This window comes from Leptopilina heterotoma, unplaced genomic scaffold (assembly GCF_015476425.1).
Source record: "Leptopilina heterotoma isolate Lh14 unplaced genomic scaffold, ASM1547642v1 Lhet_142, whole genome shotgun sequence".
NCBI classification, from domain to species: Eukaryota; Metazoa; Arthropoda; class Insecta; order Hymenoptera; family Figitidae; genus Leptopilina; species Leptopilina heterotoma.
Genome location: NW_025110861.1, coordinates 2,088,120 through 2,160,208, shown reverse-complemented (window position 1 = coordinate 2,160,208; position 72,089 = coordinate 2,088,120). Strand labels below are relative to the sequence as shown.

Here is a 72,089-nt window from a genome sequence, read left to right as displayed (position 1 = left end):
AGTAACATTTAGAAAATAATATTAATTAAATAATAAATGAAAGATATTACAATGATAATGTAGAACAAGCTAAATACACTTTTAAATGTTAATTTTTTAACTTTCTGTCTAATATTTAACATAAAAATATAAATGCTCTGTCAACTTTTGGCTTAAACATTATTATCTCAAATGTGGACGATTTTATATTCACATAATCTTTACTCAGCTTTGCAACTGAATATTTCGAGGTTTGCCCTTTAACTTTTAATACACTTTGAGTAAATTCTCGGTACTGTGTGCCTGTGTGGGATGTCCACCGTATTGGATCTACCAATTTGAATTTAAAATTTCGTAATTAGATTCGCAATCAGCGATGCAAAAAACATGCAGACACCAAATTTTATAAAAAAAATCAACAACTTTTAAAAAGATGCTTCGTGTTCTATTTAGAGTTGTTTTTATCTGTAAAAACAGGAAATGAATTGATCTAGCAAAACTGCCACACATGGTTATTCATTTTTTTGGTCCTTCATTATGAAAATGCTTCACTCATGTACCTATGTGTTTAAAATTGTGTCAGATAGTTTTACATATAAAATATGAATATTTTTGGGAAATTGCACAAATCAAATAACACCGGCACACTTTTGCGAAAATTGCTACAGTAAATTTATATATGCATACAAGTTTACCATAACATTTAAAAAAAAAAATTGTAAATATACTTGCAAATTTAAAAGCTAAATTAAAATTCTTTTTTAGACAATTTCTTTACTGCTGAACTGGTCATGTGTGAAAGGAATTGAAGAGCAGAAGCAGAATGTTATTCCAAATCAGATTGCTCACCCTTCCAAACGAGAAATCGAGAAATTACTTTACGATAATCAGACATACAATTTAAATCAAACGACAGCCAAAAGAGTAACTGTACATTATGAGAATTCAAATGGATTCATGCCAATTATCGTCTTGGATAATCATGCAGAAAATGACAAGATAACATCCAAAGAAAATCAAAAGGAAAATGAAAGCGTCTTGGAAAATAATCCAGCTTATTCAATGGAAGCAAGAACGTTTTTAAATTTGCCCAAATTGGGCACTAATCGCAAACTTTTTGAATTAAGCAACAGAAGAAATGATTTGGAATTATTGAAAGTCGACAGCAATACACCTGAAGTTGCGACATATGAAGAATTTCACGATAACAAAAATCAAGAGTCGTTGGATATGGAAAAGAAGAAGGATTCAAGAGCAAGAAATAAATATCGATCTAAAGAGGTACAAAATGAAAAAAAATATGATAGGCACAGTGCAAATTCACACAACCATAATTTCCAGTCAAGTTCTTACAACACTAATCAGTTAAAGTCTAATTTTGGTGTAGAGAGAGTGAATTACCCTCAACATCAACAGGACGCATCAGGTTATAATCTTCAACGAAATGTTGCTTCAAAAGCGAAACTAGTGTCGGGGACAAATTTTAATACCAGACTATCTTCGGGAAACGAAAAGAAATCTAAAAACGAGTACTTTCAATTACATGCAAATCATAACAATGAGTGGAAGACCACGAAACCCATAATAGATGTTGATGACGATGAAGTGGATGACTACAGTCTTGGGATAAAACATGGATCTCAAAGATCCACTGTACCTCCCTCTTTGTCACAACAAATTTCATCTAATCCTTCAGTTTTATCAAATTTTCCATCAAAAACCTACGGTCAAGAAGGTGGATCTGACAATACCAGTCGTCATTACGAACGGTCAGAAGATTCTCAAGGAAGTTCTGATGAAAGCCTAGATTATATGGATATTTCGGAGAAACCTAGAAAGGTTCACAAGAGTAGAAGACGACCACAGCCTCTTGAGTTATCAAGAAAACTACCAAAAGAACATCAATATTTACAGGAAACTGATGATAAGAAACGACACAATCTAGTAAGAGCCAAGCAACGGCATCGTCAGCGCAACAAGCAGAATCACATGGATGATGATGGTCGTTATCAGGACGAGAGTCACGAAGAGAAACTCAACAATTCAGAAGCTGATAATGTGAATCAAAACTTAAACACAAATTCTTGGAATCCACTAGGATCATCTAACAATGATAATATACAATCAAATGGATTTCATGTAAATCAAATAGAAAAGCCTAAAATACTGTTTCCTGTAAATGTAAATTTAGTACCATTTACCCATCTCGATCAACAAAATGCAATGATCCAAAATCTAGGAGCCGGTATGTCCATTGTCAGCACAGCTACTCCTTACGCTACTACGCCTCAAAATTTAATCTCAAAAAATAGACAAACTTCCAATCAGGTACCGGACATCATTGTCGGTTTAAGCAGCATGCAAAATCCCGTTTCCGTTCTTTTACCACACGATCAAAATCCTACAGCTAGAAGTGCTTCCAGCTCAACTCCAAGATCCATCTTCGCTTCTGCTTCCACATTAGCTCCAACTCATCAACAAATAGCATTGAATCATCTTCCAATAAATCACTTTTTGGTACCCCAACCATCTCTCCAATCTACGTCAAACATTCTTCAAGACAATTCTGCCATTCAAATTCATCCTCATGGAATTCAAGGTCAGAATATAGTTTCCTTACAAAACATTCCTATTATTTCAAGTACTACTCCTATAAGTTCGAAATTTTCCACAGATGGACAATATTTAGCAACAGCTAATATAGCTGTTGGCAATGATGCTCAAAAATCAAATCAAAAAGCAATTTTTCAAACTCAAATGGTTCCGGTTTTATTGAATCAACAAAAATCGCAGGATTCGTTTGTTGTAGCAAGACCAAAAGATGGTGATCAAATTCAAAAAGCAACTAACGATGCTTTTCTGAGTTCTATGAAGGATCTACAAATGCAGATTCAAAGGAATCAATTGTCAAACTCTTATCAAAATACTGACAGTATTGGAAGTGCGAGCAACAATATTAATTCTTTTGCTGAAATGCCATTTAGCATTATGAGAACTCAAATGCCTGTTCTAGGCTCGAAGAATGTGGAAATCATCAATTCTAATGGGTTCAGTCCTATTAAACCCAACCTCCTTGATTTTGCAATAATAAATCCGGTGACGCCGATTAATCAATTCACTGCAATGTATACGACGCCTGTTCCAGTTATGAGTACTACAAGATACATAAATAATAGACCATCCATTTCTTCAGACAGTATTAATCTCAGCAACTACGTAGGTTCATTGACCGAGTACGGCGCCAAAACACCATCAAGTAGTTCCTACAACTTTCCTCCCGCTGAAGACAGTGCCAAGAGTGCATCACAAAAAAGTTCACGAACCTCCACCAAGGCAAACCTAAAATCTGAAATAGCAAAGTACGCCGAAGAAGTAGTAAGACAATCATTCAAATCAATGTACGATTCCCAAAAATTAAACAACGATCTTCGAGTTCCTGAGAACATTAGTATTGTCGATTCTTCAGAGTTGGCGAAATTGAGAAACGAATTACTTCGACTAAGACCAACGGGCTCAGTTTCCAAATCACCAACTGATGTTCTGGAAGCTCATCAAACAGAGAATAAACTACGAACATCAAATTCCAGACCTACGAAAAATAATTCCCAAAAACCAGCATTTTCTCTTGAGCAGATTGAACATATTTTAAAAGACGTTACAAGTCCGGACTATTACTCAAAACCAGACTCCAACGATGGATATAATTTCAAAATAAACGATTATCTCACACCACCAAAACCCAGTTCATTTCACGATAAACCATCAAAGAAACGCCCTCCAGGACCAAAACCTCCAGGATATTCCAGATCTCGGTCCCGTAAACCCTCTGGACTATATTCTAAAATGCATGGAATAGAAACAGCTGCATCGAATAATTACGAATTTGGTTTTGATTCACCTCGATACAGGAATGGACCTCCATTCGATCACGAATATCATGAAACTCGATCAGGACGACATGGACGCTCGAAATATCGCAAGAAAAATAGGGCTTTTAACAGTTATTCGACATTTAGTCCACCCTTGAAGGAAAGTGAGAGAAAATTGTTAGCGAAAGATTTCTATGACATTAATAATCCCAAATTTCATAATTTCCTTGGATTATTGATGAAGAATAATAGATTGCCCAATGGAATTCCACAACCTTATTCAAGTAACAAAGAAGATGAACATTTCGTAAAAATTTTAGAAATTGAAAAACAACGACTTGAAAATAAATTTTATAATGATGCTTTGCAGGGATTACAGAAAAAATTAGATGAATCGAGATTAGTCCAGAAAAGTACCAAATAAAAGAATCAAGTTTAGAAACTAAGGAAATACGTAGTCGATGTAATCAATCTGTATAGAAGACGTAACTGAAGTATAATCAATAATATTATATTTATTATTATAAATAATTTTAAACTTTTTCTTACCACAGAATGAAGCTACAAACCATTATTTGTTCAATTAGTTTTAAATATTTTTTAAACTATATAAGTAATGAACTGGACTTTAAATTATAATTATATCGTTTAAATTTTATTACTTCAACATTTTTAAGATACATTTTAGAAATTCTTTTTGTAAGGCTCTTCTCTAAGTGGAAAATATTTTAAAATTTACATAAAAAGTATAAAGCAACAAGATTATTTAAACTAAAAGTAACTTCGTTAACTGCGAAAATTAATTGTATTTTAATTAAAATTTATAAAGAGTGGAAATGTACGAATTATACATTTTTATTGAATCGTGTTAATTTTAATCTAAACTTTACAGCAACATTGACAATATAACCTCAATATTGTGAAACTTGCAGCATTATTGTTAGCATATTGTTAATGTTACTGCAAGTTTAGATGCTCTGGGGGTAGGAAATTGGTTTTACGTAATTTATTTGTTTATTGGAATACCTACGAGTATTTACTGTACATCTTTTAAACAATTTAATTAGAATATAAAACGTTATTTTTATTTTCAAAATTTATTGCAGTATGTTGTCGTGGTAAAATAGTATTTTTCTTACAAACTAAATGTAAATTTCGTAAAATATCTATTTGCACATTTCTATTAATGAAATTAATAGTCTTTTTGTTAGCGTTAAAATTAAATTTTAACACTTTTTTTTACAAGTGTTGAGATTAAACATTATTTTTGTACCTGCATACGTAACTTAATGAATGTATTGTTGTATGACTGCGAGTAAATATTAAAAACAACCGACATGTGAGAGGTCATGTGAATTTGCTATTGTACTTAGAAATTCATGAATGGCATTTGTTATATTCATTTATAAATTCTGTTTGGAATTGTCGTAATATTGAGAATAAAAGATATTTTGAAATGTGAATTCATTACAACTATGTTGCACTTTTTTCTTGTACACGTCATGATAGATTATTTGTCAAATGTCTACAAAAATAAATTTCTCCAATCCATTCCAATTTTTTTATGTGTTATTCTATAGGTAAGTAATTTATGAACAAAATATTTTTTAATTGTTTTAAGAAATTGGCAATATCAACGAAGGTATAATAGTTTTGAACATTTTTATAACACTTTTTTTGTTTTAACACATGATTGAAAAAAACCTGTACAGTCAAGGTTGGCCCACCATTAAATATGAATTTAACAGACACTTTTTAAATAAATATACAAATAAACATTGGCATACACACATTTTGCCAAAGATATTAGAAAAATAATATTAAATCCTATAAATTTTGTTTATTATTTCGTTAAGTTAGTTTGAACAGCTACACGTTACTTTTTTGTAACAGTAATGTATTATTTTTTTGTTTTATTTATTTGTAACCCTTTACAAGTTGTAAACAATAGAGGATAAATTTTTCGTAACGCTGAAAATGTTATTTTATTTTTTAACGGTAATGCCCTTTGAGTTTCAAACATGGGCCGACCTTGACTAGAAGGGCCAACCTTGACTAAATTTTTTTCATTTTAAAATCTTCATCACTTTTTCATTTTAAAACTAATCAATTTAACCTGTTCAGCAAAAAAAAATTATAAACATAAGTCAAAAAGTGGACCGACCTTGACTATAATATTAAAATGATTTTATATTTAACAAAAAAAAAATTAACAAAGATGGGAATAAAACCTTAAACCTTGTTTGCACAGGAGTCAAGTATCTTACCATACTATTCATTCCTGTTTAAAATGTTCGGACAAATAAAATAAATAATGGTTAAAGATGCTATTACAAAATCGCATCTTGAATTTTCGATTTCTAAAGTTTTATTTTCTCAATGGGAAATAAAACATTTTATTTATTCTCAAAAAAATAATACACTTTTTTATACAAAAAATATTATACATTATACACTCCAATAATGTCTTATCTTACGTTTATAAAATTCCACAGTTCATTTTCGTTTATTTATACAAAATTATTTATAAATTACATGTTTAATTATTATTAAATAAGGTAAGTCATATTTGTTAATACACTCTAAGATGCTAATAAAAAATTACTATATGTATAGTTAGATCTATCTATTTTTTCGTCAAAGGTAAGTTCACAATTTTTTATATATGTGGACCTACCATTTTCATTTCGCTTATTTGCTCGTCAATTTATAATAAAACTTAACAACAGTTTTTTACATTATTCAACAATTTACATACTTTTCAAGAAATAAGTTTCTTCAACTAAGAAAATTTTCTTACTTGAAAATAAAAACAAACACTTATCTACAAATTTTGAAATTTTTAATTAATAACGGTAATTTTGTAAGAATTAAATTTTTTTTAATTTCAAGGTAAGTACTTTAAAATATATTTTTATCCAAGTTTCATAATTACCTGCGTATCACAATAAGTACTGCAGACGCATATTTTTAATTTAGCTGACAATATCAAACATTAGCATATCAACAAAAAATATTAACAAAATCATCAACATATTAACAAAATTTAATTAACATGAATTAACAAAATAACAAAATTTAATTAGCATTAATTAACAAAATTTAATTTTACCCTCTTTTATTATCTTTCTTATTACTGAAATTTATACTAACATTATCCAATTCTTTTTGCTGGGACGATGTGGTCGGCGGAGTTGGCTGATAACTCGAGTACTCAAAACTTGAAGTTTGAGGTGTTTGTGTGGGTAAATTTTTACTTTTAAAACTTGCTCTCTGCTCCTGGTTCGATGATGCTTGATAATTTTGATCTACCTGCGACGGTTGAGACTCATAGTCACCATAATCAGGAGAAGGAATGGAACTTGGATTTCGGCTACTCTTCAGGGGTGTAAGAAAAAGTCCCGGTGCTTTTGGATACTGTGAATCGGGAAATCTTGGATTCTTTGTGATTAGTTGTGTTGTTGGTGTCAATCCACTGCCAAGTTGATTCGTAGGTTTATTAATTATCGAAGGATTTATCACGTAGGAAAATCCAGTTTTAGGACCCGAAGTATAACCATCATTATTTCTTATGTTCTGATTAGGAGAAGTGCTTGTTTCATAGATTGGATACTGAGCTTGGCTCACTTGTTGAGCAACACTCTGTGCAAGTAACTTGATCAGCGTTTTACGCATAAGTTGTTCCAATTGTTGAGATTTGATTTCAGAGTCAGAGTCGAAATCCAAATTGGCAGATTGGTTTGGAATACCGTTTAGCCTTTCGGCATAATTTGATTTAAAGGAACTTGATCCTTTATAGGTGGATGACTGACCATCTAAATCCTTACTGTTTGATGACAGGAAATTTCCTCCGTCTCTAAATTGGGTATCATCATTATCATCCTTATATCTTCCTTTGGACTTTTTTCCCTTTCGGTCATCATCGTCGTCATCGTCGTCCTTCTTGTTTGGATAGTTAGCACCCGGTGTTAAAAATGGATATTGATTGTAAAAATTAGGAAACTGACCTGGAGGAGAATAAAAATTGGGGAAATTACTTGCTGGAAATGAGCCAGGTGGAAGCTGTGGAACTTGTGAATTTTGAAAAGCGTTACCGAAATTGTTTAAGGGATTAAATGGAATACCTCCAAAAGGATTTGCACCAAAAGCAGTGGAACCGAAGGGAGAGGCACCAAAAGGAGAGGAACCAAAAGGAGGGGAACCAAAAGGAGAGGAACCAAAAGAATTGGCGCCTAAGGAACTTGAAGGAAAGAGAGAAGAATATGAAGATGGTAAAGGTGGTGAAGGTGGTGAAGGTGGTGAAGAAGCAGGTGTTTTTGAAAATGCATTATAGGGGGAATAATAAGAATCCTTTCCAGAATAATTATTCAAGGGATAGGATGAAGCATCTCGTGGATCTTGTTTTGGACTATAAGTATCTTGTGTTTCTGGAGTTGCGATATTTCTTTCTGCTCCTCGTTTCATCAACTTGGGACTGTATGGAAACGTTGGATATATTGGCATAAACGGTTCACTGTTCAAGTCCCGAGGACGATGGTAATTCTGAGCTAAAATTGATGTTGACAGCAGAAGGAGAATCTGGAAAAAGACATTAATGAAAACCTTTTAGTAAGTAAGGTAAGTAATTTAAAAATAAATTTTTTTGTTGATAATAATAGTGAGATGCAAATAGGGATTAAATACAATCAATAAAAGTTAAAACTATTTTAAAACTACTATATAGATAATAGAGTTTATTAAAAATAGTTTTTAAAATAAAATGTTTATATTTAAGTACTTGGTATAAATCTTTAAAAATTAGTAAGCAATAATTTAATTCCATTAATACAGATACAGCTTGAATTTAGGTATAAATAATAAAGAAGAAATTCTACGGATTCACTTTATAAAAATTCCATGAAATTGTTCCAAAGCAGTGTAACCAAAACCTTCTACAAGAGTAGTACCCCAATGGGAAATGATTTTTTAAAATTTTATTTAATAACAAAATTTTTTATTAAACCTCTTGTGCTTTTACGGAATGATTACAGGGCGGATAAATTTTTGTATTAATATTTAATACGCACCAACAGCTCCATGCTGAATAAACAACACTTTGCACCAGAAAATAATAAAAATATTATGACATTGATCACTATATTCAGTAGTTTCTTTAATTTTTTTTTTATCTGTGTTCAATAGCAGTGTTTGGTTGTTAATGATAGATCGGGGGACATTGAATTTCTCCTTTATACCTGACTTCTTGAAAAATCTCGAAACTAGTTTACCTTTTCTCTTGTCTTATATGTTGCAAGAAAACTCCTGGCAGAAATATACACGCCCCTCGTTTAAAAAGATAGTGAAAACAAAGTTCCCGTAACCGGTGCATCTCGCATTAATGAGTAGAGTAGATGAATTGTGTTAATTTAGTAATGATGTGATTATACTATATATAGACACTTTATACTTTGTATTTTTGACACTTTTTTTTTATTCAGATGGAAAAAATTGCCAATTCAAGATATTTTAAAAAATTCTTTTTCGATTATTAAAAAAAGCAACTTAGCAAAATTAATATTAACTTCAGGTACTGATAAAAATGTTTCCATTGTCAGCATAAAAAATATATAAAAATTTTATTTTATATTTGTTCGACCCGTTTCTTAATATTTTTGTAGAAAATTCTCAATTTTCATAAAGAAATAATTTCCATCATTTCTATTTCTTAATATTACAATTGCTCTAATAAAATTCAAAGTGATTTAAAAATAAAGGAAAAAAATGTTTATAAATTGTATTTGTGAATTAAAAATTATAATTGAAAATGAAATCGAAACTTCTTAAATGTTTAGAAAATAAGGGGAACAATTTTACTCAAAAAAAAATATTCTGTTACATTTATTTACGAATTTCTTTAATTGTAAAATTATTCGAAAACAAAAATTCAAAAATTTTAAATTCAAACCTTTTTGAAATTAAACAAATTATAAAAGTATTGTTATAAAACATGAAGACATCGAGAAAAAACAAATTGAAAAAAACAATTGGAAAATAGTTTTCAGGAAAATATAAAAATATTTTACAGCAATTTTATTTCTTCATTCAAATATTCCAATATAAATTTATTCATATATTCAGTTATTTAATAAAAAATAATGCTGCGGAGTTGAAATTGAATTTTTACTCTCGTGCCAATATCTCAACTTTGATTATTAATAAATGCAGTATTTTTCTTTTTTTTATAATACACGAAGTAAAATGGATTATAAGATTCAGATAATACAGGAAGAGATCATATAGTCCGGTAACTGACATAATTACATTTATAATTTGTATACTATTACCATAATGACGGTTAAGTTATTAATTTCGTAATACAATACAGAAAACACTTAATTTGATATTGAGAATACTTAGCCGGACGCAAAGAGAATTTGGCATCTATGATTTTGAACGAAAAATCCAAATTTAAAAATGTTTAGGAATTACCCTCTGGGCACGGAAATGTCTTTGTTCTAGAAAAGAACAAAGACATTTTGTAATTCATTTATGAATTTTAATGACCCTTTAATTATAATCACGTACAAAAAATGACTACAATAAACATTCGAATTTAACTGTTTCAATTATTATTGATTGAAAACAATGGGCGAGATCTTTACCCTTAGATGGACAATAATCAAGGATCGACTCTCGCTTTAGCCCGTTATTGACTGTCAATGAACCGGTTGTACTCAGGAGTTGTTTTCTACAATTTCTTTTCCCTCTGACAAGAAAACCCACCAATGGATACTCATTGTCAATGCTGAGAAACAGTTATATGCTTTGCAATAATTGTTACATCGAGGCTTTAAATTAAAGGATATTTAAATGGCAAAAATGTATAAAGAAAAATTAATTTTGACATAAAAAGTAAAGTTACATAAAGTAACTTTTTAAAATTTTCATCTTTTCGTTCTATTTTTTCATAAATAACTATTACAAAAAACTAATATTACATTTTGAGCTTAATATTTGTTTTAAAGAGTAATTGGAGATTTTTGATTAACACTTCTGTTTATTAAGAATAACAAAATTACCTAGAAGTACTTTCGGAGCGTATTGGATATAGTTTCGCTTGAGGAGCGCACAGTGGGACAAATAGCACTTTTCAGGGACAAAAATCTAGCGCTCTTATTATTTTAACGGATTTTGTTAGTCTTTTTAAATGATCTTGAGTTTCCGGCGAATACAATGCGTCTGCTAATAATTTATTTGAACTAATTATTTATTTAATAACAATGCAGATGAAAATTATTTTCTAACTTATTTGATAGACATCTAAAGTGTCCTAAATTTAAATTTCACTTAAAATTGACATTCAGAGATGTAGTTAAACATAATTGATAAGTTTATACTTACTAGAATGGTAATAAAAAATTTTAATATTGTTATAAACAATATAAACATATTATGATTCGCTGATCACGAATCTGTAGTTTGTTCTTCAAAATTCAAAATGGCGGATCCAATATGGCGGACGACATTTTTAAAAAACGATTGTTACTCGGGGAGTTTTCGTGGTTGTTGATAACGAATTGGCTATTGGTTTTTTAAAATTTAAAAGCGGGGTTTCAAAATATTCCCCTGACATATTGTCAGGGGAATATTTTAAAACCCCGCTTTTAAATTCGAATAATAAGGTTTTATTAATTAAATAGTTTATAAAACATGTTTTAATTTAAAATAAAAAATAATCACAATGTATAATTAATAAGTTTTTACATAAATTTTAATTTAGTAAAAGTTATAGTAATCATTGTAGGCTTAAAAATGTTTTTATGATTTTTTTACAAATAAATGTAATTGCTTTAACAGAAGTTACAAAAATAAAACAAATAAAAACTTTCATTAAATATTCAAATTTCAAAAAAACTTTTTTTATAGCAATGGCAGTTATTAAATTCATTCTATTAACGTTATTTTCTGTACCAGAAAATAAGTCGCGTGATAGGATAGAACTTAGAAATATTTGTTTGTTAATAGGTAATTTAATTAAAATTTTAAAGTACTCAGTATAATTTTTTTTGAAAGATATGTAATAAGTTTATGTATGCTGCAACCGCATTTATAAATGAGGCGTTTGCTAGTACTGTTCAACGTTCATCGTGTCAGCTTAGAGCCCATGAAGCTTGCACAGGGCAATAATACATTTTTCATTTGTAATTACAGTAAAAGCAAATAATTTTCCTTTGTTTATTATTTAAGAGACCCGAAAAGTATTTTATGTATTACAATTTAAAATTTCAATTAAAATTTCATCCTTTTTAATAAAAATCCAAAGAATCCTTTTTTAATGTAAATGTAGTTTTATTTTGCTCCAACATTTTATAATGTAAGTAATTCTATAATATTTCTTATAATTTAAGTGTACAAACATTTGATAAAAATAATATGTACAAACATATTATTTGAAGTAATAAATAATAATGTTTACTCATTAGCCATATAAACCCCTGCGCCTGAGGTTATCCATCACGCCCTGTCCGGGGTGTATTGAATAGCATTGCTACTTCAGAAAAACCATTCTACAGTTAAAAGTAAAAGGAATATCAGAACTTTTTTTTATAAAAAGAAAGCTAAGATACAAGATTCACTTTTCTGTGGGATAAAAATTTAATGAATGTGAAAACAGCGAAATAAACAATAAAGAGTGAAAAGTTAACGCCCCGATCTTCTCTATATATCTTTATTGCTGTGAGATCGTTGACATTTTCCCATGCTATAGTTAGATTAGTAAATTTCTACAATTTTCACCTTGACATCCGATTCTATCGTCGTGGATCTGAATAATTTTTGTGCACAACTCCTGACAGAAATTACACCAATCCTCTACGGTATCTTCGGCAACGCCTACTTCTTGACGAACTACCCGTTGTGGATTGTCAGTCACTTTCACGTGCCCGAAGGAAATTGTTTCCTGTTCTAGGGAAGTTACCAAGAGTCTTATTCCTTATTCGGTCGAAAGTAGTTGAAACGAAAGAAAAAAAGAGGTGAGTTTAAATTGTCCCTCCGGCTCAAAAGACCGGCTGTAGTACATTTCTTGAACTTGTTTTCAAGGTTACAGTCCCATGTCTCTGGGATTCAGTGCTTCGATTATACTAACAAGTATGTATGTATATAAAATAAAGGGAGAGAACATGGAATTGCTTCACTTTCACCTTTTCGATTATTCTCTTGTTAATAGAATCTCTTTTTAATGTGCAGCACTCAACTATTCCTTTTTTGTAATACCGGGCAACAATGACCAATAGATAATGTACTTCCGGTGTTCGTTCGCATATACAATGGAGAAAAGTGCACCTTTCAGGATATCAACATTAACTTCATGAATCAAATGATTTTTATTAAATAATAATTAATAATTCATAATCTTAGAAATTCAATCAAATGTGAATTGATATTTATTGTTCGTTAAAATTAAAAAGGTAAATAATGAACCAATGGATTAGATAAAAGTTACAAAAAATTTAATTTCCGACTGAAAAAAGTTTTCTATTCCGGAAACAAATAAGTGGCTATAGTTAAAGCCGATTTTGTCGAAATGATTCTTTGCTAAATTAGCAATGAGTATTGAATCAACTTCGAGGTTATGTGTCAAAAATCGACAATAGTTGCACTACTCTATTCGTAAAACAAAAAAGAGAATAATTAAATTCTCGAACCACACATCGTTTCGTTTGATGAAACTTGTTTTTTCCCAGGGTTTAATACATATCTTAAGCTTTATAAATATTTAAAAAAAATTATTTTTAATTAAAAATGGCGGAGATATAAGCATTGGCGTGGATCAGTTTTTCTGAAGCGCACTCCTTGATGGTGTACATGATTGGCATTTCAATTTTTGTCTGAATCAAGTAAACAAATATTTTTCTTAAAAAGTGATAAGTTTTGAACAGAGTGTATTTTAATTTTCAAGTCAATCGGTTGAATAGTTTTTGAGTTATCATGTACGCTGCCTCGAAAAATGTGGTTTCGAGAAAAACGCAAAAGAAGAAAAAATGTACTTTAGTGTATTATAACTTGAAATTTTGTCAATTTACTAATTAATCAACAATTCCTGAGTCATAATACTCTTCACCTAGAATGGAAAGAATGTCGTCCGATTCCTTTTATTGAGCTCTTTAATTTTCCGGCCTCCCTTGTCGTCTCCTCCGTTCTCAGGTTGGCGATGGATACTCGGCGTTGGTCAACTTCTTCGCACATTTGCTGTGCATTTGGTCCGATTTTTAAATTTAATATTTTTATTTGCAATAATTAGTTACTGTAGGAATATATCAATTGCTTCCTTACAACAAAAATATTAATAAAGCTTAGAATAGAATTTTTTAAAAGTATTAATAAAGTAACCCTGCAGACTTAAATATGCGTTATTAGTATAAAAATTACCTAAATGTTCAGCTGTTGTTGGTAATCACCTTCAACTAAAATATTAAATAATCGATCGTGAATTAAAAGTTCAAAAATTTTGTGCTTGGAGAATGGCATTTCTCACTTATAGTTTAAAAACATTGATTTGAACGTGAGAGTGAAACAAGTGCTACCAGTAGGAAAAAACTAAGAAAAGTGCTTTCCATAGAAGAGCATCAAAAGATACGACATGCGACGACCTTGTCCATAAAATAATACTAGTTAGCATGGTGACCGGTTACACTCGTTAATTTGCGAATACATTTATGTACATGCTCATGTTTCAATAATCCATGAAAACTAGGACAGGTGCGTCAGAGGAGTAAGCCTCACAATAACATGCACACTTAATGAATTATTATTATCAACGCGTGAGTTGATATTGACAAGTCCAAGAGAAATGACTTCTGAAAAAGAATGAGAAATATTCAACTTTGTTTCACTAAGTCAGCAAAATCTTTATAACTATTAATAATACTGAGTCATGTGTCACTTGCAGAATAAATTCTAAAATACAGTTGTAAGATGTTCTTTTTAATTTGCAGTTTCGGATATAAATATGATTCAAATTTAATATTGCAAAGTTTCTGTTTGATCAATAATAGATCATTTAGTACTACCCATTTATTTCAATGTGCGGTTCTGAAGTAATTAAACCTGCTTCGTTAATTATCAGAAAGGTTCAAAAGAATAAAAAACAATTAGAGAAATACACTCTAATTACAACTGTATTTTGTATAATATCAAATTTACAAATGTTTGTGTGTGAAGTGTTAAAATTCGCGATAAGTGTAATGTAAAAAGGAGTTTAAATTTTTATCCTTTGCTTACAAGTTCAAAAAAGTATCTGACGGTTTTTAGGAAAGATTCTTAAGTGGTAAGGTATAGGGAATGAGAAGGATGTGCCAAATTTGGCAGAGAAGGGATATCAGTTTGCCTAGGATTGGTTACTTATAAGAAAAACCCAAAAAGGCGGAGGTATTGAAATTTCACAAGGTTTGGGTGCATGTGAGAGTAATTATACAATTACGAGTTATTGTTATCCATTTACAATGGTCCTGATCCTAAAAGATAGATGATCCATGCTTGGCCTAATAAACATTTTTATGCCACCTTTTTTCTAAATTACCACTCGACAATTTAGAATAGTGAAATTACGGTTCTTAGAAAAATATAAGTTTTGAAATAATTTTTTCTTAATTTGGAAAAATATGCAATATTAAATGCAATGAATCTGAGAATTTTTTTGGAGTGTTGTAAATTTTGAGTTCTTGTTCGTTGGAATTTCGAGTTTGTTATTTTTGTAAAGGAAATATAAGTTATATTGATAAAGTTATAAAAAGAAAAAATTTAAATAAAATTCAGTTGCAGTAAACTAAAGATATAATTTTAAATTTAAATTAATTTGTTGCGACGTAACAAGATCTTTTACTAGAGTTTGAAAATTTCTTGATTTTGATTTGAACAAAAATCTCTTATATATCTAGTTGAGCTCAAAATTAATAGATATAATTTGATATAATATGGTAAGAGAAAAATACTATGAAGAAGTAAAGTACTCCATATAATCTTATAAAGAAATCAATTAACAAAAGACTTTCCCAAATAAAATAATCTTTTTAGAAAGGAATATTGCTGTCCGGTTTGTCGGGTTATATGACCTTGAAGTAAAAGTGATCTCTTTCTTGTGCATCTATTTCTACTGACGCTAATGACTATTTTTCATTAAACCGGTATTTGAATCATGACTTTCACATGTCTTGAGAAATTTTACGCGTTTTCAATTCATTGAAATTTGTATTTGCATAGTAATCTATTTCTTTTTTTTTATTTCAAAAAACTGGAAGAAAACTCTCGAAAATATCTTTGAAAGACCAAAGTTGCGTCTTGCAATGGTTAAACACAATTTTGTCTTAGAAATTTATAGTTTAACACTTTATAGTTTTTCACTTAATTTAATCAGATCTATTTGCAGGATAATGGACTTTTATCACTTAATGCGCTCTTTTGCATCAATAAAAATGTATTTTAAATAACTTTTTGTATCTTTCACCTAATAAATTTATCAAAGTGCTAATATTAAATTATATTTAGAAATCAGAAAAGAATCGAAAACAGTTTTTTGAATTTACACAATTTAAAAAAAATAATAATTCAGAAGATTTTATTTTTAAATTAAATTTATTTTTGAAGGAAATGGGTAGAAAAATATAACAAGAGAATTTTTTTTATAAATCGATTTTAATCAGAGAACAAGATCACAATTATATACTGTACAACTTATAATAAATTCAACAACAGTCAATTCAACATTAGTCATAAATAAATACAAACTATTCCTATAATAATTTTCTGTAATTTAAAGAAAATAGTCTACACTGAAAAAACCTTGATTTATGCGTAGCGAATACTATTCAATTTAATAAGCATCGAAATTGAATTTCTTAGGTGGAACATTACACTTCGTTAAAAATTGTTTCATTCTAAGTGGGAACAAAAATTTGTTATCTTAATTTGAATAGGTCTTTGATTACTTTTGCATAAAGATTTAAGACCTTAAGATCAAACATAGTAGTAAATTTACAAACTTGATGTTTGGAGAACGTTTCAGATTTTTTTCGATTAGAACTAAGTCTAAGTGTATGTTCAGAAAAAGTCGTAGTATTTAATAAAGAACTATGATAATTCAACAGGACTTGAATAAGAAATTGTGTCGTATTCCGATGAAGTAGATTGCTTTTTTTCAGCGACTTTAGTCTCTGGATACCTAAGGTATTTGGTGTTCAAGCTAGCATATGCTCCAGATAAATCACCTTGAGGAAAACTAGCATAGCTGGTAGGATAACCACTTGTTCCAGAATGTCCAGAATCAGCACTGGCATATGCAACAGATGGATTTAAATTGCTCGCACTTTGTGTCAAATAATTAGAATTACCATTGGAGTAGCTAATACTAGGAGAACCGTAGCTGGTTCCTGAAAAACTGTGTCCAGACGATGATTGACTGGAACTGGGATGAGAGTGGCTAGAGGGTAGGCTAGGGCTAGAATAGCTAGAACCCAAATTAGCGTAACTAACACTTAACCCACCTCCTTTAGTATTTCCAGAATAGCCGGGAGATTGATAACTACCACTTGTATAACTTGGACTTGATTGACTTTGAGTACTTGGAGAACTGTAATTTTCCACTTGAGAAACATAGTTGGAACTTGGAGAACTGTATTTATTATTCAACTGTCTATAAGCGCTAGGGGAACTAAAACTGTGACTATAAGAATTGTAAGTGGGATTAGAACTAGTGCTGGCGCTGGGAGAATTATATGCAGAATTTTGAGATCTGTAATTACTAATCAAAGATTTTTTAGGTACGTAAGCACTTCCCTCTGAGGAAGCTGGTATATATTTGGAAAAAGAGCTAGACCCGGAATTTGAGCCTTCGAACGATGGAATTGGCTGAGCATAATTTGTACTACTTAAACCACTGTCTGCAGACAGTGCATCCTTTGATGTTCCATAGGCTGAGGTGTAAGGGGCATAAATAATACCACCTTGAGGTGATGCTGACATTGGGATATTGTATTTTGAAGAACTTATAGGTGATGCGGCTAGAAGAATACTACCTATATTTGGTTGTTGTGAACCAGAAATTGGTACACCGTAGCTTTGAGATTCGCCAGAACCTGCGGAAGTTTGTGGCAATAGATGGACATCAGATAATCCTGGTGATGCTGCTAGTAATAATGGTATACTGTAACCTCCAGATTGACCACTCAGCATTGCCATTCCTTGAATTCCACCATGAAGTGCTGCAGAAGGATAACTACTTGAAGCACTACTTGCTGCTTGAGCACCAAAAGTAACTGGCCCCGCTTTTGTTTGCGTTGGTAAAATTAAATTCCCCTGATCACTCAACGAATGCGCTCTCAAATTATAAGTGTGACCAAAATTTGAAATAGGACTCACAACAGCTGCTGAGGGATCATGAGAACCACCCAAAGCAGCATAATTTTGAATTCCTGGACTAAGAACATAATTAGCTTGCGACGATGATGATTGTGATTGTAATTGAGATGGTGTAGCCTGAACGTAACTTGTGGAATAATCAGCTGCACCTCGTTTGTCTTTGTTTAAACGATAACCTCTATAAAGTCTCACGTCGGCTCTTGCTTCTTCAGTTGAAAAATCAATGATTGCGATTGATACCACGAAAATCTGTAAATATGAAATAATTAAAAATTTTATTTTCTGAGTAATAATAGGTTATGTGTTGAATGAATGTGAATGCACTTAATTTATAAAAATTACTACTACTTGCACGAAATATTCGAATCGTATACCAGGAATAATTATCATTAGCATTAAGAAAAAAGAATTCGTTAAAATCGAAAAATTTTCTACTGAATTTTGATAAAATGTTTTTATTCTACAAAATCTAACATAATAAAATTTTTATATTTAAGTAATTAATTATTTTAGAAATCGAATCCTACGGTAAGAGTGATAAGAATTAATAGATTTAAAATATAAAAAAAATTTATCTTAAATATTTTTGAACATTCAAACGAATATCTAGTTGTTAAAACTTTTATATCGAAATATAAAATTATTAAAAAATTACAACTTTCTATTCGTCGATATTTACTCATTTAAATAATTAATGGGAATTCAAAAACAAAACTTTCAACTTTTGAGAAATGGCTCACTTTATGGATTAGAATGAAAGATTATTAATAATAATAAAATTGGGGATAAGTAATAGGTTTAAAATTTTAATATTAAACTAAAATAAAATATCTAAATAGGCTAATGTTAAAAAACTGATTTTAAACAAAGCAATAAAATCTTTTATTCACTTTAATTTAAATAACTTAATGTTTAATTAATTTTATTAATTTTATTAATTCAGTTAATTCATTAACATAACATTTAAAATAATTAAAGTTTAATACACTATAGATTGTTTTGTGTTATAAATAAACTCAATCAGAAAATTAGGACTTACAAAAAGCCGCATGTTGAGCCTTATGGAAACAATTGAGAGGGTAGTTTTTGAAAGTATGTAATCCAATAAGTAAAGTACAGTGTCTGATGGCATTTCAAACATCCTAAGATCTTTTATATCAAGAGACCCCTCTTTCTCGAGAAAGAAAGGTCTAGGTGAAGGTAAAGTTTATACACTTGTCGAACACCTTCACAAGCAGTTACAGATCCAAATGTAGGTAACATTTACGAATTTTTGTGCAATAAAAATAAATATGTACATCGATCGGAAGTAGTTAATTACAAGATTCTGTAAATAATTTTAGATATAATTGTTGAACAGAAAAAAAGTAAGAGTATTCCAAAATACCTAGAGTGTTAAAACGTATTTAAACGCATTTAATTAAATGAAATTCTCGAATTTTTATTGTAGTTAATTACATCTGCATAATAATTTAATTATATAGTTTAATTTAAATACTTTAAATAAAGTCTTGTAAATTTTTTTTTAATTTCTTATAAACTCTTGTAAAATTCAGAACCATTTTTCTGTATGAAATTTGTACGGATGTTTGTTCGAATTACTGTCGAATTTTGTTTCTGGATTTTAGAAAAAATGTTTGCAGGGAAGTTCGCAAAGAATTGTACACGTAATATTTACAAATTTTTTGTTTAAATTTCAAACTACACTTTTTTTTTACAAACTTCGTACAAATTTTTCTTGGCAACTGCTGACGAAATTCTTATGTAAGGAATTTCTTTAAACCCTGAAAAATCTTTTTTAATTCGCTTTATAAAAATATCGTAAGAATTTTCGTTTGAAATTCGTAAGGAAAAGTGCGGTTCAACATTTTTTAAAAAAATTTACAGCACATATTACGTGTGTCGAATTCATTACAATGTTTCTTTTTTGTAAAAAAAATTTTTTTAATTTCATAAAAATGGTCCTGATTTTCACAAAAAGCTAGAGTTAAACTGATAAAAATATAAAACTTTATTTTTTTAAATTTTATGAAGTATAAATGAATTTCAATCGTGTTTTTTAATCGTGTTAAATAGTGTCAAATGGTTTTATTCGTGGTCAATTGATTTCTTCTGTAAAGGAAATTATACATATAATATGTTATCCTCAATTTTCTTGTCATAATATTTCAAATGTTCAATTTCTATTAATATTAGATTTATTCTAAATCAATCTTATTACTGAAATAGATCATTATTTCATTATTAGAAAGTAAGAAGGTTATTAAATAACGATGGAGAATATAAATTTATTAATTTAATAATGATAATAATAATAATAATATTAATAAATAAATTTATTATATAAATGAGGTATTTTTTCTCAAGTGAGCCATCCCTTCTCTTCATTTCAGATTTAATCCGAAAACCTTATATAATAATAGCTCCAATTAAAGGTAAGAATGTCAGCAGCTTTTTAATGTCGTTGGGCCTTTTTTGAAATATTAATTTTTTAAATGAACTGTAGAGAATTTAATGACAAAAAACTTAAATTTTTTTCATGGTAGAAAACGAAGTAAAAACCATTATTCAAAATTCTATGGGAACTCCAACATTAAATTATATGAGAAATTTACAAAATTTAATATTATTTCCTAAAATTAAACATGGCGAATCCAATATGGCGACCAGAATTTAAAAAGTTTATAATTTTTGTTTAAACTCACCATAAAGGGGATTCTTGGATCGCTGATGACGAATTTGGTGTTAGTTTTTCAAAATTCAAAATGTCGAATCCAAAATGGCGGACTTAAAAATTAAAAATCAATCGGCTTTGACCTACAATTTGTTATTTAGGGGTTTTTGGAATCGCTGATTACGAATTTGATGTCAGATTCCCAAAATTCAAAATGGTAGATCCAATATGGCTGACGTGAAATTAAAAATCAATCGGATTTGTTTAAAATTTGTTATTTTGGGGTTTTTGGGGTCTTTGATTACGAATTTAATATCAGATTTTAAAAATTTTAAATGACGGACATAAAAATATTAGGAATTGATCGAATGCACTTAAAATTTATTACTGGGATTTTTTTTGGTGTCTATGATTAGGAATTTGATGTCAGCTTTTCAGAATTCAATATAACGGTTCCAATGTGGTTGAGGTAATATGAAAATTTAATCAGATTTGCTAAAAGTTCGTTACTGTGGTATATTTGGAATCTCCGACTGTATATTGAGTGTTAGAATTTATTTTGAAAATGTAAGATTGTCTACAGTTGTCTATAGTTCATTTGAAAATCAATATTTCAAAAAGAGCCAAACGGCATTAAAAAGTTGACATTCTTACCTTTAATTTCAACTATTAATAGTTGAAATTAATTAATTAATTAATTAAAAAAGGTTTTTGGATTAAATCTGAAATGGAGAGAAGGGGTGGCCCACTTGAGAAAGAATGCCTCAAGTATATATTATTAATTTTGTGATATTTTAATTATAATTTATTATAAATTATGATTAATTATATTAATTATGAATGTAATTACATTCTTATGAATAATAATAATATTAATCACAATAATAATAGGGAAGTGTGGTTCGAAGTCGATCCACTGAGCTATTCTCTCGAAAATAGTAAGAAAATCGAATTCAATTACGTTGGAGAATGTATAATTGTGTTCAGCGATCGTTTTCCTATAATTGTTTGTTAGAACGATATAGAATGGCTTCTATAGTCTCAATACAATGCAGGGTGAAATGTTGTATTTTGTTCTTTTTTCAAAATAGTGTTTTCAACTCGACACCCATACAGCACATTATTTTTCAGGAAGTTTTCAAAAGTAAAGTTTGGAATTTCCTGAAACTTTCCACAGGAAGCTTGCAAAAAGTTTTCACAATGAGAATGTTAGAATTTTTTGGAAAGTCATATAAAAATAAAAGTTCCATGTATTTTAACGTTTCGGCATCATCAGAAACTGGATTTTATTGATAATTAGAAATTGTTTATGAATTGTAACTTAATAATTAATTCTAACTCACCTGTTGTCTGTAAAAAAAAATCAATATAAATTAATTACAAATTTTTCTTAATTACAATGATAAAATTTCATTTCTACGAAATTGCATATATTGAATTAAATATTATTTAATCCTAATGTGTAGAATATTTTATTGTGCAGTTCAGTCACGTATAATTGTGTTACCCTATGCTTATATAATATAATAAGAGTTTTTGTCGTGTAGATTATTTTGTGAGGAGTTTATTTTGGAAGAAGTAATTTAATTTCAGTTTTTTAAATTTTTTTGTAAGGAAAAATCAAAATTATTTAATAGTAACATACAATAGTCAACAAAATTAATTTGATTATTGCCTGACATTTTTCTGACATTCAGACAGAATTTTAACTTTTTCCCAGACTCTAAAGGATATTTTTTTTCACTGTTAAAAATGTTTCTAATATATTTTTACTTCTGTTAGGAAGAAGATTTTATGAAAAATTCGCAAATTGGCATCAGTTAAAATTCCAAATGAATCCGTCATAAATTGAACGAGTTACAGTGTACACAATTTTGAAAAATGTAGTTTTGAGAAAAACGCATTTAAAATTTCAGGACGGATATACTATACATATAACATATTTAAAATAGCGATTTAACAATTTTTTCACTTTTACTTTGATACCCCAGCACTATATAACCACTGCTTTATATTTATGCTTTATATTTTATATTATAATTAAACTGATTTGTACTCCCAAAAATTATCGACAAACTATAATATGTTTAAAATTTTTAATTATCATGTAAAAAGTAGTTTAATGAATTTTTGTCGACAAAATAGTATTTACACATCATTCTTGGATAGTTTATGCGATATTCTATTTCTTAGGTAATGATCCCAGAATTAAAGTTACTAAAAATAAAAAAGAAAGTATTATTGTAAATTGTCCACTGCCTGTGAAAAGTATTTTAAATATATGAGAGGTGTGGATTTTTCCGATCAAAAATGATCGTATTCTCACCTCCGATCATAAATCATTTAAGACAAATATCGCTCAACATCATTTAATAGTAAATTCAAATCATCCTCGAAGATGTAGTTTCTGTGTTAGGGAAGAAGCATTAAAGATAACAACTTTCTTTTGAGTTGAGTGTTTCAGATACATGAATGATAATAAAACCTATCTTTTCTTATTTACTTATAATATTAAAATATTTTTACAATGTTTATTAATACTATTTAAATTTATAATATCTTTTCAATTTTATTATTACATTTGTCTATAGTGTTTTCTTACATTGTTCGCATGAAGCAATTTATATTTTCATAAAATGTATTTGCATTTCTATTATTATTATTGTTACGGTATTTTATATCAGGTAAGCGGACACGAAAAATTATAAATAAGGACAATCTAAACAAGTGCTATAAATATCGGAAAATATTATAAACATGTACAATATACGTCACAAGCGATTCTTAAGTTAGTCTTAATCATATCTCAAAAATGTTCCAAGGATAGCATAAAAATTTCTAAGATACGTCCTGAACACGTTACAAACATATCTCTAGAAACGTATTAAAAAATTCTAAAAATGTCCCAAGTATGTCATACAAACATTCTGGAGACATTTTAAGGAGGTGTGCCTTAATTGCGTGCGGAAATCCAGGTATGACTCTTTTTTATTGAATTGCGTCCCATTGGCTGTATATAGGGGCGATTGAATTCCATGCTAATCGGTTTTTGTCTAGGAGCTGATAATCACTGATAAACTAATCTCACCATATCTTCCTCTTTTCGAAATGTAAGCATCAAAATAAATTATTCGTATCAAAATCAGTTGGCATTCAACGCGCGTGTGTTTAATTATGTAGTTCTGTTTATTGGGTTCATTTTGTTGTGTATCTTGTTCTTATATAATCTGGAGACAGTCAATGTGATGATTAGAGAGAAGGTAAGTCTTTAACTGTTATTGAATGCTTCAAGCTTTCTTTTGAAAAAATATTTAAAAATGATGTACAACGATGGTCTTTTGTTAAAAAAATGTAAGGTATGTATTAAAGTAAATTCAGTGAGTAAATTCTTTGTAGACAAGAATTTTCTTTTCTTTAAAACGAAAAGCTGTTGATGATCCATCAGATCGTCCATCAAAAAATTTACGGCATAAAAGTACAAATTCACTTTAATTCATCCCTTATTATTGGGATCCCATGTCCCAGTGCCTACAAGGTAAATGCGTCCTCACCCAGTGGTCATAATTCTAATAAATCGTTTCTTGCTTTTAAAATTAAAATTTAAGTTAAAGTAAAATATGTAAGTTTTATAAAACGACAACTAAATGATTTATGTAATATGTTAAAAACTGAGATTGAAAATGTCACCCTTGAATTTTTTTTTAAATGTAAAAATAGAATTATATATAGAAATCGGAAAATTTTCTAACAACAAACTCTATAAAAAAATACAATTGGTTAAAAGAAAAATATTATGTTCAAAACAGCACAAAAAATGTTAACAGTAAATGGTTTAAAAATATTTCTAGTAAAGATATTTCGAATGATGCGTCCAATACTTTTTAAGCTTGGGCGAAAATTTTTATAGTGATGTTAAAAATAAGGATTCTTTCGTGGAGAATGCGGTTTCGATGATTGAAGAGAAAATTGTTTTGATTCCCGAAGAGAATAGAACAGTTTTTATAGATCCGATGTGACAAATAAATTAAATAACTTTTTAAATATTAAATTGAAAAGAATTTAAGTTTCAGGTATTGAACAAGTAGGTAAGAAAACTAATAAATTTCAAAAGAATAATAAATTGTAACATAATAGTTCAAAAGCAGATAAAGAGAGTGTTACTGTTTGCTTGGATAAGAATGAAAACATTGATAAAAGTGTATGTTGTTATTAAATTATACAACTACCTATCAAAAATTAAGGAAAGATCTTACAAATAGCATCCAAAGGAATATGAACAACTTGATTGGGGATCTTTTACTTAAGGGATATATAAATTGCCAAACATTAAAATCCCTTAAGAGCTATAATTCGGTTGCAACCAAGTTCTACGGGTTGCCTAAGATACATAAGAAAGGCGTACCCATGCGACCAGTAATATCATATTGTGACTCTTCATTGTCATCCTTATCCAAGTTTATCAGCATTCTAATACAAAAAGTAATTGGAAATACAAATGCTTACGTAAATATATAGTTTGGATTTTGTAGAAAAGATTAAGGATTATCATGATCCTGATAATTATCGTCTTATTTCTCTTGACGTCAAATCATTATTTACGAATATCCTTAAGGATAATTTTTGCATTGATAATTCCTATTGTGTTTTTCAGGGAGAATTTTGTAAATGAATTTTTGTGATTCCAGTTTACTATCGAGGAAGTGTGGAATAATTTGATTGCATTTTTGGACGTAAAAATTTATAGAGAAAACCATAGACGAATTGTTACAGAAAATCAACTTTTTAGGACGATATGTCAACTTTAATTCAGAAATTTGCGTAAAGGATAAAATTTCGATCGATCGATAAAATTTCGAACAGATACAAAGTCACCCTTCTGGACACGGAAATGTCTTTTTTCTAGAAACGTTCCTAAAACGTTTCTAAAACAAAGACGTTTATGTCCTCAGATGGACTTAATAACATTTATAGAAATTTAATTTTAAATACTAATAAGTTATAAATTTATAAGCATTTCTACATTATTTTATTAAAAAAAAAAATTATGCGAAAATGATGTTTTGAATCTTCTCATGAGAGTGTAACGCACTCTTTTGTTCCCTGTTTAAAGGTTGCATGAATAAAGTCTGTTTTATCGACCTAACACACTCTACTAATTCGTAACTGTAAAAAGTTTGCAAATCTTCATATATAGTTTTGTTGATATAAAATTAATTTGTTAAAAAATATTTACCAATAAACAATGACACGCGTTTAAGAATGGAATGCATTTAATAAAAATACCGGGGCGATCTGTGCTCAGTGTGTACTTTAAGGGTTAAAGCTCTGAAGAAGCTCTGCCTCGCGGAGAGAAAGCTCAGAATTTTTATATATAATTTTCATGAGCAGACGAATAAAAAAGGGGAAAATATAAATCTTGGACTAATTGTGAATTAATACTGATCAACAACTTTTACATCTTATTATTTAATATCCTAAAAATGTTCTAAAATGTCCAAGTTAACTTTTCATGTTCTTGGGGTATGAAAAATACGACGACAAGCGGCCCATAGGACGTTCTATGTCTGATCCAAAGACGTCTTTAAAATTTCTCTAGAATGTTCATAAGATATCCATGGACATATTTTAGGAGAAAATAAGAACATGTTTGTTAGGGCATGTTTGAGACGAACTTAGAGGACACTTTGGGGACGTATTGTGGACATATTTGAAAGATTTTTGGAACATGTTTAGAACGTCTTTTAGACATACTTAGGACATGTTTAGGATATTCTTGAGACATATTTAGAACATGTTTAGCACATGTTTAGAATATTGGCAGATTTTTTTCATGTTTTTAAAAATAAATGTGCAATAGAAGATCAGAAATATAATTTTAATATGATGACATACAAATTTCAATATGATGCCCTAAAATGTTCTCAGCCTGTCCTGAGAATGTCGAAAATATGGCCTAAAAATGTCCTTAGAGTGTCCTGAGAATGTCCTCAATGTGTCCTGAAAATGTCCCAAACATGTCCTCAAAATGTTATTAAAATTTCCTGAGAATGTCCCAAATACTTCCTGAAAATATCTATGTGGTATATTTGGACGTCTTCAGAACTAACTAAAAAAAAATTTGGTTTTATAGGGCTAGTATTGTTGGAAAATTTGTCAAGCATACCCACCTTTTTGTATTTAACAATTGCAACTCAGTCAAATTGTTTAGTAAATCTTCTTAAAATCTTTAAATGACGCCAGCCTTGTATGGTGGGTTGTCAAGATATAGGAGTTCCAACATTTATTTTCTACCATGCGAGCTAATATTCTAGATTATAATATACAATAAAAGTCAATAATTTGAATTATTTAGTTAAATCAAAAAAAAAAAAAAATTCAGCATTGAAAATCAAGAAAATAGAATTAATTTTGATATATCATATATAAAATAATAATAAAATTTGTGTACCATAATTAAATTTTAAACTGATGCGGTTAACGAATTTCCAATGAAACAGGTCTTCTCGATATTCCCAAATGGTTTTAGACTTTTCTCCCAAATTATTCACAAAATAAAGAAAAAAATAATTAATGAAAACTTTCTTCCCGCAATGATTTCACAAAAAGAATGAATGAAATATGGCGTTGTTTGTTTATCACCTAGGAAATTCGTTGTCAACGTAAAAACAAATGCATTATAAACTGTACAATTTCGGTAAATGTTTTTAAAACATACTATTCCGAGAAAAAAAGTTTTTTTTGCTTTTTTTCCAAGTTTGTCATCACTACTGCTAGACATAAAATAAGGTTATGCATTTTTAAAAAGAGGTTTCTTTCTTTCTTAAGAATACTCTTGTTCATCTTATCAATGTATTAATTCAAAATTTCTAATTTAAATTAATTGCTTGTTAATCATTAGAAATTCTTTAGTGCAACGATTTTATAGATCTTCATCGAAATGGTATGTTTTATAACAAACTTTTGAAATGGTATAGTTTATAACAAATTCTTGAAATGGTACAGTTTTCCACCTTTGAAATTGTATAGTTTATAACGAATTCTTGAAATGGTACAGTTTTCCACCAAGCCGACGATTTATTGTTTATTTTATTTAGGTAAGAAACATTTTGACAACAGAACAATTATATAGAAAACAAAAAAATGGCGTCACCGCGTCGTGTCAAGTCAAATGTTTGAAACTTTGTAAATTTTACAACGTCACAAAATAGGTACGACGTACGTATATAAAATATTTTTTTTATATTTTATTTAATTTTAAATTTAAATGAATATTACCATGCAATATTGGCAGAATATTCTCAAATGTTGTGCAAAACAGGTTTTAGATTAGAGTTTATCGGTCTGAAATACATAAATATGAAAGGATACAACGCTGTCCGCACTGTACAAAAACCAGCAATGGCGCTGCGTTCGTGAAAGTTTTCTTCTGCTGAGGAATATCAGTTCTCCTGTCCACTCAGATTGCGCTGTTTTAACTTGAGGAAAATGCATTTGCTTTCCCCAAATAGGAGAACTGCGCTTGCCCCTCGAGAATTAGCAGCCTACTTTCACATCAAGTCACACAGCCGATTCGCATTTAACTGAACTGCTCGACCGGTAGTTAAATCAGTTCTTTTTCTCTTCGTGTGGTCCCTGAACACAGACACCTGTTTATTGGGTCTACGCACTCAAGTGTTATTGAATATTATTTCTTCAAATAAACTTTACAATAAAAATTAGCAATTTTGACAAAATTCGAAGTAGATGAATTTATTTAATATAGAATATTTTATTTAGAGTAATAAAACGTAATTATAATAAAATTCTAAAAAAAAAGTCGTTAAAGAACAGAATGGCAAAAGATTGCATAAAATTATTGCCGACGAGTCATAATAAACATTTTTCTCCAGCATATATTACAATTGAATCATGCAAAATGAAGAATAACAATGTACTATGTTTTTCTCTATTATTGAGTGTAGTTGGAATTCCATGAGCGTCTGCTAGGATCCTTCTCGAAAGCATTTGCTTATAAATCGGATATGCACAATCACGTTTGAGAACCACACGCCTGACGAACTAAACGTGAATGTGGTTGATACTTGAAGGCGAAGATGCCTTTGCCATTCTATCGAGAGGCACGACTGTAAACCGTTCCTCGTGTACATTCCAAGCGGGAATTCTCTAAAGCCAGTTTTGTATGGACATAGCCAGTGGACGCGCGCACTTTCAAGTTCTACAGCATGTCTTTCTCGTGCTCTCTTTCTCACATACATACCTGCGTTAGTTGAATTTACACTTTATCAATATTTTTCTTCGTTAATTTCGTCTAAACTTTTGGCAAAATAAAAATATTCTTTAAATAAAAATTAACTTCAAAAGGAATAAATTATTAATTCTACTTATTACTATTTGTCCTGATTAAAAACATTTGTTATTGTTGATATTATTTTTATTATTAACTAATTATTTATTATTATTAAACATATAATTAGAGAGTTGTATTTTTTAATTAATAAAATATGTTTTTTTCATTTGATTTAGAAAAAAGTATCGAGTTGAATTTATGTAATGCTATTTAATGGGATATGCAGTAGGAGTATTTACATTCCTAAGGTGCGGCAGTGAAAAAAAAGTTAAAAGTGTAGAAATTTCTAAATAATTTGAAAAGTGATTTTTTCCTAAATCTCACGGATTAATATACACAATTTTGAAAGGATAAATTATTGCTCTTCTTTATAACCTTGTAAGTAAGGATTTCGGGAAAATTGCAAAGAGTACGAAACTAATATACTTACAATAATAATATTATTAATAATTATAAGGTTTAATGATAATAATATAATAATAATAATATAATAATAATATAATAATAATATAATAATAATATAATAAAAATAATAATATAACAACAATAATATAATAATGTAGCTAACATAACTAATTCATGTAACTAGTACGAAAATACTTCTTTCTATATTATACCCAAGTTATGTAACTTTATTTTCATTATTTATATATTTCAACTAATTTTTCCTTCCTTATTGCTTTTTATTTTAAATTTGTGACATGTAATCAATTTGTTAATAAATAAAAATCCATTCTTGAATTTGTTTATTTAAATTTAGTATAAAAAAACAAAATTCAAATACCTTTTTTTAAAAAATTGAGTACAGTTATACTTTCAAATAATAGATTTCGAATCATAGCAATTAATTCAATCGTTGAATATTTAAATATGATAAAGCTCTTTGAGAATTTCTATTTTTGTAGATTTATATTTTCTTCTTTTCAATATGGGAGAAAAGAATTTATGGTCATCGATAATGAAATAATGTTTTTGTATAATTAACTTATTAAATTATGATGATTTTGTGAATTTTCAAAATGTTCATCATCATAAAATGTAATTAACACACATTTATCACACTAAATGATAAGATAAAATATATTATTCAATTTATATTTAATAATCTTTTTAAATTTTCATGTAATATAATGTACATAATATGAAATTTGAAGCATAATTATTATTTTGTATATTGCAATAATTTTATTTACGGAACTTGTTGCGTGTTTTTTTTCAATATTGACAGTAAATTTCAGCAATATTTTTTCACGCTATTTATTTCAAAATCGTAAAAGTGCACATTCCTTTCTTTATAAATAAGCACGCAATATATTTCGCGTTTTAAAGAGAAAATTAATGATTTACTTTCTGAAAATAAATAATACAAATAAAGCGCATGATAGACGTATTATTTTGTCAAGAAAAAAATATTTTTAGTACATACAGCAGTGGAATAAAAATGCGGAATGTTCCCATTTATTTATGTGAAAGTACTATACATATTTTAAGCAGTGGAAAAAGTTGATAACGGTCCCGGTCAATATATTGGTCGGAAAAAGACGAATAAATTTCAGACTAAATCGTAGGATTTGTTGACAATTACTTTAACAAAAAATGGTACTTTGCTAAAGTGATTGTTTGCATATTATCTCTGTAAAATGTGCAAAAAAATTGTTCGATTTTGGTTTCTTGCATATATTATTTTAAATATTTTGCAATTTACTTTTTAAATATTTTACTTGAGTTCTTTGGGGTCGCTGTAAACAAGGAGGTCACAGTATTAAAATTCAAAATGGCGGATCTAATATGGCCTACAATTAACCGGTGCATTTCTCAAAGTTGATCACTTATGTAATTAATGTAGTACTTTTTTAAAAAAAAACATTATATTATATATTCATTTTAACGGTGATTTGTAGTTTCAGTATTAAAATTAAAAAAAACAGTAAGACAAGCAATAAATTTTAATTATTTTACTGTATTATGTACATGGGCAAACTTCATATTTTTCAAAGGACATTCTTGAAATTAATTTTATTAGCTTTAGAATAATAGATAAAACAAATGAAAAAAAATTTTGCGTCACTCACTTTTACGCATATTGTTAGTTTATATTCGTAACGTAACGTTATCCGTCAGAAATAAAATTAGCTCTATAATAATAAATTTTCATTAAAAAGAATAAAATGTTTTATTTGTGGACTAATTTTTAGAACCTGCTAGAAAAAATTCGAGAAAAGTTAAAATAAAGTAAATAAGTAAATAATTAAAGCAGGAAAGATGATTAGGAAAAAGAGTTTTTAAACTTTCTATTAAAATTTTTTAAAAACAAAAATCAAATTTGTAATTGAAAGCACAAAAAACATGTAAATAATAATTTATTATTAAAATCTTTTATAAATAAATAGATATTTATCAATTTTTTCAGGGTTGACACAAAAAATTAATTTTGTTTTTCCCTGATTTCCAGACAAAATTTTGACTTTTTCCTTGACCCTAAAGAATATTCTGATTCACTCCTATACATTATTAGATACTCAAAAAAATGTACTATTACATTTAACGAAATTTCGATTATTCGGAAATTCTTGAATTAAATATAGAAAATAAAAACTTCAAATAATTTCAAAAATTAATTCAATTAAACTTTTTCAAAAAAATTAATTCTACAGAATTAATAGTTAAAAGTGTGAAAAATTCAGATTTTCAAAGACTCTAATTTAAAACTTTTTCAAAACTCAATTATTTCTAAAAAGTCATACTATAATGCTTTTAATAATCAATTATTAAAAATTTTATCTAAAATTAATTTTTAAATCAATTTTTATTGTAAAATTCTACGTAAATTTAATTATTTAAGCAGATAAATAAGTAATTTTTTGATTACTTATTTATATTGAATTCTCATAAAGAATTTTATCAACAAATTTTTAAATAATTGAATTCTTTCGACGAATTTTAAAAAAATTTGTTAGAATAATTACATTATTCGAGGAATTCTATTAAAATTGTATTAAAAATAATTGAAATTCTGCTATGAGTTTTATTATTTATGAAAATAATTGAATTCTTGCAAAGAATTTTATTATTAACTTTAAAAAAAATAATTCAATTCCTGTAATAAACTCGCAGAAATTGTATTATTTTCAAACATTTTAATAAAATTCTTAGCATAAATGTAAAATAACAAAATTCTTCTCAGATCTTTAATTATTTTCAAAGATTTGAATAAAATTTTTCGTAAGAATTTAAATATTTTCGTTAAATAATAAAAATCTTTGTAGAAATTTAATTATTTGGAAAATCTTAATAAAATTCTTCACAAGAATTGAATTATTTTTATAAATATCAAAAATTTCACAGAAATGTAAACATTTTCAAAAGTTTTGATAAAAATTTTTTTCGCAGGAATTCAATTATTTTTTTATAAATATCAAAAATTTCACAGAAATTTAAACATTTTCAAAAGTTTTGATAAAACTTTTTTTCGCAGGAATTCAATTATTTTTAATGCAATTTTTAAAAAAAATTTCTCGATAAGATTAATTTATTTTTAAAATTTCAATGAAATTTCTTTGAAAGAATTAATTTATTTTTAAGAATTTTGATGCAATTCTTTATAAGAATTAAATAATTTTCAATATAATTTGAATTGAATTTCATGAAAGAATTAAAAAATTTTGAAATAATTGAAAATAATTGAATTTTTGGGAAGAATTTGAGAAAAAAGTTTTTGAATAATACTGAATTCTGATGAAAAATTATATTATTTGTCAAAATAATTGACTTCTTGCATAATGAATTTTATATTACTTAAAATTTTACATAAATTTATGATAATAACAATTAAAAGTCAGTTTTTGGATCGCGTAATATAATTTGTGTTTTGAGGTTTAGAAGAAAAACCTAAAAACACAAATAACAATTAAAGTCTTTCGTGGAATTTAATTAAAATTGCATTTTTATAAAGAATTTTATTTAAACTTTTAAAAATAATTTAAATCTTTAGAGAAGTTTTATTGAAATTGTTTTCAGAATTTAATAACATTTTTGGGAAGAATTTTATTATTTATGAAAATAATGGAATTAATTGCAAAGAAATTTATAAAATATATATTTGTATAAATAATTGAATTCTTTTGGAATTTTTATTATTTATGAAAATAATTAAATGTTTTGCGTAGAATTTTATAAAAATTTTGTTTGAATAATTTAATAATTCATTTATTTATGAAAATTATAAATGCAACTTTTTTAAAATTCAATTAATAGTTTATGAGACAAACAAGAAAGACACAAAAATTCCGAATTTTCTTATGAATTCTAAAAATTAAATTCTTTTTAGTACTTATATTAAAATTCCCTGATTTATAAACATTTTATTGTCAGTCTTTTTTTCGACCTGCAATTCAAAGTTTTTGAAAACTAAATTTAGATTAAAAATCAGACATAATAAACATAAATAACTAATTTTAAGGAAATTCGTGAGTTTATTAGGTACTTCTTTCTCGTTACTGACTATATGCATAATAATAGAAGCTCATTATTTTTATTACTTTATACACTTTCTATGGACAGTGTAAAAGTTAATGATTCTCCTTCTTTTATATGGTACGGAAAAAATATCATAATAAGTTTAAAATATTTGGAAGCTAAAATCAAGGTGTGCTATTCAAAAATAAGGTTTTTTGAAATGAGTTACATTCAGAATTTTAATCTCTGACGTCATTGTACTCTTTATCAATGTGTGACACACATTCTTTGAAGCTTTCAAATTACTTCTTATTGTATGTATATATATTAAAATGGGTCCTCTTTGTATGGTTTCTTAAACACTAAATTTTAAAAAAGTTATCTTAAGTTGATTGTTAAATATTTAAATCGTAAAAGAATTAAAGAATTTGTCGCGCAGGTCTGAAAGCATATAATTTTTTTTCTAGCTGAGGCACATCATTGTCCCAAGAATTTTTCCGTTGCTTACACTCTCAAATAGTTCTACTGAAAGTAACAAACCATAAAAGAATGTTAAAAATGTTAAAAAATGTTATAATGCTTAAACTGAAAAAATATAGTCAGTGTCACACACAAGTTAATAAGCAAATTTATCGCTTTTATTTAGTCCCATTGTTTTCTAAATAATTATGATAATTATTTGACGCATAGAACATGTAAAACAGACAAAAATTCGTTTAAATGTTGTGTTGCAAAATTATTTGTACAGATTTTAAGGTATCACACGACCAACAATATAAAGTCTAATAGTTCTAGAAAAATGTTTGTGTATTAAATGAATTTTATTATTTAAAAAGAGTTTTTATTATTATTTATATTTATTAGACACAGTCAATGAAATGTGGTTTTTTAATGTTTAATACGATTTCATGCTACTTTCCTAATTTTAAAAGAAAGTAAAAAGGAATATTGAATATATTATGTTTTTAAAAATTATTTTTCAATATTTTTTACAATTTATCTTTGTAGGCAGATATGTGGACAAGTACGATACGTGAAAATCACGTACGTGCATATTTTCATTTATCCCGTACGATAATGTCTGTCGAATGGATTTTCTAAATTAACGTACGCCTGGATTTCATGTAAAACATTTGGATGTTATATATTTTTATTTATAAATTATATAACAAGTAAATGTTTTATTATTTTTTACTATTTGCTACTATATGGATACTTTTTGTTAGATTTGTACTACTAAAAGATCAATTTTTTTCAAAATTAGCACTACTTTAAATTTAAACCTGCTAATAGGTAAAATATAAAAAATTATTGTTTATTTTCTTAAAAATAATCATAAATTCAGGAATTTATGATAGATATTCACACTGAAAAAAATTCGGTCGAAATCTTTAACTACTATTACCTAGTTGAGTTGAAAGTTGTCAAATTAATTACTTTTTTAGTTTTACTAACAATTTTTGTGTAGTTGATTTTACTACTTTGAATATAGTTGAAGAATAATAGTTTATATAACTAAAAAAAGTAGTTAAATTGCAAAAACAACTACAAAATCTAATTACATCAACTAAATTCTTAGTTCTTTTTACTACTTTCGGTAGTAAATATAAATTTTTAAATTCAGTTGAGGACCTATTGAATCACTCAGGGTAGTTAAAAAGTAGTCAAATCTACTAGTTTTTTTTTTGAGTGCAGGAATTTATATAGAACCTTGTATTGTTTCGTTAATATATAAAAAGGGTTGTTAACTGAATTTAACTTTATTAATTATTTATCTAAAATTTTAAACTATTAAAGTTTTAACTATGTATATATTAATAAAAGGCTACAAATATTAAAATTAGAACACTTAAATTAAATTACAAGTTACTTTGTTTTCTTTTACATTTTTTATCACCTTTTTAAAAAAATTATTCCTATTTTTCATTCTATAGAGGATAAAAAATATATTTTCATATGATTCCTGCGCAAAATTATTTTTTAGTGAGAATCTATTTGCTCAGTATGTATTAATAATGATAATAATTTTTTTAAATGCTACCTTGTACAAAAATTATTAAATATTATTATATATTATCTAATAATAAATATTATTTAGTAGTTACGTAACCGCTTATATGGGACAAATAATCACTGAATAACATGACCTTAAGCGATGTTTTTTCTTCATTTGCTAATTCATAGAGGAAGCACATTAGTGAAAATTTTCTATTGTTGTTTTTGCACAATTTCAATGACATCTTACCATGAAGGTTGTAACCTTAAAGCATTTTTAATAAATTAATTTATTCAGAATGCACTTTTTGACTTCATAAACATAAAAAATTTAGGAAAATCATATACATTAAAAATAATATGACAATGAAATGAAAATAGTATCAATAAGTGCAACTCAATTTAAAATTTTTAGTTATTTCATGGTGAACAATGATAAAAATTATCAAAGAATTAAAAATACAGATTAAAAGTAATTAAAAGAACTAGGAATTGAGTATATACTTTAAGTTACAATTTATATATGTAAATTTTGTATTTTCAAATTTTTAATCATGGCATGACTTTAATTTTTCAAGTGGCCGTAGGTAAGCACAGTTGAGAGCTACCAGTTACTACAACTTTAAAAAAAGTATTATTATTTACTAATTAAGAATTTTTAACTGTTTCAAAATGTTAAAAAAAAATATTTTTAATTTTAGTTGAAACAGTTATGTATATAAAGATGCTTTATTTAAAGTATTATAAAATTTTATTATTAAAGTTTAAATTATTGTTCTTCCCAGTAATTGGAATTTGCATGTGCTTTAATAACTGCACGCAACATAACTTTTAAATGCACTATATTTTTGTAGCAGTAATTGACACACGCAACAACAGACTCAAGCGGAATAGTAACAGAAACTTTTGATATTCTTCATTGTTTAAATTTCGTTTTGACAATTTACTTTTATGTGGCTTTTAATTTATGTAAAATTTTTTAAATAACTCGAATTACTAGTTTAATAAGTCGAAAGTTCAGTTTCTTTTTAAAAAAACATGTTTTTTCTATTCAAAGGGCAACTTAGCTGCAGTTTCATAATTATTGGTATGCTTACTGCCTATATTATAAATTTAATCTTTTTAAAAAACTTTATCGAAAAAATTTATATTTTAAAGTATCTATAAAAAATTTTGTTAATGGAAATTTGAAATTAATATTTAAAATTAAAAAACTTTATCAGCTGAAGTTAATAAATGACATGAATGTTTGCTGATTAATATGCCTACTAAAAATAAATATTGTTTCTACAAATTTATTTTAATCAATGAATTTTTTATTAGACATATTTTTGATCCGTTAATCTGTTAATATTGTTTTAATTTTCATTGCTTACTGATGTAATTTATGTAGATTTGAGCTTAATGAAACAAAACTTGATTTTTAAAACATATAAAACATAAACGCTACAAATTTTATTAAAATAAAACTTTTTTCTTATTATTTATATTTTATTTTTCGCGTTAAAATATTTTCGAAGCATCCTCTAAGCAAACATTATGAATTTGTAATTATTTTTTACTATTAGATGGAAAACATTTTATAAATGAAATAACACCGAACATATATTGTATTTTGTCAAATGTAATTTTTATTTACTTATGACAACTTCAATTTAATTTGCCGTTCAATTATAATTTTTTATATTGAACCTGGAAAATAGAATTGTCTTGCATTGGAAAATTTGAAATAATTATTTTGTATACATGCAACTTTACTTGGAATTATGTTGCACGCAACTTCGAGTTAGAAATTGTCTTGCTCTAAATGTCGAAAATGAATTATCTTACACAATTATTTTACTGAAATTCATATTGCACTTTCTTTTCATTAAAAATTAGTTGAAATTGACGTTTACAAAGATTTAATGATCAGGGAATTAGACTTAATTTTACCTTACATATACTTGTAGACTTTAAACATTTTTCATTGTACTTTTTGATAGCTTTTTTAAAAAGGTTTCTTTCTACCAGCATCATGTTTTTAAAATAAATTTTACTACTTCCAGGGACTTCGGAATGACCATATCTTGCTCAAGTGTTTTTCTGTTTTATATATTAAAATCTTCTAAATTTAATTTTAAATAAAGCTTATGAATTTGTGTTCTTTTATTCTTTATCCCTACTATATGCAATATGCTGTTGATCAAAAATGTTATAATGATTATTAGATCCACAATCTCTCGACAGAATTCTTCTTATCTAAAAGATATGTTATTTCCTTTACAAAATAAAGTACATTAGTATATCGCTATTATATTTGAACCCAAGAATTGGCATCAAATCTGCATTTGCAGCAAGAGATTTAAAATCCACCGATACACCATTTATGGCAAGATATTGATCATCCATGTATGTATTCATTTACAACCGATTGGGCATCCATTGATTTACCATTTATAGCAAGATTATTCGCTAATTCAGCATTCACCGGTTCAGCTTCCAGTGACTGAGGCTCCTCTGCGAGAAAACTATTCAAATTCTACAGTGAAAAATGTTTAAAAAAAATTCTTACCAATCCTCTTGCAAAGTTGCATTCTGTAAAGGACGAAGCTACATGAAAACCCAATTCAAATAAGCAAATGCTGCAAATACAAATTTCTATTAACAAAGAAAATTTGTTTAAAAATTATGACCCTGTTCGTAATTGTACACCAACAAAAAATTTTTTTTTAATAAAATACTTCAAATAATTAGTAACGTGAAAGTAAAACAACGGTTAAAAATAACGTCTTACGCAAAATTAGACATTTCTTTTCTGCAATCGGATACTAAGGATATCATATTAACTTTCTAGAGATATACGGAAATTATATCACAGTAAATATTGTGAGATATAAAAAAGCGTTGCAGATTCAATTAACACAAAAAAAGATTAAAAGAATCCATTTTGGTGTTATTTTTCACTATGAATGAAATTTGACTTCAAATGAAAAAAAATGTTTAATTTCCAATCCTACTGAACTTTAAACAATACATGCAAAAAAATCTTCTGCCTGTGAATGAAATAATAAATATTTAATAATTTACACCACGGAGGCAAAAATCTAGTTTAACCTATTGACTGTCAATAAAGGATATAGTTGCAAAAAATAGTGATCAAAAGATCCCATAGGGGCTATATGCGCAAGATAAGAAAAATGAGTTAAAACTTTGTAAATATTATTAAAACTTGTTACTCGAAGGTTTCTACAGTCGCTGATTACAAATTTGATGTAACATTTTCAATACTTGAAATGGGGGATAAATTTCTCAAAATTAATCAATTTCATTGCAACTGCTTACTCGGGAATTTTAAAGGTCACTGTAATTACGAATTTCAAGTCAATTTTTCAAAATTCAAAATTACGGATCCTAGTATCCCGGCAAGAAGAAAGGCAACGAAAGCAGTGAATGAAGAAACGGTATTTAATGGCATTCACAACAATCTTCTCTACAAATATTTATTGTTTTAATTGTCAATATACTAATTAAGACATAATATCCATTCTAAAAACTTCATAACATACTAAAGAATATTAATCAAATGTAAATCTAGATATTATAAAATGTACTTTAACAGATTAAGTGATTTATAAATATAACCTAAACATTAAGTTTGTGACATGTATCACGTGACTTTGCACTTATAACTTTTTCATGCGCCAAACCAACCCATAAATTTTACAACATAGTAACGCTTAAGCTCACTGTCTCATTATCAACTAAAACCAAACCGATAATTTTTATTTATTTGGACACGTACGACTGGACGTTGTAGACTTTCGTATGCACTGCACTAATAAACTACGACACAACAGAAAGGTGAAGTGGCACTAAAATTAGTAAATTTGTAAAAAGGATTAAATAGCACTCATCTTTTAAGCACATCCTACTTGATAAGGTATTAAAAGGGATTGAACTTTGTAGAACCACGAACAGCATTGGTTGGCATTGGCTTTACTCAGCACATCGTTTCTATTATACCATTTAATGGCATTCCCATTTTGCGTAATTGTTAAGGATTAAAAAGCATTAAAGCGGGAACGAGTAATAATATACTGATGTCATTAAATGGGATTGAGGAAAGAAACGGAATTTATTGGCATTCAAAAGCATTTAATTGTCTTTTTTTCTATGCCAATTAATGACTTTTAGTACACCTTACCGCGATATGGGACAAAAAAATTTTAAAACCGTCAAGTAGTACAACCTGAAAGTTCATTCTAGGTGAGTTAGATTTTTGTATTCACTTCATGATTGAACGCATTACGAATAACTTGTAAAGGCTAGGTGAGACTTCGGTCTCGAAGCAGAACCTCAACGTAGTTTCCGGTGGAAGTACACGAGGTCTGCCCTCGCTAATTCCCATTTTTAATGGGTTTTATCGAGGCCAGTTAGATTGTAACTGCTTCTCCGTTTCATTGGACACCTGTCTATGGCACTCTGGATATTGTCTATCTGGTTTAAATACAAGGAATTCCATGCTTCATAGAGGCGTTCTTTCATTCCCCGTTCTTGTCAGTAATTGATAGCTCGCATGCTGAGCCAGAAGCAATTTGTCGTTTCGCTGTGCGAGTTGCAGTATCAGTCGGATGGTGAACCCGCAGAGTCACCAAGGATTAGAAAGGTTCCGTCCCAATACAAGGGGCCACGAGGACTCTTTGACTAGCCACTTTGGTGAGGAGTCGGAGAGTTTCTGTGGATAGATAGAAGGCTCACTTGAGTCGTTGACACTGGCTCAGTGTGTTTCTGCTCCGTTATGTTCCTGGGGGAACCGTGTGGGTGTACATGTATATGAAGGCCCCCACGTTAATCAAAATAGGCGCTGTTCATTTCATGATTGCAATGCTTCCTCAGAGGAATCAAAGTATCACGTGGATATTAAATACTCAAATAGAATGAATACGTTTAATTATAGATTTGTTTATAAATTTCAATAAGTAATTGTTTTTTAGTAACATTTCTTTGTCAAATTTAATGTTTGTTGAATGGGATTTTTTGTCAGAGAGTTTTACAACTCTATAAATCAGATTATAAACTGTATAGCAATTTTTTTAGTCAAAGTGTGTTTAGAGACACAATTATTGATATTTCTGTCAGAAAATGTAGGTTTTATGTACCAGTCAGTAATAAGTTGCCTTTGCTCGTCAATAATAATATAAACATCCAGAAAACTAATACTATTATTATTATTATTTTGAATTTCAAAAGTGAAGTGCAATCTTTCGTCATAACTATTATAAATATTAATCATCTCGACAATTTTATCCATTGGTATGCAAGTGATTATATCATCCACATATCTGTAGAAAAAGGATGGTTTAAATGACAGTCTCAACAAATTTCAAGGCCTTCCACGACAATATCTGCGTAAAGGCCAGAAATTGTTGACCCCGTGGGAGTGCAATACACTTGCTAATAATATATTTATCATTGAATTTAAAGGATATATTGTCAAAGAGAAATTGTCATAAATCAAGTAAATCATCTAGTTAAATATTAAAAGTTTAGGATATTATTCTATAACGTTTGATGATAGAATCACGTACATGTTGTGAACAAAAGATGAAACGTCAAAACTAATCAAAATGTGCGGTTATTTGGAATAGTAAATTGTTCAATTTTTTCAATAAAATCTAAACTTTGATAAAAAGAAATTCGATCAATAAGAAGACATAAAACATAAAAAGACTTATGTCATATTTTATAGTTGCGAAGTTTCGATGGTGTGGTGTGCCATCCTCTTGCGGCTAATTTGTTTAATAAAAACACCAAAATTAATAAATTACAATAAATAATAAATAACACAATTATATAAAAAATTAATAGTACCTGAATTGTATTACAATTTAGATTACATTGCAACTAGTCAAAATTAAAATAAATAAACATAAAAATAAATATATAACACGTAAACGTAAAAAGGACAAGCACGCGACGAATGCTGTCATTTCGATACAACGATCAAGTCAAAATGAAATTAAATATTAGAAAACACCATCTCTGCTAAAATATGGAGTTTAGTGAATTCTTTTTTCAATTTAAAAATCTAAACTATTGCGTATGTGGGGTTTCAGTTTTTTATAGATTTGTCAAGTGGTTCAAATAATTGTTTAGATAAAAAGGCGGTTGGTGAATAGATAGTTGAAACAACAGGTCTTAAAGGATTATCTTTTATATGAATTTTAAGAAGACAAAAAATTTATGAGAGTATTGAACTAATAAGACTGTAAATAGGCCTTAAAACGTATTAAAAAGAATTTTCATATAATCAAATTTCAATTAGCAGAAATTTATTTATTAAAATCTACATATATTCAGAATTAAAAATGATCTCTTTCAATACATTTCAGGTATAAATTAAATTTGTCAAATGGATGTCGAAACTGGTGCGATTGTGACTCTGCAAATTTTAGCAATTTGCTCAATAGTGGCGGCTCTTCTCGCTTATTTGATGCGACAATCGAGAAACACAGATGAAGAATTCGAGATGAGGTGCAAACGACATGTTCTAGTGACCAGTTGCGACACAAGCGTAGGGTTGCAAATTGCTTTGACACTATCAGAGGCAGGTTACAAGGTAACAAAATTAAATACTCTTTTTAAATCAAAAATACTTTTAATTATACCTTTAATTAAGTACAAACATTAATTATTTTATATTATTTTATTTATTTCATTATTTATGTTATTTTCTATTATTGCTTAACTTTATAGCATTAAAAAAGAGTAAAGTAAAAATAGAGAACAATTTTGTCTTTATATACAATTATTCTCTGAAGGAATGTATCCATTTAATGGCAGTCTCAAGTCAACAATGATTGTAGAATGAAATGTAGTGCAGATATATGTATAAAAATTTAAAAGAGCCTATCTATTTTATGTAAACTATGTTTTTTACAGGTTTTTGCTGGTTTGTTGCAACCAGAAGGAAATTCTCATGCAATAAAAATCATTAGAGTTGTTCAATCTCAAAGAGAAAAAGATCAAGACCATTCACGCTTGGAGTGTTCTGTGGGATTGGACGTACGTGCTTCGGGACAAATCGTTCCAGTGGAATTAGATCCAACGCGAGAGGATAGTTTACGTGCCTGTTTGGATGCAGTTAGATCAAAACTTCCGGCTGGTGAAGATGGTAATGGTTTTGTTTTCCAATTTTTCAGAGATAATCATTGGTCCAGGGAAATTAGGATATTTCTAGGATGGCCCTGTGATCACCGTGCATGAACACCCCTGGGATATTCTAGAATACCCTAATTTCCCTGGACATTTACAACGCTTACTAATATTTAAATTAAGGAGTGATTTATCTTTATTACTAATTTAAATAATTATAATATGTACGTAAATATACTGTTTTAGCATAATTTATTTTCTTCTTCCAGGACTCTGGGCAGTGGTACACACGGGAGGATTAGCGTTACCTGGTGTCATAGAAAAACAAGAAAGCTCTGCTTGGGAGTCGATGCTAAGGCACAATCTTGTAGCTGCTTTGCGAGCAGCCCGAGTGTTCATACCATTGCTACGTGCAAAGAGAGGTATTAATACTAAACTAAGATTAAAATAATTAATAATTTAAATTTAATTTTAGTTCTTTAGATTCTATCTTAGTGATTTTGAAAAAAATCAGCATTGTAAATGATGAATAAAAAAATACACTACTGCTGGAAAAATGAATTAAGAAATTCATACATGTTTTTATTTTGAAATAAACAGTTTTTGTTTTTTCAGGTCGCATTATTTTTCTCGGTGATTCGGGTTCAAATAATGGACCTGGATTGGTTGCCTTTAGTGCCTCTAAAAAAGCTGTTGAAGGAGCTGCAGAAGCTTTAAGGAACGAACTTACTTTTTCTGAGATCGACGTTATACTTTTAAAGCCACCTCCAGTAAATCCCCTCACTTTGTATGCGATACCCGTGCTTAAAGCGTAAGATTGTATTTCTTTAATGGCATAAAACTACTTAAAAAACATATATTATTTTTAAAAGATATAACAGTAAAATTATATTCATTCTTTGATTTTATCACTCGGTCGTCTTATTTATAAATAAATCGTTGAGTTTAACAATTCAAAGTCAAATTAGAAATAAATCAAAAATATTCATTTTTACCAATTTGGATGGGAGTGATCGTTAATCTCAACGATTTATTTATAAATATATTAAGAATTTCTGTCAAGTTAAAAGAAAATGTTTCAATTTTCACAAATGTTTTTTAAAGTGTACATTACATAAATTTACATTATTCTAAATTGTTATAAAATGCAAAATTTTTTTTAGGTCAGGAAACGTACGCAGTACTTCATACACGGAGGCTGTTTGGACGGCACCATTGACAGCTTATTCTGTAACAAATTCCTTAACTTTAGCGCTCACATCGCGAAATCCTAAAGTTTCCTACGACATGAATCTTAAACCTCACATTTTTTGTCGATAAGGAACGACTACTTTTGGAACTGATTATAATTTTAAGGAACTGTTAGAAGAAATGAATCAGAAATAATATATAAAAAATTATAATCAAAGTATTAAAACACTTCCTCTATGTAAGACTAATTTAAAAGACGATAGAGTAACAAATGTAAATAACTGTTTTTAAAATTTTTTTACACATTCTATTTATGTTAAAATTAAAAGGTGACTATATGTATATAATGCAAACAGCAGATAGAATAAACTCAAGGTGCTTTCTACGTACATAACAAAACACTAATAACTAAAATTAATAACTTATTTGGATGTAGTGATCCAAGGTTTGTGTTACATATCATCATTTGATTAATTACTTACAGTTTACTTATTACAAAGAAATATATAAGCATATTTTTCTCAAAGACTTTATAATATATTTTTAATAACGATGTTAATATTTTTAAAAACTAATATTTAATCTTGACAATTGAAATAATTAAAAATAAAGTCGATTTTTTTGGAACATGAACATTTTTACTTCAGTGCTCTTTCACCGATACTTTTCCCACAATTTTCCCTAGCATATCACAGAATATCTATCAATTGTGTTAGGAAATATTTATTATTTCCTACGGGTGTCAGATAACCTCTAAATAAAACACAAGGAATATTAGAAAACGATTAAAGAAATATTGTTTATTGAAATTAGACGATGAAATATTATATTTAAGTGAACACTGTCAATTGTAGAGAAAGAATATATATTAATAATAACAATTAGAATGAAATCAAACGCCACTTAGGCCGCGCACACGCTTTTTCGTCGCTCTCGACTTTCTTATCTCACGTCTCCTTATATTCTGCTGTCGTTCGTTGTCGCAGTCGTCTCGCTAGACCTTACACCTTAATCCGCATTCACACTCGTTTACAATCAGTCACACCATTAAGCCTAATTCACATTTAAACTAATATTCTTCGCCTAACAATTGTATATTAAATTTACAAAATTACCGTTAATTATTTTACATCCATGGATATAAAAAAACTGTTCCTCTGCGAAATGCAAAGGGTAAACATTCATTTATAGGGACATTGTTTTAAAATTGGGACCCTTTCCTTAAATTGTGTTTATAAAATTATTCATAAATTATGAAAATGGAAAGAGGAAGTTTCGAAACAGCAATTTTCTGCAACCAGCACGTACATCTCATGCACGTCGGAAATGCATAAATATACAGATATACATATGTACATATTACTCGTATACAACAAACGGGAGAACTGTGCATCACGTAGGTTACACTTTAGCATTAATTAATCCAGATGAGAGGCACGACTATATCAAGCACCTCGACTACACAATTTACACATGTAAAGAATAAGTAATAATACATACGTATATACGTGAACTCAATGGTTAAAGATTCCATACAGTAGAATTTACCAAAATTTACATTAAGCAGATTACCTTAATTCTCTAATGAGGCTTGACTCCTATATACTGAAGCAATCTACCGAGACTTTTACGCTCATTTTTGAAATTTCTGTATTTCATTCGTTTTGTGTGTACCTGAATGTATAGATGTATTCAACAAAAAATAATAAGCCATAAATAAATATCTGAAACTTATTTTAAAATATAATTATTTAAATTTACGTTATTAGAAAAAGGGAATTTTAATAAGTTATATAATTTTGGTCTAGAACTGCTACTTACTTATAAAAACCTTTAAACTGTTTTCAAAAGTCTAATCATAATACTAATAAAAATCTTTACGTATGTTTGCATAATTTTGACTCACTTTTTTATTGTTTATTTAGTTTTATTATTTTTCAGATTTAAACCTAAATGGTTCATTTATATCTATTAATTTTATCTTTCCTTAAATTTAAAAAATTCACTTTACAATTGATTTTTTTCTCAATAGCTTTAAAAATTTCAAAAAAGAAAAACAAAACAAAAGCAAGAAATTAAAAATTAACTTTTCAAACAAACAGTCACGTCATGTTAAAACTTTAGGAATAGTCAGATAAAAGAACAATTAAAAATAGAATCAAGCGATGGTTATATCACGCAAAGCAACATGCGCAGCGTTTAAAGTAAGTTGCAACTTTTTTAAATAATCATACCCTAAAGGTTACAGCTATTGATTTGATTGAATTAATTATGTCATGGAAATATATTTATTTGATAATATGCAAGTAATCCATTATTTAAATAAAATCATCATTAGAAAAGAGTGCAGAAAATAAAAGACAGGCAAAATTAAACGAATCAGATGTTTCTTTTAATGAAGAATAAAATAGATATTATTGAACATGTATGAAGAGTCGGACTTTTTCCTTGTCAGAGATAAGTAAACGACATAAATAATTGATAGATAATTTACAACCTTTAAATTTAAGGAAATATATATTCATTATAATTGTAATTTGCTATAGATCTATTCATTCCCCAATCTTTGACTAGCTATATTAAAGAAGCTGCAAATGGTCTTCGAAGCATATTTACTGATTTGAAAAATGAAAATTATTCCAACTTTTTTCTATTTATGTGTAGACTTGCACCCAAAATCCAGAAATTATGTTTCTAAGATTCAAAACTCATCAGATCAAGAAGAAAAATTCAAAGTCAGAGCTCTGGTGGATCCAGGATCGAAGATCATTTCAAGTCAACACATAGCAGAAAGCTCAATGGAGAATACGTCGTACAAATTCCTCTCAAAAAACCAACATCACTTCTTGGAAATTCAAAAATGCTGCTGTGAGAATCTTAATAAGATTAATCACAAATGTTGAGAGAACTAGTGAGCGAGTACATGGTGGGAGATATAACGAAATCGGGTTTTGCGAAAATGTCCGAAAAGAGGCGAATGATTTTGAGACGATTGCTACGCGGAATCAACCTGTGTATGGCGGGAGGCTTTCCTCTCAAAAAATGGATAAGTAATGAGTCAACGACGCTTCAAAACTTACCTGCTGAAAAACAAATACTACAAAAAACAGTGTCTATTGATTAATCCTCTACAGAAATGGTTCATGCTCTTGGAATGAATTGGAATCCTTCAAGTGATACCTTTTACTTTACTTCAACGATTACAACGCAAACTAAAGTGACAACAATCAACACCGTCGACAATTGCTAAGCTTTACGATTCTCATGGATTATTATCTCCTCAAACTGGATTGGGATGATCAGCTACCATCATTTCACATTGAAAAATGGAACGCCTTCATTCAACAATTACAATCAATCGACACCTTATCATTTCCACGCTGGCTGAAAATTACATCATGCACCATCGAAATTCATGCATTTTGTGATGCATCTCAGCAGGCTCTTGCTGCCGCCATTTATATACGAGCTGTTGATCACATAGGAGACACAAAATCTAACCAACAAGCCTTAAATCTGGAAAAAGTTTCTGTTCACATCTAAACAGATTCAGCAATCATTTACACCTGGATCAACAATCACCCATCTCGTTGGAAGGACTTTGTTCATAATAGAGTTTGCTTCCTTCAAGAAAATCTACCAACTGCCAAATGGCACTCCATTTCCGGTAAAGAAAACCCTGCTGACTTAGCTACTTCAATTCAACTTGCTGAATGTTCGAGTTGGTGAAATGGACTTGAGTGGTAACAACATTCGTACCCTTCATGGAGACACTCAACTAACTTTGACCTACATCAAAAATGAATTTTGGATACTAGGAGAAAACAGTGGTCATTCAACCCACCTGCAGCACCACACTTTTGTCGAATACCTTCAACGTTACCAGATGACAAGCAAATGGAATCAAGTTACGGACTGTACTAATTATTCTCACTTGTCGCTTAAAACTTTTCAAACAAAATTGTTATAATCAATATATATAAATCAGTGAATAATCAATAAACTATTATTTTTCTTGTCAAATGTGTGAGTTTAAGTTCCCAAATTATTAAATGTGCAATTTTTCTAAACACCCTGTAACGTTGATTTTAAATAATCACGTTATAAAAACCAAATTGAGTTTTCGCCGAAACTTATTCAGTTAATTCTTGATTAATAATTATAAATTAAATGCGGTAGCCAGAATCGAATAAAGTCTCATGTGCATCTACAGTATCTCCTAATACAGATAATTCACAGCTTTTAGGTGACTTCTTGAGAATTGATGAGAGTATGATTAAAAAGGCAATGAGTAAAATTTCTCTCAAAACTACATCTGGATTTGACCTAATTCCTGCCTTTGCTATACGTAAACTTTCTCAAGCGCTAATTGAACCATTATTGATAATTTTTAATAAATCTCTTAATAATGGCATTTTTCCTTTTGTTTGGAAGGGTACAAAGGTTTGTCCTATTTATAAGAGTAGCAATAAATCAGAGATAACAAATTACCGTCGAATATCTATTATAAACAATTTTTCCAAAATATTTGAAAAGTGCATTTATGACTTTGTGCTTGATAAAGTATCTGCTAATTTATCAATATATCAACATGGCTTTATTTCAAAAAGATCAACCCCTACTAATTTGTTGGTGTTCACGCAAGATTTATTTAATTTATTGAATGATTACCAACAAGTTGATGTAATCTATACAGATCTATCAAAAGCTTTTGATAAAGTTAATCATACTTTGTTGCTTGATAAACTTCTTACTTTTGATATATCTGATAAACTATTAAAACTAATAAAATCATATTTAGTAAATAGACCTAATCAAGTACAGTATAATGGACATATTTTAAAACCATTTTTCCCGTCATCTGGTGTTCCTCAAGGATCCAATTTGGGTCCACTTTTGTTCTCAATTTATATGAATGATGTATCAATGCATTTAGGCTGCCCTTATCTTCTTTATGCAGATGATGTTAAATTATATACACCTATTTCTAATTTAAACTCTTGCTTATCTCTTCAAGATAACCTAAACATTTTTAATAATTGGTGTTGTGACAATAAATTTAATCTGAATGCTACTAAATGCAAGATTTTATCTTTTACTAGAAGTTCGTCAATTTTGGAATACCAGTATAAAATTAATAATACTGTGCTTGGGAGGATTTATAGAATTAAGGATCTTGGAGTCACTTTCTTACCTAATTTGTCTTTTAAGGACCATATTAGTGAAATTGTTAACAGCGCTACTAAGACTTTAGGATTCCTAATTAGATCATGAAGACAATTTAAGAATAAATCGACCTTAATTGTACTCTTTTAAACATTGGTTCTAACAAAAGTTAATTATTCTAATATTATATGGTTCTCTAGTTTTCAAAAATATATTGATGCAATTAATCAATGCCACAAGCAGTTTATAAAATTCTTAGCTTGGAGAGAAGATAAAGTTAACCCTCCTAGAGGAATTGATTTTAAAATTTTGCAGAATAGGCTCGGAGTTTGGTCAGTGGAAGACAGACAAAAATTTTCAAATATTATTTTTACTTTTAAGCTTCTAAAAGGTATGATTGACTGCCCGTTTATATTACAATTACTTCCATTTAATGTTCCGCAATATACTATAAGAAATTATGCTCCTTTTTATCTACCATCAGTTTTCAATAAACAGTCACCAATATACAATATAATAATAATAATATAATCAATAGTATAATAGTATAATATTATACAATAGTATAATCAATAGTTTCAATAAAAAACGTAACTTCGTGTAAATAAAATATTGAGCTCGGTAAGAGCTAGTCCGGGAAAGTTCTTTGTTTTGTTACAGCATCGTGACCCGGGTAGTTTTCCTACCTGGTGCCGGGGAAGTTCCCTAAAACGTGTCATCGATGGTGTATTATAAGTTCGAAGTGTGGAATTTATAATTCGGCAATTTGGAATCCGTAAATTGCCATTTTTGTAACGATTCGCGGGTAAAATCCGCAAGTGAACGTAAAGATCGTTACAACCCTTTATAGACCAAACTGGTTTTAATCATTGATTAACTTTTTATTGGGCTTGATAGAATTAGCCATTAATAAATTAACTTTTATTTTACTCGAATTAAATGATTTTGACATCAAAACCTAAAAAACTCTTCTGTTTTGTTATTAATCAGAAAAGAATAAAAATATTCTCTATTGGAATTTAATATATGTTTTAATTGAGAGGATAAATTAAGAGGTTATTCGAAAAAGGGATTTTTCTCCAAATACGAGATTACTTTTCTTTAGGTGCAGAAACATGGCCCTTTAATAATCAGATTATTAGCATGGAATCTTATTTTTATAATTGCGTTGTTACAAAAAACATTTAAATTTGATTTACAATTTTAATCCCCAAAATGTCTATTTCAAACGATAAACTTGTCGAATTCTAAAGTAAATTGGCGAAAAAATATAAAGATTTACCTGTACAAACTACAAAGACTGTGACAAGATCTGGGAAGAAAAATACAAAGACGGATAAATTATAGTAGAATGAACAAAAGAGGACGAGATGTGAAATCAATTATACCCTGGTTGGAGGTATAGTCGAATTCAAGAATGCCTTTCACGGACAAACGTGTTGAGCTCATAAGTATCGATGGCTAACAAAGTGTGACACGTTTAATCTGTGTAAGGTATTCTTGAATTTTACTGTACATTAAACCGTTCTCCAAAATCCTTAAGTTAATAGTCAGTCGTCATGAACGAAGTAGCTCCCTAGCTTTTAAGTCATTACATTTTGTAATCTTTATTGTCACCTTAGTATTTTTTTTTTTTTTTTGCTTAGGGACTTTTGGGAAATCTGCCTACAGATACCTTGCATTCCGCACTCCAAGGTTATGTGGGGTTGGTATGATAAAAAAAACAAAAGGAAATATAAAAAAAGAAAAATAAATAAATGTTACAATAAATTTAACAAACTGGCGACCTACTACCAGCCCGACCCACTAAAACCCGTAACCCTTCTTTTGGAGCCCTTTACCATCCCTCGGAACTGTCGTAAGACTTTAGCCTTCGAGGGTGGCGCTCCAACTCTGTCGCTAATGCGACTTTCTGCTTTTCTCTGCGGTTATCCTGCGTTAATAGTTAAAAATTTAAAACTATTTCAATATAAAAGCGGAATTAACAGCACAACAATAATAAAAAAAATGTTTAATCAAGTGTAAACAGTCAAAAGATAAAATTGCAAACGGATATATAAAAAAAAGAAAAAAAAATAATAAACGCTTATATAATATTAAAAACATAAAACGGAATAAATTAAAATTGTATAAGGACAAATAAATCACAAAATAAATTAATAAAAGCAAACGAACAAAATTAAAAGCTGTTTAAATTACGCTTTTTGGCGGCCGTCGAGATCCTTCCTCGACATAACCGAGATTATGAAGTTCTCGACTTGCCGCCAATTCTCCTCTGACTGGGTCATCAGCGATACCATGTTCTCCGGTGTAACTTGACTGTTTACACCTTCGAACATGGCCTGCCTCTCCAAGTCCCATTTCTTGCATGAGAAGAGGGTGTGCTCCGCGTTGTCCTCAGGGAACTGGCAATATGCGCACACCTCGTTCTCGCGTTAAACCGTTCTCCAAAATCCTTAAGTTAATAGTCAGTCGTCATGAACGAAGTAGCTCCCTAGCTTTTAAGTCATTACATTTTGTAATCTTTATTGTCACCTTAGTATTAGGAGTACATTTGTAAAAAGGGTATGTCCTGTACATATCTAAATAAATAAATAAACAATTCAAACTACATCATTCAAATTTTTTGATTGATAATTGTTAAAAATTAGTTAATTTTTTTGTATAAATAGATTATTATGTAAATATACCAAAAATAATAGACCTTCTTTATCATTCTATTAAATTTTGTCAATGGAGAACGAGCTACTTTTCAGTTTTTTGTTCTGGTTTAAAGAATCTGATTCCAAAAACTAATTTATTGGTTAAGATTCTAACTTAAATTCAACAATTTTTTTGAAAATCATTGGCAACTGAATTGTGCAGATATTAAAATTTTTGTTTTTTACTATAGTTAATTTTTACTAAAAATACTATTAGATATGAATTAATTTAAATTTTCTACGTATTTGCCAATTTTAGTTGGCACCCAGACCATCCTAGTGTCTAATCATATTTTTTCCTATTTTCTTTTTTTCTATTCATTCAAGGTTGTTATTGTCTTTTCCTTGTCCAGAAAAGGGAAATGTGTTCTACATATCCTCAGTTTTCATGTAGTTTTTCGCAAAGAATGTCACGGTCTCTATTAAATTTCTACGAAATTTCATTTACTCGTCTACCGTTAGAAGTTATTGTCTTCACTGTCTTTTTGCGTTGATAGTGGTGAAATTTTCAATGGCATTAGTTAATGTCACTTTCTTCCTCTGTTTATGCGTCAAATCTACACAAGAAAAAATATTTAATGGGTTTATGTCGCTTTATTTTCTTAGTAAAATTTATAGAAGCGAATAAATTCTAGTAATGGACATACAAATTATATACATACTTAATTCCGAATTAAAATTTACTATATTACAATAACTTTAAATTATATATAGAACAAAACGGTATTTATTGTTAGAAGAAAGTATTAAATTTTGTAAAATAAATCGATTAATTAAAACATCTTTTTTGAAGAACGTATTTTATTTAAATTGTATTAGAATTTATGTTACAAATGATAAACACCTTTCAATAAAGGTTATTTAAAAACATGTGTCAAAAAATATGTATATATTCAATGAATTTAATAGAAAAAACATCCTATTCTATTTTTACGAAAATCTACCATAAAGAATATAAATTATTTTAAAGTATAATAAAATTCATTTTAAAATTTGTCTTTATATTGATGAGAAAATTTAAGGTCATAATTATTTCTGAAAAATTATTAGTTTTGGTGAAAGTTTCTGAACTTTCTCCCAATTTTTAATTTTTAGATTGTTAGAACACTTAAATTTGCCAATTACTGTATATAGTTGCTTTAAGTCGTAAAATGTGAAGCCACAGCTGTGATATCCATCACATCAAATATGAATAATCTTTTTAGTGCTTTTTTAATTTTTGAAAAATAGAGAATACTATATTTAGATAAATAAATTTAAAAAATAATGTTGAAAGTGGTTATAATATTAAAAATATGATATTGCAATCAATTTTATAACAGTTATCTAAAAATATAAACAATTATCTATATCTGAAACTTATAAAAAATTAACAATCATTTTGAAAACATTAAAGAATAAAAATACAAAATTTGAGAATATAACCATTGCATTTTTTTCTGGGGTACTTGTGTACCCCAGGTGTACTATCTAGGATTCATAGTAAATATAATAATAATAATATAAATAGAAATAAATAATACAAGCTGAAAGGAGTCGAAATCAGACCAAATGTACGTAGAAACATAATGTTATAAAAATGTTGAACTATCAAACTAAAGGAAATATTACTTTTTCAACCTAAATATATGTATAAATAGAAATGGAGAAACAAGATAATTAAATTTTGAAGCTTTATCAATTTTTTTATAATAGGTACATGGCGTAATATTATTCTAATAAAATTTTAATTTGAAAAATAAATAAATATATTTTTATCGTTTGAACGTTGAGATCTTTAAGGACATAAAAAGTAAAACAAATATATAACCTTAAATTATTAATTCACAGATGTAAGGAGGAGAATTAGTTCCCTAGAAAATTTTCAGTTCAAAGTCGTTTTTAAATAAAAATAAAAAATTTTGTGGTATACAAAAATGTTATAAATATCCTTCTTGAGTTGGATATGTGGCATAATTTTTCAGACCGTCTTCATGATGATCATCTCTATGGAGACCTTGAAAATGATGATTTTGACCATGTTTGTCATAAGTACCGCTGGAGTGATCGTTTTTACCAGAAGTGTGCACCACTGCATGAAATCCATCTTTATCCGCGTGGTAACTCACCACACGAATTGTACCACCTGGTTCTATCACGCTGTATTCTCCATGAACAGTGTTTCCTAATAGTGATAAAAAGAGTAAACATAACCAACATGTGCTGATCCTAAAATATGTGTTTGAACTTTGTACTAAAATACAAAGTAATTCAGTTATTCAAAATTCGGTAATATTTGCTTTACGGTTCTTAGGATAGATAGAAAGCTAAGATTCTAAGGAGTGATTCTGTAGAACTATAATTATTTTTTTTCTATATTTTTTGAAATCTGCTAAGAGTCAAAATAAGAAATTCATAATTTGTTTATGATTTGAACTCACCGTCTCTGTGTTCCTTTTGCCCATGAAAATCACCAGTGTGGTGATCTTGAACACCATAAGAAAATTCATATTTTGGATGTGCAACGTAATCCTGAGAATAATGATCGTGGTGATGATGATGATGATGTTCACCATGCAGATAATCAGGCTCACTATGAGGAGCAAAATATGGGACTTTCACTTCGAAATCAGGACCCACAACTGGTCCATGAAAATGCATAAAAGAATGAGCTGCAGATGAGAAACCAGCGAAAACTGAATTAGAGCCTGCTACAATTATTGCCAGTATGTTAAAAATCTGAAAATCATTTATTAAAATATGTAAAAAATCATCAAAAAACCTATGCATAGTTAAAGCTAAATTATTGTAATTATTTCATAAACACTTTGTTTCTTATTGACAACTTTATTCTTATGAGTACTCATTCTTAATTTTTTTATTTGCATATTTTTTGATATCTAATGAAATAGGCACGATGACAAAAATAATAAACATAAAGTTTTATTGTTGATATTCTTTTAATCGATTATCGGAAGAGTAATGAATGAAACACTATTTCATTATTTGTTGTGCAACTTTTCAGTGTCTTGGTTTGACACTATCACCAGGACACTTTATTAAAAAATGAAATTGTAAATCTTCTTTTTTATTGATCATATAATCGTTAAATTTAATACGTAACATTTCAGAAATTAATCGTTTTTTATAATTTGATTCCAATTCTACAATTCTAACATCATCAAAATTGAAGGAATGATTAAGTGTAGTTTAATGTTCATTAAACACAGATTCAATTTTTTTCTTTTTATGTTCCTTGATTCTTTTTTACAAATTACGTTTTGAATCACCGATGTAAGGGGCAGAACAATTATTACAATTAAATTTGTAAACGATAACAGTCTGGTTCCATTTGTTATTTGCATCCTTTCCTAGTTCAACAACTGAAGTCAAAGGCTTATTAACCATATTGTAATTGACAATAAATTATAATCTTTTAAGTTCTTTGATAATTGTAAGTAACTGTCATTAAAAAGAATGCAAATTTTTTGAATACGAAGTGCCCTGGACAGGGGCACGATGCCAATTTTGAATTTTAAGATTCAAAGTATTATTTACTTACTGGGTACTTACTTAGAAATTAATTGCAATATAAAATAATAATTAAAATACTGAAGCTTTTACATTCTAGTAACATGAAAAATGTTGTCAGTACAAAAGTTAAATGTCTTTTAGGATCATTAGAATAATATTCTTTTACATAAAATATTATATATCATAATCTTATTAAGTTAAAGTACTGTTTTCTGTTAAATAAGAGTTAGAATTTGCTTTTATTTCATGTCTAATTAATTTTGCCCAAAACTAGCAAAATTGACATTTTTATATATTTATTAATTTATTATATTATTAATATTTTTTTAACCTTCAAAAACAAAAAATTCAGAAACTAAGAATGATAATTAATCTGTTAACAAGTGTCAGTAACTTATTTTTTATAATTAACATAAGAAAAGAAGACCTGAGAAGACCTAAAAAATAAGGAATTCCTTGAAGGGGCCAAAACTGGTGCATCTACCCTATTTAAAATCATGAATTTCTAACAACCAAAGTATTATATATATATATATATATATATATATATATATCCAGGGGGTCGATTACGTAAATTGATTTGATTTTGATTGACTTTCACCGCATTAAAATTTTTTCACTATACACGTGTTTTTCAGTGACAGTTTGTGTCGAAAATGTCACTAAATCACAAGATATATACACTTATAATCTAACTGTTATTGTTTATCATTCACTAAACAAATTTTTAATTTCTATAAGTTTGCGAAGCACTTTTAATTTAATCATGAACTGTCACAAAAAATTCACAACACTTTTCTTTCACTTAAAACTCTGCGAAATGAAATGCAAAATTTGATTTATTTAAAATTATTAAAAAAATAAAATTGCAAATTAACTTCAATTAATAATAATAATTCTATTACTCGGTTTTCAAATTAATTAAGTTTTAAAGGTGAATATTAAAAGTTCATAATTCGAAGATTATCAACAAATTTTTAATAGTTGTACCTAAATTATTTTTGAATTTTTTAATTGTTCTATGTGATGTTAATAAGAATGCCAAAAATATTTTCTTAGCTTTTCTCTGTGTAATTTAATTGTTTTAAATATATTTCATATTTTTTTAGAAAAGTTTTCTTTTCTTTGTCATCAGTAAATTTTTTTTCGAACTACCTTAAGAATCATCCTCATTTTGTTATTAAGACGGTCAAATAAGAACTATGACTTTCAAACGTGATTTCTACGCTTTTATACTAGATTCACAGTATAGAAGTAGTAACTAAATAACTACTGCATTTAATATGGATTTAATTTGCACATCTTTTAAGTGGTAGCTCTTAAATCCTTCCTGTAATTGCACCCTCATTTGAATGACATTACTCAAACTTTTCGCTAGTACAAGTTATAAATTACATCAATATAATTAAAACAACATTTTAGCCTCTACGTTTCTTCAACATTTAAGATTTTAACATAAATATTAGTTATAAACATTAAGGATTATAAAAAAAATCATAGAAATTTCCATGTCTGTACATTGACGCTTAATAACTTTTGCCCACCTGACAGCGATTAAAGAAATTTTTTTTGAGTCTTTTGTGGCCAATTTTTTTTTAATTTCTCTCATTACTTTATAAAACATGTGTGAGTTTAATTACAATCAATCCTCTACTTTTCATACTATATTCAATTAAATATAATATAAATAACCACATTACGAATTTTCGCAGAATCTGTTGAAAAACATACTCAAATGAAACTATAATTACACACTTAGACAAAGATGAGAAAAGCTTAAAAGACAACCACGATTGTTGTATATAATAATAAATAATAATTTAATCAATTATGATATAAAGCATAAACAGTTTTAAATAAACAGATATTTTATTGTTTGAATAGCATTTTCGTAAGTAAATAAAGTAATAGTATGCGACACTTATGCATAGGAAAGTGATTGGTCCACATCTTTTTTGTCGCGTCGTACTAAATATAATGGATTAAATAACAATGCAATGGCGAAATTTTGCGACAGGCAAAAACCTTACGGCGGTTACAGCTATATAAACTGGCCCAACTTTGATACTGTATCATTCAAGTTTATGATCCTAGTGAATACAAGAACATGGCCATGAAGGTTCGTAATATACTACAATTTAATTAGTAGCTCAATTGGATTCATGATTGTAAATTAGATTTAAAGTTTGTGAATTATTAAAACCCAATTAACTCATTTTAGCACAATATTGTGTAAATACTATCCACCTTGTAAAAATTTTGTCAACTAATATTCACTAAACGTTGCTTAGCAATAATTATAAAATATTGTGGTAACACTGACTTGAAATATTATAATATATTTAATATACTGTTATATTTTATAATGTTGCTTCAATTTTGTTATGAGGTAGACATATCAATGTTGAGACTATATTGACTCAACATTATCAGGTAATATTGTCAATATTTAGATTTAATATTTTTATTATAATCAAATATTATAAATACTACGAGTTATAAATTTGCTTATGAACTGATAAATTTTTCAAGTAAATTATAATTTAAAATGTAATTTATAATTAGTTTTTTTGCAAGTATCATTGTATTTGAAACAATACTGTTATAGAACAGAATAAGAAATAATTAATTTGTAGTAATTTATTTATAAAAAAATGTTGACATGTTTTAATGAAGGAAAATATTTACTAATTTAAATAAACTCTTAAAATTTTTATCTTTCTATGCAGTTTGTTGCCATTTCGGCTGTTCTGGCTCTTATGGGAGTTCAGTATGCATCAACACACCATGCTCATAGCTTCTCTCACTTCCATGGACCAGTTGAGGGACCACATCACGAAATTTCAGTTCATGACAAACACGGGCATCATCACATTGATTATGTAGCTCATCCCAAATATGAATTTTCTTATGGCGTTGAAGATCATCACACTGGCGATTTTCATGGACAGAAAGAATACCGCGACGGTAATGTTTTACATTTTTATAATAAAATTTAAAAACCGTTGTTTTCTTAAAACTAAAAGAAATATTTTTACAAAAAATCGAAAGTAAAATTTCGGTTAGGTGCAGTAGACACATTGCACAGAGCTTGCATGCGTCTACAAAAAATTTATAAATAATAGACTATTTGCTTGAAATAATTTTGTTTGTTGGTATTCAATTCTTAATCATATTTTTCAATAAAATAAATTAGCTATATTTTACGACATATTAAAAGAGCATCATAAATGTAAAAACAACTACATTTCTGGTAGTTTTTTTTAATTGCAATAATATCAGTAAATTGACAAACAAGCGAGCAGTATAATATTGTTTTCAAAACACTTCAAAAACTGCTGCACTGTTGTACGGAGTTAAATTATTTTTGACGACTATATATAAAATTTACGAAAAATTGCGTCTTTTCGACAAGAAATTTATGGAAAATTTTTCGGGCTTTAATCAGTCTCTAAATTTTATCTGTTAATATTAACACTTGAACTCTTTTCGTTCTGTACCCATAGGAAAGGATGTTCATGGTGAATACACTATCAAGGAACCAGGTGGCAATGTCAGAAGTGTTAAATATCATGCTGATCCTCATGGTGGATTTTTTGCTCATGTGCATAACTCAGGAGGCAATGATCATTCAGGCGGCACCTATGGTGGTCACGGTCATCACGGTTATTAACGATTTTCTAAAAGATGTTTTAAAAAGAAATAACGTATTACTTAAAATACTCATTTCTGAATACATTGTTACTTTTTTCTGTTTCGTTTGTACGTAAAATACATATTTGTTTGTGATTATTAAATATAAATTGTTAATTTTTATTTCCTACATTCACTTGAATTTTAATTTACATTATTTTATTTTGATATGCATATAACTATCTAATAGTAGCTTTCGGTTTCCTTCAGATAAGTAAACTGATGCGCGAATATTTCTATAATTAATTAACCGTGTTGCGCAATTTCAAACAGTGGTCGCCATTTAAAAATGGCTTCTTGAAAGTAAACATAATTTTCAAAAGGATTTTTCTCCTAATTTGGACAGTTTGTGCTGCCCTCTGGCAGTGGTTTTTCCACTTGCTTTAAATAATCTTACCTTTTTTGAAGTTTGAAAATTAAAACTATAAAATTGATGTTCTCATTTATTTTTATTATTAAATTTTTAAAAGTTAATTAATTGTAACAAACAATTATCAAATTTTCTTTTAATCTTTTTTAATAAAATCATATACATAATTTTCTCTTTCTCAATGACAATATTCCAAGTTATCTTAAAAATTAAAGAAAAAAGTTTGCTGAATTTACTGACATACTGTTTGTATTGAATCATTAGTTTGCCGAACTGTCATGTCATACGTTCATGTAACAAGATCCACACGTATTTAAACTCCTACATGGAGTACAACATATCGTTTGTATATCTTCATTACAAATGCAGCAAATGTTAGCAGCCATAACTGTTTAGATATTATTGTAATCCAGCCTACATAACGTGTATGTAATTTTGTTCCCCTCGAATCGTAATATATCTGGTACAGCACTCTTCACATGCGGTCAAATGACCACAGGACACGAAGTATGTAGTGAATAGGCGGTACGTACCTACATAGGCGTGCAGCATACGGGTTCATTGGTTTTTAGAAAATGAAAATAGAAAAATAATATGTTCTGGTAATATAACATTATCATCTGCATCATTTAATTCACCATTGACAACTTTAAGTAAAAAATCCACAAAGTCCGTTTCTTGTGGTAAAGGCGTAAAGCTCTCATATTATCTGTTAACCCTTTAACTCCCAAATGTGCTGTTTTTCGACTTGAATTTCAACTTCGTACAATTATTAAAAGAAAGCAAAAAATTTCAAAAGTACCATATAACCAATTTCCAATTTTTCCTTTCATCCAATTTAACCAATTTCCAGCTTTGTTTTTATCCAATAGAACCAATTTCTAATTTTGACCTTTATCCAATTACAGACGATTTGCAAATTATAAAAAAAATTTTAATTTATTAATAAACATCAAAAAAATTATAACAAATTTTTTAACTTTATTAATAATAATTAACATCAAAAACAAAACACAACTCAATTAATTATTTAATGATTGAAAAAATTTAGAAAACAGTATCTTAAGGGCATCCGGGAAATAATACTGGTTTCGTGATAGACGTCTCATTTAAAAAGAAAAGAATATTTTGAGTCGGGAATTTTTGGTAAATATAGAGAAATGCTCTGGGACCAGCGGTCCTCTCGGAATTTAGAGAAATTTTGATAGATAATTATTGAAAAAAATTGTTTAAATATACGGAAAAAAGGGGTTTTTCACGGTTCAGTATAGACGTCTCATTTTGAGAGGATAAAATATTTCGGGTTCATATTTGGAGGGGTCATAGAGGAAGACTCTCCGAGGAGCGGCCCTCTCCGTTTTTGTAATAATTTTGCGAGGAAATTATTTTATTAACGATTGAAAGTGGAGTAATTTGAGATTAATACATTTCCTCAGTTCGAGTCGCGACCACTTCCGAGAATTGGCGCCACCTCCTTGACCATTGACACATAGATCCACTTGTCTGTGTGTTCGCCGCCATATTGTCTCTCACTTTCGCCAAAAATCCAACTTTTGTAATTTCGTTTTTCAATATTTATTTCAAAAATTACTTGCAAATTTCGAGAATATTCTTTATCATCATGAATTCCCCTAATTATCATGATAAATCCGAACTAAATATCTCTAATTATTTAGGAGTGAGACGACACGCGGGAAAACACTTTTTGTGCTCGATTTTTCCCGGATGCCCTTAATTTAATTCTATTATTATTTACTATTCACTTATTATCACTAATTATATTCACTAATACTTACTATTCACCAAATCACTATTTACTAATTCACAAAGTATTCACTAATAATTCACTTATTTAACTTTATATTCACTCACATATAGTGAGTGAATTCACCAGTGAATTATAAAGATTTTTTAATTTAATTTTCGTTGAAGACATGTAGAACGTGTCCCAAGGAAAATAATCCACGATATGATTTTTAAATTAAAAAAAAATATTCGTTCTTATATTTAGGTGCGGTAGGCCCTAAGCGTGAGTGTCCTTTTCGCACTCGTAGATTGATTCTGAGGCTAATATATATTATAATATATGTATATTAGACCGATTAGACCTGTATTAGACCCTACGAAGGATTACCACAAACAATACGAACGCTTGAACAATAAATAGCCTTTGTAAATGAGGGACCCAGGTAATAATATTTTCTTTCTTCCTTCATCGCAAGGAAAACTATAGATAAAAGTCAATATATATATATATATGTATACTTTTATAATTAAAACACAAAGGGTAACGGCGCTAGTAACGCCGGCTCTGGTTTCTCTCTTTCTCTAAAGGCAATATAAATAATAATGTCTCTCTTTACCTAATTTGCATATCTACTCGTTTCATATTAAGGATTGCTTGTTGTGATACTCCTTTCTGTCTCGGGCGCCCTTGACTTTAACTCGAATCACAACAATCACCCAAAACAAATAGCGGTCGTTGTTCCCATGTAGCTTGTTTTTCATTTTCTCTACTTATATTATTACTAATAATTATTATTACAATATTGTTAAATTAAATACAACAAATTTGGGGTTTTGCACATATTATAATAATATAATAATACTCGTTTGAGAAATAATAATTTTGAAAAATTGTTACTGAAAAAGGTTAATCATAATACAGAAAGAGATGTAAAACTTTGGAAGTTCTTTTTCAGTAATAATTTTACAAAATTATTATCTTTCAAACGAAACAAAATACCCTTATCAAATTTTAATAGCAGGTAAATTATATATGAATATTAAAACATGTGCAAAACCACAAATTTTTTTAAGCTTCCAGAAAAAAGTTTCAAGCTTCGAAAAATTGTGAAAATTTTTTTCAATAAAATTTGTAAATTCAAGTTAATATCTTTAAATGGAATAATTGTGTATGATAATTACATCAAATTTACACACAAGATAAATTGATTTATGTTTCTGGTAGGTAATATTATCTAATATTTATTAGTTTTTGAATAATAACGTTTCCAAAAATTTGGAATTCATCTTGTTTCACATACATTAAAACTAGATTTTTTAAAATATGTCAGCGACCATTCTCAGATGATTTTCAGTGTATGAACCATAAAGCAAAATAATTATTTCTTAATAATTCGTCTAACCAATAATTTTTATATAATTTTTATCCGACCTATCAAATTTAAAGACTTTCATTTTCTTAAAGGAATTTTTGCAAGTGGTCACACAATTTTGAACAATAATAAATAAATATCTTAGTGTATAGACAAATTTTATAGTTGATTAAAATCTTGAAAATATAATTACATATTTGTACGCTCTTTTAACTGCAATGTTTCCATTAGAATTTTAAAATTTCATCGATCTTAATATTTCTAGAAACCAAGGTCCGCTGATTTCATTTCACATCTATGAAAATTCATGCTTTTAATTACGACTCGATTCTGCATCTTCATAAATATTCAGGGGGACTAGTGCGAGTTCAACACGGAAAAAGTACATAATCTACCGCCGATTCTTTTCTATGTGCATATTTCACTTTCATGATTATTATTATTATTAAATTTTTTTTCAAGTATGAACATTTTTAAAAACTTTTTTCATATTTTTTAAGTATAAATAAATTTAAGAACATTTTTACTATGGCATAATAATAGTCTCTACAAAAGTGTCTGTCTCTTTGCTTGTCTGTTGAAAAATTTGTCATCATCATAAATGGAATAAGTTTAGTTAAGTCACATGGAAGAGTTTTGCTATCTAGATATGGTCAAATCCACGAAACTTTTTTTTTTATAAGTTTACCATCTTTTAGGAAAAAATAGTGATAGTTTTTATTCTTCTTGTTTTTTACGTTTAATGATTTTTACACTGTAATGAAAAAAGGGGTGTTCTCTAAATTATGGACGGTAGTGTAATATATATTATATTGTGGGACATAAAAAAATTTGGATTACAATAATAGTAATGGAATAAATGTCACGGAACTGAAATTATTAAAAATTTTAAATTTTACTTAAAATTTTAATTCATAAATAAAGAATTAATATCATGTTACAAAATATATGGTTTTTGTAGTTATTTCTTTTAGAGAGAAAGTCATTACAGTAAGCCAGACAATCTGCAATGTGTTATTTATCATCTAAAAGTAATCTTCAAAAAGAAAATGATAAATGTTTTATAAAAATCAATAATTCAGGTTCCATTATGCTTGCTAAATTTTAGCTTTCTCTTTGACAAGGAAATGTACAAAAAACGCTACAGATACGCAACCTGATTATGCGATATTCTTTTGTATGAGACTAGTGAATTTACATGAACCTTTTAAAATGAGGTGTGAAGGCAATTTAGAAACTAATTTTATTAGCAACATTTTTTAAGAACTTTAATAAATTGGACATTTACATTTTTTAATTATTATAAAAATATATATTACATTATATACATTTTACAATTAATTTAAATGTAATTCAACAAAATGTTGAAAATAATAAATTATTATTTATTTTCTAGCAGATGAAATTCAGCAACAAGTAGATGAGGAAGAGGAGATTGTGTGAATGTGAATTTACACCAAGAAAATATATTAAATTTGCAAATTTTTATAGACAGTATGCAGCCAACCAAATTAGGTCATTTGTAATTATTTGTAACACTCTGCAAAATCTTTTTTGAACCCGACGTACACAAAGTATTTTCTGTAGCTGTATTCTGTGACAAGACAAATCCAAGAAGTGTCGATAATTATTTGGAAGAGCTCAGAGATTACAAGAAAATGGACTAATGATTGAAGATAAGCATTTTTTAATAATATAAAATGTATAATTTGTGATACGCCTGCAAGGGCCTTCGTGAAAAATACTTTAGGGCTTAAAGCTTTTGTATCTTGTGAATGACGTGAAATTATTGACTATTCAGAGGAGAGAACTTCTGTATTTCCGTCAATTAATGAAACAGAAAGAACTGACAATATATTCAGAAATCAGAGTCAACCAAAACACCGCCATGGACCTTCTCCCTTCTATCGCATTATTCCATAATTAAATATGATAAAGATTTTTATACTAGATTCTATGCATTTACTCTTCTTTGGTATCATGAAAAAATTACTGGAATGTTGGCTGATCAGTAGACTAAATTTTAGGTTAGGTTCGAAGAGAAAAAAAGAACTAGCAAAACGGATGAAGCACATCTATTCCCAAATTTCAATTAAGTTGCAGAGAAAAACTACTCGTTCAATAATTTAGCATGCTAAGTGGAAACCTGTAGAGTTTAGATTTTTTTTTACTTTTTGCTTCAGAAATTAGCAAAAAAATAACTAATTATTAGTGAATAAATAACGACAAAAAAATAGGCAAGTTTCATTAATTGAATTTGTTACCAATAATATCAGTTATTTTTACATAACCTAAAAGTGAATTTAACTAATAATTAATTACCATTAACTATTTTCATTAGTAAAATATTACTATTTGAAGCAGTGACTGAATTTTTACTATCCAAATAGATATTTTTAATTTATTCAAATTTAGAGAGATTATTTATTATTGTTTTATTTGATTATAAATTTTAAAAATAATCAACAAAGATTAGTTAAGAATTAAAAACATTATAATTACTAAAAAAATATTCAGTAATATGTGAACAATTTAACACTCAATTATGTAATTAATAATAAATTATGAATTTATTGTATGGTAAATATTAAATTTTTAATAATAAACTTAGAAACAATACTTCTGAGAGAAGCATGATTTTTAAATTTCGCGCCAGATTTCTGTAGAAATCATTGAAAAACGAAAAAGAGGCTCACCGACGAGAGCAAAAGCCAGGCGTATGATAGTGATTGTGGTCATATGGAGTAAGTTTGCCGCGAGAGTGGGGGCCGTTTGCGTCCGCCTTCTGGCACCATAAATTCATTCTCATTTTGGTGACAGCAGAAAGCGCATCACGCCATTCAAAATTAAAGTTTAAAAAGGGTAAATTAATAATTTCAATAGTGCTAAGTCTGGAAAAGGAGCCCTCTTATTGATGGTGAGTCCCAATTACTTATAATTGTTGTTTCTTGCAGATTGGCATAAAAATTTATTTTGTTTGAAATTTAGATTGTTGAGAGTGATGTTTGTCGCCGCATTGTTATGCGGTATTTTGAATTCTAAAAATTCGGCCTTCTGCCGAATAAATAAATTGTTCAATTAGTATTAGAATTTAAAGTAAATTTATTGTGATAAATCTAAATTCAGTGACAGTGTGTATTTATTCTGCCGAATAAATAAATTGTTCAATTAGTATTAAAATTTAAAGTAAATTTAATTAATTAATCTTTTGGATAATTTTAAGTAAAATATCCTGGCGCTAAAAATATAATATTTTTCCTAAATTTAAAAATTAGTAACTTCAAAGTGTAGAAAACGTTCATTTCTAACCTATTGTCAAATAGTTAATTGATTTTGGTTAAATAAAAGTTAAAAACAGGATTAAAATCTCAAAATATATATTTAAATTGTTTAAAAGTCTTAAAATATAATTATTTAAAAATAATAACAACTTCATACTTGAATGAAATATTGATAAATTATAAGTATTATTTTTATTCAATCAGTTAAGAAAATTTGCACAAGTTTTGCAGTTTTCTCAAATTCATTTCTACTAATATATGTTATACGTACTTAAATTATCAGTGAATTTTATGTTCTTCTGTCCAATGAAAATGTTACTTTTAAGCACACTAATACATTGAGTATAGATAAATGAATATGTCAGTTTAAAGAAGTAGTATATACATTTTTAAAAATTTTAAATACATCTTTTTAAATAATTTTTAAAAAAAATTTCTAAATGTGGTAAAGATTTCAAAACCCTTTGTCATGTCAAAAAACGAGATATTGTGGTTGACATTTTTTATTACATTTTTAGAAAGTATAGTGTAGAGTGGGTAAAAAAGCCACGTATTTGCTTTTATTCTCAAAAATAAAAATTCCAATAAAAACTATAATATTATCGATACAATATTCAAACCAGAATAAAAAGTTGCGTCTTACTTAATTAAACTTATATTCTAAATGGCTGATAAAACACTTCAATAGTTTTAATATAAAATCCAAATGGCTTGATTCTCATAGAGGAGATAATCTTTTATCCCACAAGACCTTGGAGGTAACCAGCATAATTTCCTTTTTCATCGATATGTCGATACTTGTGTCTTGAACCAGGAAGTATATTGTTAGAAATCTATCTCATCACAATATATTACGAGTATTTGAAGGTTCACGAAAACATCGACTCCAAAAAATAGCGCAAAAATCGAGAACGTAGGACCTCATGTTTCTCCAAGTTTTAGTTTGGGTCCGTCGCTCGATATTTGTAGACGTGAAAATAAATACAAAATAGTTTCCCAATTCCGAACTTTAGATAACACTACTTCTTGTCAGTATTCTAATGGTTGGTGTATTAAATTGCAAATCAGAGACAATATTTATTTATTTTATTTTTTTATTTAACATTGTGATACAATATATTAATATTATAGTAAAAATCTGTTACAGTCTTGAACATTATAAGAAATTTTACCGAATAACCTCTATATAGGATTGTTATTACGCATGTAAATGCGAAAATCGGTTAGAAAAAGCAAGTACTAAAATATTTAATTACATAATATAATTTCTATTATGTAAATTACTATTATATTCACTGAAAAAAAATTCTGGTTGCAATAACAAGAATTATTACTTTTTTAAAGTGATATAATAAACAAAAATAATTAAAACTACACATAAGCAAAACCTTACTTCTTTTTTTAAAGTCACCAAAATAAACCGTAAATGTAAATAACCAGGTTAAATAATTATCTGAATTTGGGTAATGTTGATAAAAATATATTTTCAATTGAAAATATTTATTTAACTGATCCAATCAGTGGAACTAACCCATTAAATTATCCAAGAAATTTTCCAAAAATCTTCTAATTATATTGTAAACATCTTGACAATCGTTCAGAAAACTTACTAGATGTCTGATGTTATAATTTCTTGCACTTTCTAGTTCAATTTTTAATTCCTCAATTTCTTTTTGACGTTTTTCAGTAATACTCTTATGTTGTTCGTCGGCTATTTCATGCAATCTGCCATGAAGAAAATATACTTGATCTTTAATTTTATAAAGTAAAGGCCAAAGAAGGGCTTGAAAGGACCTTGTAACTTCTTCAGCTACTTTTGTATTTAACAAATAATCAAAAAAACTAAGTAGCTTCACTTTTTTCAACATATCATTTTTTTCAATACAACTCTTCAAACTTTCATCTACGAGTTCAAGAGTAGATAGTATATCTTCTATTGACGCATTTTTCTCCGCATGGCCTAACAATATTTCTTCAGTATCACTTAATCTATTTCTTATACTGGTTATGTAATCTTCTGATTCATTTGTGAACAATTTTTTTTGAAATAAATTCGCCGTTAATATAGATAATTCAGCAGTTGATGAAAACATCATCAATTTAGCATGAGTAGCATATATACAATTTTTTGTGGATTCTGAAATACTCGGGTTCAAATCTTGAATATAATTTGTTTGACTAACAGCTTCCCTAATAGCAGGAACAATATTATAACATAGAGCAGGGTTCATTGGACCTAATTTTGTCACTTTATAGAATATGCCAATTTGATTAGTATTATTTATTAAATATTCCAAAAAACTTCTTACAATAGGAGACAAGTTTACACCAGAGTTTAAATAAGATGTTCGTATCTTGTAAACAAAATAATTATAATTGACTGATCCGCCATTTAATTTTGAGGGTACTTTTGAGAAAATTACTGATATACTTTTAAAAAAGTCCTGAAACCTATTTCCAATGAAGATTTCGAGATTATTTAAAAGTTCTAAAAATGAATTAGTATTATCGGTGTTAATATTTGCAAAGTCTACAACTACAATAAATTTTAGAGATTGAACACTTTTTACCAAGTTATAAATATAATATGAGTTAATGATGTCTTGTTTTACTCCTCTGGTGTCACCAAATCCAGGCGTATCCCAGATGGCCAGATTGGAAAAATGAGTCGAAATCCATTTTGAAGGTTCTGTAGTTACTGATTCTGATTCAGAGCCAATTTCCGGTCCAATGGAGTTAGAGTCATTTTTTTCTAGCACAAATTCAAGATATTTACGCACGCCTTTCAATTTATTGCGAATTAAATAATTAATGAGTGTACTTTTGCCAGATCTTGCGGTGCCTATACAAATGGCTGCATGTTCTGTATCAGTAGTCTGGTTTTTCAATTTTGCCCTCGATAATTCGAGTTGTTGATGTAAAATCTCTACATCTGTATCACCTAACTCACAATCTTTACTGCTGACTAATACAATTAGTATGCATATAAATACTATTCTGATCATGATTAATAATTAACAGTATTTTGTTAAAGGATTATCTACTAATATGCTTGAAATTAATTCCTCTTGATGCCCTAAAAAATGACAAAAAATTGGAAAATGTAATTTAATAAAGTATTTAATGTACGATTAATTGTAGCGAGAATATTATCTTATTGTAGCACGATTTCAAGATCAATCTATTAAATTTTTATTGTTATTTGTTTTTGAGGTAGTCCATAAATTACGTAAGACATTTAGGGGGGAGGTAGGGGGGTCTGCTAGATCTTACGAACAATAGAAAAAATGGTGCTAATGTATGTAAAATATCTTACGATGTGGTGAGGGGAGGAGGTCAAATTTTCCAAAAAAATGTCTTACGTAATTTATGGACGGCTCCTTTTCATAAAAATTAAAATTTTTCATAATTCCAATATAAAATTTTTTGCAATTTAATTATTTTTAAAAATTATAAAAATGTTTAAAATATATATAATCACATACATTTTTTCAAAAGTATAAATAAATTCTTGTTTATTGCTTATTTTATTTACTTATTAATATTAAAAAAATTTATGAATATATGTTTTAGAATATTCGATAAATGTTAATATTAGGTAAATTAAACATTTTTATAGAAAACAAATTTTAGAGTATAATAAATGCAATTTTATAATTCAATACATTTTTACAGAAATTTAAGAAATTTTTCCTGAATTGTAGTTATTCTTGCTTGAAATTTCAATTTGTAAAAGTTCAATTGATTATAATTGAACATGATTATTTGTGAATATTTTTTTACTGATTGCCAATAGAACATAAAACTGACAATATTATTATTTGACAGTGAAAATTTAATCTCGGAGAAAAAGGGATTGTTGTATTTACTAATGTACGGGTTGTTAAGGGGAGGGGGAATTTTTTTGGCGATACGGAAAGAGTTAATTAATTTTATCGCTTTGCATATAATTTTGCAACATTTGAACAATATTTCTCTAAATTTTCATGAAAAAGTATTGAGAAATGAGCGAGATAATGTGATTTTTCTCAGGCGCTTCTAAGAAAATTTGATTTGCGGTGTACGCTGTAACTCGTAACAGAATCATTTAAAATAAAAAAATCAAAGTGCATTTGTCAAAGGAGATGTTTCTTGAACGATTGGTCAAGTAGATTTTGAGTTATCCCGTACAATGGACATTTCTTACGGCTTAGGAATCACTCTTTCAAATGGTGTATCGGAAAATATTGCAAATTTAAAATCAAACAAATTACAAATGATTATTTAATAAAAAAACATGAATCCTAAAGCGTGGACCATCAAAACTAAAATACTCATAAATCCGTCAATTTTGTTCCGATTGACTTTAAATTTTAACACAATATTTTGGAAATATTGTGCATTAATTTTAAAAAAATTTTAAAAATGCAATAAAAGAATTTTTACAATTTGGTTCTTTATATTCTGTTGTTGTGCTGTAAATTCCACTTTGACATGGAAATAGTTTTAATTTTTTACTATTGACGCAGGAGATCCGCAGGGCAAGAACAAAGTCGCACCAGCGACAGCGCACCAGCGACAGAGCTGAAGCGCCGCTCTCGAAGGCTAAAGTCTTACGACAGTTCCGAGGGTGGGTAAAGGGCTCCAAAAGAAGGGTTACGGGTTTAAGTGGGTCGGGACTTACTATTTTATTTATTTTATATTGTTTTATTTCTTACTTTACTAACCCCACATAACCTTGGAGTGCGGATTCCAAGGTATCTGTATATGCAGATATCCCAAAAATCCTTAAGCAAAAAAAAACATACCCAGGCATCACAGTTGGTCCCCTTTTGTCCCCTTTTAAAAATTTTGTCTCCTTTTTCCCCTTTTTTGATAATTTGTCCCCTTTTTCCTCTTTTTCGGTGATTTGTCCCCTTTTTCCCCTCTTACTGATCAGAAATAAAATTTTTTTTAAATATATTTCAATATATGATCATAAAATTTATATTCAATTTTTGAATTATCAAAAATTTTAATGGAAAATCTTTCAAGGTAAATTTAAAAATGAAAATTAATAAAAATTAGCTTCTAATTTTTTTAAATTCAATATTTTCAGTATTTTCAATTACATATTTCCAAAAATTCAAATTAATTAAAAAATAATAACATTTTAGAATGATTTTTTACATTTTGAAGAAAACAATCATGTTCAAAATATTTAATTAAAATTTATCAACAAAAATTAATTAGTTTTTTAAATTATACAAAAATTCTTTTTAGAAATTAAATTATTTTCGAAAAATTAAATTAAAATATTTTTAAAAACTAATTATTACAATTGTTTTATAATAATTTCTTAATATACAAATAATTTCAAACAATGTAAATAAAAATTTATGAAAATTTACTTTTTGGACTTATTAAAATTTTATAGAAATCATATGGTCCTGATTTTAATAAAAATTCTTCAAAAATTTGATGATTTTTATCAATATTTTTCAAAAATTCAATTATTTTTAAAAGATTTTACCAAATTTTAATTGTTTGGAAATTTTCCAAAATTAAAAAACTATTATCTTTTAAAAATTATTTTAAAATGTTTTTAAAAAAATTAATTGTAAGAATTTCTTCATAATTTTTTGAATACATTGTATCTTAAAAAAAAATTATGGAGAGTTACAATTATTATAAAAAAAATTGAGTTTTTGTATTTTAATTGAATTCTAGAAGAACTTTTGGAAAATTATTTAAATTAATTGATTCACAGATAAAGTTTAGTTTAAAATTGTAGAAAATAATTGAATTCAGGAAGGATTATAATTGTAATTTTTAGAAATTATTAAAATTCGAATAAATTTTACTCATTTTCCGTAAACATTCATATTTTCCTGTAAAAAGAATTTTGATAGGGAAAATAATTTTTAATGTCAGTAAATTGTCAGGGAAATTGATAAACTGAAACTTGTGACCACCTTGTATATTATATTAAAATTAAATCATTTTTAAAAAAACTCTATATACAAGTGATATGATAAAAAATTTGAATTATATGTGCAAATTGTATAAACAAATAAATTTTTGTAGGTTTTAAATATTTTTTTTGAAAATTAATATTTGTTTTTTCCGAAAAATTTATTAATAAAATTTCAAGTTTTTAATTATGTTATAAATGATTATTTTTTTAAAGATTGAATTTCTTTGGATAAACTTTCTTAAATGACTGTAACACTCTGATATAATAGAAAA

General features: G+C 28.0%; 7 protein-coding genes across 18 annotated transcripts in view; 3 read left to right on the top strand and 4 right to left on the bottom strand.

Annotated features, from left to right (window-relative positions):
- The window catches only part of LOC122498185 (putative uncharacterized protein DDB_G0282133), a 10,716-nt gene extending 6,249 nt beyond the window's left edge, over positions 1-4,467 (top strand). The window contains exons 2-3 of one of the 2 annotated variants that reach the window (XM_043605821.1): positions 745-2,578; positions 2,654-4,467. In XM_043605821.1, coding sequence (XP_043461756.1) covers positions 745-2,578; positions 2,654-4,272 — 3,453 coding nt within the window. In that variant the 3' untranslated portion in view covers positions 4,273-4,467. Of the gene's footprint in view, positions 1-744 lie in introns of both variants that reach the window. The other variant, XM_043605820.1, reaches the window with a different exon arrangement.
- A 2,090-nt stretch (positions 4,468-6,557) lies between these two features.
- Positions 6,558-9,040, bottom strand: LOC122498133. Its single transcript, XM_043605733.1, has 2 exons — positions 8,915-9,040; positions 6,558-8,426 (listed from the first exon to the last, which is right to left on the bottom strand). The coding sequence occupies exons 1-2, from the start codon at positions 8,924-8,926 to the stop codon at positions 6,957-6,959; spliced, it is 1,482 nt and encodes a 493-aa protein (XP_043461668.1). The 5' UTR covers positions 8,927-9,040; the 3' UTR covers positions 6,558-6,956.
- A 7,598-nt stretch (positions 9,041-16,638) lies between these two features.
- Positions 16,639-19,382, bottom strand: LOC122498105 (uncharacterized serine-rich protein C215.13-like). The gene is made up of 2 exons (XM_043605688.1): positions 19,279-19,382; positions 16,639-18,488 (listed from the first exon to the last, which is right to left on the bottom strand). Exons 1-2 carry the CDS (start codon positions 19,378-19,380, stop codon positions 16,953-16,955), a joined length of 1,638 nt encoding a protein of 545 aa, XP_043461623.1. The 5' UTR covers positions 19,381-19,382; the 3' UTR covers positions 16,639-16,952.
- Positions 19,383-24,154: 4,772 nt separating this feature from the next.
- On the top strand, positions 24,155-44,417 carry LOC122498127 (D-beta-hydroxybutyrate dehydrogenase, mitochondrial). Of its 6 annotated transcripts, XM_043605713.1 has the most exons (7): positions 28,803-29,174; positions 29,437-29,638; positions 42,085-42,311; positions 42,635-42,866; positions 43,117-43,269; positions 43,463-43,658; positions 44,011-44,417. In XM_043605713.1, the coding sequence occupies exons 3-7, from the start codon at positions 42,105-42,107 to the stop codon at positions 44,165-44,167; spliced, it is 945 nt and encodes a 314-aa protein (XP_043461648.1). In that variant the 5' UTR covers positions 28,803-29,174; positions 29,437-29,638; positions 42,085-42,104; the 3' UTR covers positions 44,168-44,417. The 6 variants fall into 6 exon arrangements, with proteins under 6 accessions (XP_043461654.1, XP_043461651.1, XP_043461648.1 ...); XM_043605719.1 differs by lacking the exons at positions 28,803-29,174; positions 29,437-29,638 and adding an exon at positions 24,155-24,173; XM_043605716.1 differs by lacking the exon at positions 29,437-29,638 and having other exon boundaries at positions 28,801-29,174.
- Positions 44,418-53,624: 9,207 nt separating this feature from the next.
- On the bottom strand, positions 53,625-55,135 carry LOC122498104 (histidine-rich glycoprotein-like). The gene is made up of 2 exons (XM_043605687.1): positions 54,327-55,135; positions 53,625-54,070 (listed from the first exon to the last, which is right to left on the bottom strand). The coding sequence occupies exons 1-2, from the start codon at positions 54,673-54,675 to the stop codon at positions 53,826-53,828; spliced, it is 594 nt and encodes a 197-aa protein (XP_043461622.1). The 5' UTR covers positions 54,676-55,135; the 3' UTR covers positions 53,625-53,825.
- A 2,345-nt stretch (positions 55,136-57,480) lies between these two features.
- LOC122498103 (cuticle protein 7-like) lies at positions 57,481-59,242 on the top strand. Its single transcript, XM_043605685.1, has 3 exons — positions 57,481-57,538; positions 58,149-58,386; positions 58,926-59,242. The coding sequence occupies exons 1-3, from the start codon at positions 57,527-57,529 to the stop codon at positions 59,090-59,092; spliced, it is 417 nt and encodes a 138-aa protein (XP_043461620.1). The 5' UTR covers positions 57,481-57,526; the 3' UTR covers positions 59,093-59,242.
- Positions 59,243-66,962: 7,720 nt separating this feature from the next.
- Positions 66,963-72,089, bottom strand: part of LOC122498102 — an 8,706-nt gene continuing 3,579 nt past the window's right edge. The window contains exons 2-3 of one of the 6 annotated variants that reach the window (XM_043605681.1): positions 68,453-68,958; positions 66,963-68,370 (exon numbers count right to left, since the gene is read on the bottom strand). In XM_043605681.1, coding sequence (XP_043461616.1) covers positions 67,409-68,113 — 705 coding nt within the window. In that variant the 5' untranslated portion in view covers positions 68,114-68,370; positions 68,453-68,958 and the 3' untranslated portion in view covers positions 66,963-67,408. Of the gene's footprint in view, positions 68,959-72,089 lie in introns of all 6 variants that reach the window. The other 5 variants (XM_043605682.1, XM_043605680.1, XM_043605684.1 and 2 more) reach the window with 5 other exon arrangements.

What these genes read in the sequence shown, in the direction of transcription:
- LOC122498103 (XM_043605685.1), top strand. An exon ending in ACAGAAAGAATACCGCGACG is followed by an intron (nt 58,387 to 58,925) that starts GTAATGTTTTAC and finishes CTGTACCCATAG; the next exon opens with GAAAGGATGTTCATGGTGAA.
- LOC122498105 (XM_043605688.1), bottom strand. Translation starts at nt 19,380, where the DNA reads ATGTTTGAAATGCCATCAGACACTGTACTTTACTTATTGGATTACATA. An exon ending in GGCTCAACATGCGGCTTTTT is followed by an intron (nt 18,489 to 19,278) that starts GTAAGTCCTAAT and finishes TCATATTTACAG; the next exon opens with ATTTTCGTGGTATCAATCGC.
- LOC122498127 (XM_043605719.1), top strand. Translation starts at nt 42,105, where the DNA reads ATGGATGTCGAAACTGGTGCGATTGTGACTCTGCAAATTTTAGCAATT. An exon ending in TATCAGAGGCAGGTTACAAG is followed by an intron (nt 42,312 to 42,634) that starts GTAACAAAATTA and finishes TGTTTTTTACAG; the next exon opens with GTTTTTGCTGGTTTGTTGCA. An exon ending in ATTGCTACGTGCAAAGAGAG is followed by an intron (nt 43,270 to 43,462) that starts GTATTAATACTA and finishes TTGTTTTTTCAG; the next exon opens with GTCGCATTATTTTTCTCGGT.
- LOC122498104 (XM_043605687.1), bottom strand. Translation starts at nt 54,675, where the DNA reads ATGCATAGGTTTTTTGATGATTTTTTACATATTTTAATAAATGATTTT. An exon ending in GCAAAAGGAACACAGAGACG is followed by an intron (nt 54,071 to 54,326) that starts GTGAGTTCAAAT and finishes TATCACTATTAG; the next exon opens with GAAACACTGTTCATGGAGAA.